Source organism: Bos javanicus, chromosome 5, assembly GCF_032452875.1.
Source record: "Bos javanicus breed banteng chromosome 5, ARS-OSU_banteng_1.0, whole genome shotgun sequence".
Lineage (NCBI taxonomy): Eukaryota > Metazoa > Chordata > Mammalia > Artiodactyla > Bovidae > Bos > Bos javanicus.
Genome location: NC_083872.1, coordinates 31,386,690 through 31,456,799, shown reverse-complemented (window position 1 = coordinate 31,456,799; position 70,110 = coordinate 31,386,690). Strand labels below are relative to the sequence as shown.

The 70,110-nt window shown below is 47.4% G+C and overlaps 4 protein-coding genes across 5 annotated transcripts in view; 1 reads left to right on the top strand and 3 right to left on the bottom strand.

Moving 5' to 3' along the window:
- Positions 1-22,353: 22,353 nt before the first annotated feature.
- CCDC65 (coiled-coil domain containing 65) lies at positions 22,354-30,535 on the top strand. Its single transcript, XM_061416267.1, has 8 exons — positions 22,354-22,685; positions 23,436-23,603; positions 26,633-26,802; positions 27,653-27,791; positions 28,633-28,830; positions 29,031-29,249; positions 29,870-30,022; positions 30,133-30,535. The coding sequence occupies exons 1-8, from the start codon at positions 22,554-22,556 to the stop codon at positions 30,448-30,450; spliced, it is 1,497 nt and encodes a 498-aa protein (XP_061272251.1). The 5' UTR covers positions 22,354-22,553; the 3' UTR covers positions 30,451-30,535.
- A 613-nt stretch (positions 30,536-31,148) lies between these two features.
- On the bottom strand, positions 31,149-34,661 carry FKBP11 (FKBP prolyl isomerase 11). 2 transcript variants are annotated; one of them, XM_061416270.1, is made up of 6 exons: positions 34,391-34,654; positions 34,154-34,219; positions 33,696-33,783; positions 33,350-33,383; positions 32,936-33,006; positions 31,149-31,387 (listed from the first exon to the last, which is right to left on the bottom strand). In XM_061416270.1, exons 1-6 carry the CDS (start codon positions 34,520-34,522, stop codon positions 31,170-31,172), a joined length of 609 nt encoding a protein of 202 aa, XP_061272254.1. In that variant the 5' UTR covers positions 34,523-34,654; the 3' UTR covers positions 31,149-31,169. The 2 variants fall into 2 exon arrangements, with proteins under 2 accessions (XP_061272254.1, XP_061272255.1); XM_061416271.1 differs by lacking the exon at positions 34,154-34,219 and having other exon boundaries at positions 34,391-34,661.
- Positions 34,662-42,441: 7,780 nt separating this feature from the next.
- Positions 42,442-60,319, bottom strand: ARF3 (ADP ribosylation factor 3). Its single transcript, XM_061416272.1, has 5 exons — positions 60,078-60,319; positions 47,181-47,420; positions 46,260-46,370; positions 45,902-46,026; positions 42,442-45,340 (listed from the first exon to the last, which is right to left on the bottom strand). The coding sequence occupies exons 2-5, from the start codon at positions 47,326-47,328 to the stop codon at positions 45,179-45,181; spliced, it is 546 nt and encodes a 181-aa protein (XP_061272256.1). The 5' UTR covers positions 47,329-47,420; positions 60,078-60,319; the 3' UTR covers positions 42,442-45,178.
- Positions 60,320-68,496: 8,177 nt separating this feature from the next.
- WNT10B (Wnt family member 10B) overlaps positions 68,497-70,110 on the bottom strand; it is a 6,379-nt gene continuing 4,765 nt past the window's right edge. Inside the window, exon 5 of the mRNA XM_061416269.1 lies at positions 68,497-69,679. Coding sequence (XP_061272253.1) covers positions 69,221-69,679 — 459 coding nt within the window. The 3' untranslated portion in view covers positions 68,497-69,220. The remainder of the gene's footprint in view (positions 69,680-70,110) is intronic.

Here is a 70,110-nt window from a genome sequence, read left to right as displayed (position 1 = left end):
CCAGTTTCCCAGGTCCAGCCACTTCCTCATCCGCTAGTGTAGCAACTCCCCCGCCCTCCTCTGGGCCTCCTTCTGCAACCCTTCATTACAGCCTCTCGGGGATCTTTGTGTGCCCCCTCTCCTGGGTCCCTCCAGGAGGTCCTTCTTGATCTGGCAAGGTGGACAGAAGTATAACTTTCCTCTGCCTCCCCCCAACCCAATTTCTTGCCAGCAAAAGCAAGGCAAATCTGTTTTGGTGGAAAAGTAACTATAAGGAGATTCAGTTTATCTATTTCTAAAAGGCAAGATTAAAAACAAAACCAAGAAACTACATGGGTCATGTCCAGTCTCCGCTTAAGTCTTATGGGGTCAGGTTCATTTTGAATAACATCCAGTTGCTTTCAGAACCATACATGACCTGTCTTGCCCTTGTATTCTTCCCCTCTCCCACTGTGCTCCAGCCATGCTGAACCTTTGCTTCCTCCAATCAGGGCTCTCAAATTTTCTATCACATGTCATAGTCAGAAATCTGTTACGGGAATTTTTCTGGTGGTCCAGTGGCTAAGAGTCCATGTTCCCAATGCAGGGGACATGGGTTCAATCCCTGGTCAGGGAACTAGATCCCACGTGCTTCAACTAAGAGTTTGCCTGCTGCAGCGAAAATTGAAAACACCATATACCACAACTAACGGGATCTTCCCAACTCAGAGATCGAACCGGGGTCTCCTGCATTGCAAGCAGATTCTTTACCACCTGAGCCACCAGGGAAGCCCCAACTAAAATCCAGCACAGCCAAATAAATAATAATAATAATAAACACTTTTAAAAAAGAAACACGTTACATCACAGCCCAAAACATAGACACATTCACACTTTATCTACACATACAGTTACATATAAATATATATTTATCGCACACACACACACACACATTCATACTACACTAGCGGATGAGGAAGTGGCCGGACCTGGGAAACTGGAAAGGGAATATGTGTGGCTCAGCCTTCACATCATTTCCAAGCTCACTCCCATGTTCCTGAGTGCCTTTCCTCCCTTAGACTTCCCCCAGCATGACAGCTCCCTATGAAATTAAAGTTCCTGGGGAAAAAAAAAAAAGAACATTAAAGTTCCCCAAACAGTCACCTTTACCAAGTACCATGTACTCTGCTTGTACCTGGGAACCTTTAGCTGCATTCCATCTTCCGGAGCACCCTGCTCCTTGATGGTCCCCACTGGTATCCCTTCATCCCTTAGATCTGGGGTTTTAGTGTCATCTGCCCAGAGAACTCACCTTGACTGAAGTAACCACTTGACAATTCCCTTTCATGTTCTCTGGCATTGGTCACCACGATCTTTTTCTGGCATGTGTTTTTTGTGTACCTATTTTTGTTGTCTTTCTCCTCCACTCTGGTATGGCAGACTCGAACGTGTGCTTGCTGAGCTGCTGCAGTCACATCCAGCTCTTTTCGAGCCTATGGGCTGCAGCCCGCCAGGCTCCTCTGTCCATGGGATTCCCCAGGCAAGAATACTGGAGTGGGTTGCCATGCCCTCCTCCAGGGGACCTTCCTGACCCAGGAATCGAACCTGCATCTCTTACGTTGCCTCTTGGTGGGGTCTTTTCAGTACCATTTCCTGCCATATCCCCAATGTCTAGAACAGTATCTGGAACCCAGCAGGGGCTCAGTGAATGTGGACAGATGGAAGGAATGACCCTGACCCAGACTCTCTCTCTTTGGGCCTCAGCATCCTTATACAAAATATGAGGCTGGACTTGCTCTCTGGGAGCCTCCCGGCTCACCCCCAGTCCAGTCTTCCAGGGCATGCCAGGGGATGCGCCCCAGACAACCAGAGTCTGGCATGATTGGGACTGCGAGGGTTAGGCAGTCACCCCTTAACCCACAATCCTGTTTACTGACGAGGACAAACACGGAGGAAGGACAGATATTTGCTTCCAGGTTAGTGAAGGCCAAGGGCATAAACCCCGGCACAGAGCAAATAGTGGAAAGGCAGACCCGAAGCCAGCCAGACATAGTGGAGAGCCGCCACGGCTGTCCTGTGTGCTGGGCTCCACCTGCACTGTCTCACTCAGTCCTCGGTCCTCCAAGAGTCCAAGAGGTGCTATGGGACTTCATTAGCATCTCCGCTCCGGAGTCAGCCCCGCTAGCTTGAGAACCAGACTCCACACATCCAGAGGCCGCACAGGTCTCTACCTGTGCTCAGATCATGAGGCCCGGGTTCAAATCCTGGTGCCAGCCATTCCCAGTTATGTGAACTGGGTGAATTACTCCATCTTTCACTGAGCTTTGGTTTTTCTGAAATGGGGGTGGCAATACTGCATTACCTTGTGTTCTTTCCACCACTTCCTGGGGATGGGACTCTTAAGCAAATCAGGAGTCTCCACTGGGTTTGCCAACCCATCTGACCCCCTGGGCCTCCGGGCCTCTGGCCGCAGCGCGTGGGTTGAAAGCCTTGGCCCACGTTCAGTGGGCTGTGGTCTGCGTCCATGTCCAGGGCCCAGCACCGACTGCCTTGTGACCTTAGGCAACCTCTGTGAGCCTTGGCAGAGATTTCGAATTTCTTGAGCCAGGGTTTCATGCACAGCTGGGACATGCTTCTGCTCGCCAGTTCCTAGACGCTCCAACCCCAGCACTTCCTCTTCCCTGAGGGAGAGAAAACAGAATGTGACACAGAGAGCCCTGAAGTCTGTTATTATTATTAAAAGCCTTTCCTTCCCTCTTCCAGTTTTCTCCAGACTGGATAATCCAAATCCTTGTCTCTTGCCTTCACAAGAGAAAACCCTGAGCCCTCCCCCGGCACCTCTCCTGCGCCACCTCTGGACGTCACCTGTGTCTTCAGGCGGCAGTGAGTCCAGCTCAGGGCTCTGATGGGCAGGGGACAGGGTTGAATGAAAGAGGCCTGAGAAACAGCCCTGCGTCCTGGAGGACCCTCAGGTCCATTATTAAGGCCTTTGCCACCTGCAAGGCACCTGAGCTCAGCACTCTCCTTGCATTAGTTCACTTCAACCTCGCTACAACTCTGGTTGTTTAGTCGCTCAGTTGTGTCTGACTCTTTTGTGACCCCATGGACTGTAGCCTGCCAGGCTCCTCTGTCCATGGAATTCTCCAGGCAAGAATACTGGAGTGGATTGCCATTCCCTTCTCAAGAGGATCTTCCCAACCCAGGGATCGAACCCACGTCTCTAATGTCTACCGCATTGGCAGTCAGGTTCTTTACCACTAGTGCCACCTGGGAAGCCCACTGAGCCTTAGGTAAGTGCTATTTTATTGATGATGAAGCCTAAACCTAATTGGTGGGGTGTGGGCTCCTAGACTCACTGGACTCCCCAGCTCCTCCTTTGAATCAGGTGCTGTCACAGTGGGATGAGCCCTGAACCACAGAAATAGAGTGGCTCTTCTGAAGGGAGGGAAAAGAATGCCACAGTGGGGAAGCTTCCCACTGTGGGAAAACAAGAGGGAAACAAGACAAAAGTATAGAAAGGATGTAAGACCCAGAAGGTTCACATTACAATCAACATTTACCAGTGTTGAGGGGATGGGAGAGGCGGTAATGCGAGATGGGTGGGATAAGGCTGGAAATTCTCAACAGAAGGTAAGGATGGGTGGGGTGGGGCAGGGTTGAAGAATGGTCACGGTCATGGAAAGAATTGCCCTCACCCCCACGCCTATGAAGATCCGAAAGATCAGGAAGGTGCTAGTGTGTGAGCTGTGTTTATTTTTTCCGAAGTCTAAAAATACAGCGAAAAGGAAACACACACACACACACACAAACTAACCTAACCAGAAATGGGAAAAAGTGGTCACAGCAACAGCTGAGAAATCGGAGTCAGGAATTTCAGGAACCCGGATAACTCGGTTACTGGAGCTTGGAAATTCCACCTCATGACGAGCTCCTGAAAGCTGCCAACTTCCGATCAGAGTCTGGAGCACTTTCCAGCAGTCTGGGGTGGGGCGGACAGGGAGGAGGGAGGAGGAGGTGAAAGAAAGCCTTCTACCGAGGGCTGACCTGTCACCTTGAGGGGCTGTGGGTGTGGAACGAATAAGGGGTAGGGTCCTCCATTTAGCCCCCTCTCATAGTAATAATAACTGTAACAAGAATAACCCCTTACCAAGTGTTCATCATCTTTCAAAGTAAGAATTATGAACCCTACTCTACAGATGAGGACTTAGAGGCACAGAGAGGTTAAGTAATTTGCCAAAGGTCTCAAGCTAGCAAATGACAGATGTAGGGAAATTTTTGAGATCACAGATCCCTTTGTGGAGTTGATGAAAGCACACAGGAGATGAGAGTTCAATCCCTGGGTTGGGAAGATCCCCTGGAGAAGGAAATGGCAACTCACTGCAGTATTCTTGTCTGGGAAACCCCATGGACAGAGGAGACTGGCAGGCTACAGTCCATGGGGTTGCCAAAGAGTTGGTCACAACTTAGTGACTAGACAACAAGAGTTGCAGCTTATAAGAATTTATATACAACATTTTACATTCAATACCAGGGGTTTCAAAGAGCAATTAGATGGTAGGGCCAGCGTTGAATTAGCTCCCACCCCCATCCCATCCCACCAGGGGCTTCCCTGGTGGCTCAGATAGTAAAGAATCTGTCTGTGATACAGGAAACTTGTGGTCAATCCCTGGGTCGGGAAGATCGCCTGAAGAAGGGAATGGCTACCCACTCCAGTATTCTTGCCTGGAGAATTCCATGGACAGAGGAGCCTGGCGGGCTACTGTGCAGGGAGTCACAAAGTCAGACACAACTGACTAACAACACTTTTTTCACCACCCCATCCCATCTCCAATCCACTAGTGCAGTAAACAAAGCCAGAAGAGGGGGTGGCTTACAGAAATTACCTACTCCCCCGACCCAGAACCCTGCTATTCTGGGACCTGGGGTTTGCCCTGGCTGGTCTGTGAGGTTTCCCCAGCCTGCTCTGGTGTGGCAGGGAGACGGCTGGCAGGTGGGAGGGGATGGGCTGGGAAAGCTATACTGGGTGCTGTGGAGAAGCCAGAATTGTGCTATACTAGAGGACAATGCTTTTCCCTCACCCCCTCAGGGTATCCTTTTCGGGCAGAGATTTGGAACTGCCCGGACTAGAAGAGATGAAGGCCTCCTCCTTTAATTAAATGCCCAGGGGTTGCTATGGAAACCAGAGCTTCCAAATCCTGGTCAGACAATGGGGAGAGGAGCTGCCTCCAGCCCATACAAGTGAAGCTTCAGAGGCCTCATTGGGGACAGGAATGGGGCTAGAGGGTGAGAAAAAGGGGGATGCTGACCAAGGAGTCCAGCCTCGTCTCTCCATGGAACTGTGGGAAGGAACCTCTCAGAACCAAGGGGTCTGCTTGAGACGGGAAGGGGGAGTGGGGGCCAACGCTCCAGGGGAGAGGGGAAGGGAGTGGGGGCGGGGAGCTGGAGCCAGGCACTGCCCAGAACTGAACACCTCCTTTGTTCCCAGAGGAGAAAGCGAGCCAAGCTGGTAAACAAAGGGAAGAGGCCAGAGGGCAGACAGCTAAGCGATAAGAGCGGGACTGCCGAGAGCTGAGTAATGGAGCCTGAGAGAAGGAGGGGAATCTCTTGAGTCCCATTGACTGGCAGAACGCCGGCATGCACAGTCACCAGGCCTCACAGGGCCCACACAGACACACACCTCTACAGAAACGGTGTGCACTGACGCACCTGTTTGGGGGGACACTCAGACCCTCAATGCCTTTGTCACCCAACTTGTTTCTGAAACCCCCTTTACCCCCACCAGGCTTTGGAACATCTCCTTATGGACAGTCCTCTGTAATCAGCTGGTGTTCCTGCATGAACATGTGAGCCAGCTGCGTATTGGGGTCAGGGTCTTAGTAAGTCATGGATCGTGACACCTCACCTCAAGGGAAAAGACTTACACTTTGAAAGCCTGACAATACCTACCATTCATCAGCACTTGTCAGGCAACTCTGCAATGATTGTCTTTCTAGACACAGGAACCCGAAGGAAAGTTAGGTGACCACAGCGGGGCCTCCCCCAGTAGGAACGGCAAAGCTGTGACTTGAACTCAAGTTTGTCTGGCTCTGAAGCCTGTGTGCCTTTCCACTTTCCCTGCCTTTGCTTTGAAAACCTCTTGGAAACTTTTCTGAACAAACCCACTCTGTTCTCGTCCCTTCACTCTCCCACTCGGTGTTACCTAAATACTGCTCTAGAAGCAGTTCCCAATTTGTAAGCTGGTTATCTAAAGGGTTTATATATAACTTTGTTGTTTGGAACCTAAACACATTTTGCCCAAAGAAAAGGGTCCAGAAAGGCCACTTGACCCAGAATGCAGCTAACAGCCATACATCTGGTTCAGAACTAGCCTGGGGCCCCAACCATCATTAATAATATTGTTTCCTGGAGAATCACATCCCTGCTTACACCGGAGAGAAAGAAACAGCTTTCTTTTCTCACTTTCTCCTCCATCATCCCGCTGCACCTATGCCATGTGGCTGAGAGTAGGGGCTAATAATTCATAAATGAGGCTACATTCTGAGTGCTGACCAAAGTGGGTGTTTCTTGAGAAAAGAGCCCAGGGTGGAGAGGGTTAAGAAACCAAGGCTTCCAAAGCTGGAAGAACTGTTTAGGTGGCACAGCAAAGGCTTGAGGGTGGAGGGGGCGAGGAGGATGGCTGTCTGTAAGTGCTTAAAGGACTGTCTTGATTGCATGTAGCTCCAGAGGGCCAAACTAGGACAAAGAAATAACAGGGAATCTGTTTTTGTTTTTTTTTTTAATAAGAAAGAACTATTCTTTCACCTGTGCTGTGCTTAGTCGTGTTGACTCTTTGTGACCCCATGGACTGTAGCCCCCCAGCCTCCTCTGTCCATGAGATTCTCCAGGCAAGAATACTGGAGTGGGTTGCCATTTCCTCCTCCAGGAGATCTTTCTGACCCAGGGATTGAATCCAAGTCTCCTGCGTCACTTAAATTGCAGGCAGATTCTTTACCTGCTAAACCATCATGATGCTATTTTTTTTTTCCCCTTTTTTCTATTAAATCTCTTCAAAACTGGAATGGGCATCTTGTTAAGTAGTGAGTTATCTGACACTAGGGATATTCAAAGAGAAAGTAAATGGCTGCCTACTGGGCATATGATAGAGGGAAACAAGCATTGGACCAGTAGGCCTCTGAAATCCTTCTAAATTTATATACTCATTTTACTCATTTAGCAAAATGTTATGGAGTGTCTATATGTGTCTAGCACTATGCCAAGAGCAAGGTTTCATTTTGTTTGTGTTTTGAGGAGCTGCACTGGGTCTTCATTGCTTTGTGTGGGCTTTCTCTAGTTGTGGAGAGCGGGTGCTACTCTTCGTTGCGTTGCATGGGCTTCTCATTGCCGGGACTTCTCTTGTGGTGGAGCATGGGCTATAGCGCACTTGGGCTTCAGTAGAAGCGGTGCACAGGCTTAGTTGCTTAGTTGCATGTGGAACCTTCCCAGACCAGGATCGAACCCAAGTCCCCTGCATCGGCAGGCAGATTCTTATCCACTGCGCCAACAGGGAAATCCATAAGCAAAGTTCAAAGTGGAGAATAGAGTGGGGCCCTTGTCCTCAGGTGGAGAAGGCAATGGCACCCCACTCCAGTACTCTTGCCCATGGACAGAGGAGCCTGGAAGGCTACAGTCCATGGGGTCGCTAACAGTAGGACACGACTGAGCGACTTCACTTTCACTTTTCACTTTCATGCATTGGAGAAGGAAATGGCAACCCACTCCAGTGTTCTTGCCTGGAGAATCCCAGGGACGGGGAGCCTGGTGGGCTGCGGTCTATGGGGTCGCACAGAGTCGGACACGACTGCTGCGACTTAGCAGCAGCAGCAGCAGCTTGTCCTCAGGAAGCTTGTGGTCTAATAGGAGAATCAAGCATCAAGCACAATTGGATCTATAACTTCAAATTATAATATAGGTTATAAAGGGAAGTAATAGGTTACTACTATGAAAGTATAACAGAATAACCTAATCCAGAGATGGGATCCAGGATGGCCTCTCTGAAAAACCCACAGTGAGGCTGAGAAAACATGAGGAGGGTGTATCTGTGTGCAGGGGGTGGGGTGGTTCAGGGCAGAGGCCACAGCAAGTACGAAGACCCTGGGGGCAGGAAAGAACAGCAAGATGAAAACGTTGTGAATGAGGGGAGAATGGCTAGAGATGACAGTGCTAAGAGAGGAAGGGGCTGGCTCTCAGGGACCGCAGTAGGAGAGTCCACTTTACTCTGCCCCTGACCTTCTTACTTAGCTTGTCACCCCTCTCCAGTCCTGGATCCTCAGCCTTAGTCTAGCAGATGTCCAAGGCCTCACCATTCCCTGTGCTCCTCCCAATGCCCTAGGACCTCCTGCAGAGCAAGTCTCCAAGTGCTGTATCAGTGTCTTGGGAGGTGGACTGGTAGAATTCTCAGCTCTCGTGTGGGAGGCCCAGGCTCAATTCTGAGCTCTTGCAACTGCCTTCCTTTCCAGAGGTAGCCTCACTCAGTGGTGAAGAGCCCAGACTGCCTGGGTCCCGATGGTGGCTTTGTCCCTTGCTAGTTGATTTTGCCAAGGCACTTAACTGCTCTGTGCCTCATTTTCCCCGGGTGTAAAATGACATTGAAGATCATGCCTATTTCCTAGAAGTGTTATGAATGAAAATTGATTAAGTGTTTAGGACAGTGCCTGGCATGCAGTAAGTCCTAGGTGAGTGTTTGTTAAAATAAATCACTGACAACAAGTCACTGCAATACCTGCTTGCCTGTCTCATCCGGTGCTCTTCCTGTTCCACCCCTAAACCTACAGCAAGGGCTGGGGACGGCAGGTCTATTGCTGTCTCTCCTCACCCACTTTTCTAGCCAAGGCTGCTTCTGGCCTCAACTCTGAAGTTAAAAAGTAGGCAGAGCTGAGCTGAGCCCTCTACACCCCCAGCATAAAAGGTGTTCCTAACGATAGGATGCAGTCAAACCGAGGTGCCCTTGTGATTGCTCCCTCCCCATTCATCCTCTGGCTGTTTTCAGAGGCTGAGGGTATTCTGGATATATACCATGTGTATCACTGAGCCTCACGTCCTGGGCCCTGGGCCGATCCCCAAGACTGGGTATACAGCTCCTCCTGCACACTCCCACAGCATGCTCTGCTCACTCCTGGTGCTGAACTCGCCCCTCTACAGCAGAACCACCAGCTTGCTTGCCAGCGTCCTTGAGGGCGGCAGCTGTCTCCTGTTCCCTGTCGCATCCCAGGGGCTGCATATGGCACTCACCCTCTAGCCCCATTTCTCATGCGTTCTCCGCCTGGCACTTCTGAGCCCGCTGCACGGGCCTCCTGTTGGCGTCTCAGGTTTGCTGTCCCCTCTTCTCAGAGGGTTTCCCTGTGCTTTCCTTCCTGCCCAATGCGTTCTCCCTCAAGCCTTTGCCTGACCAGCTCCTGCTCCATCTTCAGGTCTCAGCTTTCTGTAAGGGCCCTGGTCTAGGTCCTGGTGGGTCTCCTGAATTTCCCCACTGTATTTTAAGCATTTCTTTACTGTCCTGTGTCAGTGAAAAATAATCAATAAACGATCTGTAATAGCAATAGAAAAAAGTTTTCTTTGAGCCAAACTGAGGATTACAGCCAGGAAGACAGCCTCTCAGGTAACTCTGAGGAGCTGTTCAGAAAAGCACAGCTTTCAGCACAGAACAAAGAACATCGAAAGAGTCAGGGATATCTTCCTTCAAGGTTTCAAAAGAAAAACCAGACCGGCACTGTACAGAGTGAGTCAGTATGGCCTTGGCACCTGGGAAGGGAGTCTTATCATTGAAGGAGTACTCAGCACTGGCTTCTCAGGGAGGGAGGTATTTAATCTTTATTTTTAACATGGACATTCTTTTACTTCTGGTCAGTGTGCCCTTTTCCTTAATAATTAAAGCAGATGTACAATGTATGTTTGATAGGCCACAAACACGCTGTTCTAATTAGCATCAAATTCAAGTTAACTCACCCATAAACCATAATGACTTCCCCATACCTCAACATGTAAAAGTGTCTTTAATCATCTGTGTCTCCCACTAGCCTCTGAAGCTCAGACAGGGTGGGGATATGTGTACCTCATTTGTCTTGTACCCTCAAAGCCCAGCACAGGGCTCACAGTAAACCAGGAGTTTAAGTCCTGAGGCCCGTGGGTGAACTCCCAGGAGTTTATGGGATTCCCCAAACCACACAACAGCATTTCTAGATTTGCAGTGCCTTCTTTCTGGGAGACAGTCTGTATTTTTTTTATCATAATCTCAAAGGATATGTGACTTCCCCTCCTCTGCCCGCCACCCCCGCCCCCCGCCCCCGGAAAGGTTAAGGACATTCCGTAAACACTCGATTTGATTGGATGCATCCATCCGTGAATATAATCGTTGACACTCGATAAACAGTTATTGAGTGGATGACTAAGCCTCCTCCTCAGGGTTAGGGTGTTTCAACGGATCAAAATAAACCTCAGAGGAAATCTTTGCCAGTAGAAGTTAAAGTGTCCTTGCTTCGGCCCCTGACTCGGGGCCCTAAGCACTCCCTCTCCCCAGCCGAGCGCACAGTCTAAAGACTAAAGCATCAGCCGCTCACAGCCCCTGCCAGAACCCTTCTTCTGTCCTGAAATCCACCTACTGCGCCTTTGCAGCCTGTCAGCTGAAAATAATCGTGGTGAGAACAGGGGTGGCGGGAGCAGAGAGGATGGAGGCCGGCAGAAGCTTTGACGGAGGGAGACTCTGCCCCCTGCTGGCCGCCGGGCTCCCCTTCAGCGACCCGGCAGCGGTTCAAAGAACGAGGTCAGAGCAGGCAGAGGAGAGTGTGGCAGAGGGGCCAGGGGAGGAGGGGGCTCCCCAACTGGGTAGCCTCTCCCAAGATTACGCTTTGTTTTCAAACAAGTCAAAGCCCCCACCGCGTCCGTTCCCCTGGGCTCCTATGGTCTACACCCAAATTAGGAGTTTGAGGAGGGCAGGGGTGTGGTGGGGGTGGAAATCCTTCTGGAGCTCCAAGGGAGGTCCAGCCACTCAGACTCGGCTTTCTCATCGATCTCTTTTCCCGGAGCCTGACTACTGCCGACTCCTTTGGATCCTGAGCCAATTCTCTGCATCGCCTACCCTTGGCGTGTGTGGTACCAGCCTCCGCACATCACCATGGAAACAGGAGCCTCTGCAAGCATCCCAGAACTGATTTGTGAAGCTATGAGAAGAATCTGAATTTCAGGGTGGGGTGCATAGGAAGGGCAAAAAGGAGACATTCACAGAAATTATGGGGAGAGGGCCAGAGACGTCAGGGTTGGGGAGAGATTGCTTTATAAGGGTTACCGGAGTAACCTGCACCCTGTGAAGAGGAGCAGCTTTCTGGACAGACCATAAAGGCCGTCCTCTCATGGGCTTACTGGTCAGCTCAGACAGACCAGCCCCTCCCCATGTGCTGTCCTTTTAACTCTATAACCTTGAGTGAGTTGTTTAATCCCTCCAAGCATCACTTTTCTCATCTGTAAAATAAGAATAATAACAGCACTTACTTCACAGGGTTATTGTAAGAATCCAGTGAGGTAATGCATACACAGCACTTAATATAGTGCTTAGCACACAGCGAGTGCTCAAAAATGTATTGTTGCCCATGCTTATATTTCTATTTTATTTATGTCTCCTTAGCTAAATTGCCAGCCCATCAATAATACCTGAAGTAAGCGAAAGGTGAAAATGTTAGTTGCTCAGTCATGTCTGACTCTATGTGACCTGATGGACTATAGCCCACCAGGCTCCTCTGTCCATAGAATTCTCCAGGCAAGAATACTGGAGTGGGTAGCCATTCCTTTCTACAGGGGATCTTCCCCACCCGGAGAATTGAACCTGGTCTCCTGCATTGCAGGCAGATTCTTTACATCTGAACCACCAGAGAAGCCCTCAATAATACTGGAATACCTCACAATTTTCAAAGTGATTTCACACACATTTCTCTAATTTCTTTTCTTTTAAATTGCTCAGTCGTGTCCAACTCTTTGCAGCCCCATGGACTATACAGTCCATGGAATTCTCCAGGCCAGAATACTGGAGTGGGTAGTCTTTCCCTTCTCCAGGGCACCTTCCCAACCCAGGGATCAAACCCAAGTCTCCTGCATTGCAGGCAGATTCTTTACCGGCTGAGCCACAAGGGAAGCCCAAGAATACTGGAGTGGGTTTCTCTTATTTGTCCCACCCCAATCATGAAAAATAGAAAGGAGATTACTCTGCCTACTTGATAGGCAAAGATGCAGATTCAGAATTTAAGCTTGGGACTTTCCTAGTTGTCCAGACTTCCCTAGTGGTCCAGACTTCCCTGGCAATCCAGTGATTAAGACTCCATGATGCCAATGCAGGGAGTGTGAGTTTGATTCCTGATTGAGGAACTAAGATCCTACATGCCTCATGATGCAACCAAAGCGGGTAGGGGAGAACTGAAGCTTGTTCAAAGGCTGAGCTCTAACCTGGTGCTAAAACTCAGGTTTCTAAAGAACCTGGGTTTATTGCCCTGTTCACTCATGTCCTCTCTGCATCCCAGCCCAGTGCCACAGATGGTAAGTGCCTCATCATTTGCTGACATTGATCCTGGAGCAGGAGTCTCTGGGAAAAGCTAGTCCTGAAGTTTGAGTCTTGGGTTTGACCATGAAGGAAGCATAAAACTCTTAATTGAATCTATAATGAAAAACATTGCCACAAAAGGGGAATGACTGCTAATGGTTTGGAGTTTCTCTCTGGAGTTGTGAAAGTGTTCTAAAATTGATTGTGGCAATGATTGCACAACTCTGTGAATGTACTAAACACACCACTGAACTGTACATTTTAAGGGGATGAATGTATGGTATGAGTTATATCTCAATAAAGCTCTTGTTTTAAAAACTCCCACGAATCAAATACTAGGCTCAGATGTGGCACTAGTAAATTCTGCCAAACATTTAAGGAAGTAATAAAGCCAACTGGACACAAATCTTTCCAAATAATAGAAAGAAAAACTGTTCTTCCCAATGCATTTTTTTACTTTAAGTTTTATTTTATTTTTAATTGGAGGATAATTCATTACTTTGCTGACAAAGGTCCATCTAGTCAAATCTATGGTTTTTCCAGTAGTCATGTATGGATGTGAGAGTTGGACTATAAAGAAGGCTGAGTGCTGAAGAATTGATGCTTTTGAATTGTGGTGTTTGAGAAGACTCTTGAGAGTCCCTCAGATAGCAAGGAGATCAAACCAGTCAATCCTAAAGGAAATTAACCCTGAATATTCATTGGAAGGATCATTGATGAAGCTGATGCTCCAATACTTTGGTTACCTGATTTGAAGAGCCAACTCATTGGAAAAGACCCTGAAGCTGGGCAACCCAGAAGCTGAAAAAGATTGAGGGCAGGAGGAGAAGGGGGCAGCAGAGGATGAGGTGGTTAGATAGCACCACCAACTCAATGGACATGAATTTGAGCAAACTCTAGGAGGTAGTGAAGGATAGGGAAGACTGGCATACTGCAGTACATGCTCTTGATCAGTCACTTCAGTCATGTCCAACTCTTTGCAACCCTATGGACTGTAGCGTGCCAGGCTATGAAGTCTATCTCAGTGGGTTAATGAGTCCCTGAACCCATTCTATGGGTATTTTCCCAGTTCTGCAATGCACAATTGGAATATACTCAGCAGCTGGCAGAATACCAACACTGGTTCCCTGACTTGTGGATTGAGGGCTTTTATGATGGGAAAGACCAAGTGGAAGCCACTAGAACTGATTCTGCCTAGGAAAATAGTGAACCAAAGCAATACCACATTCCTGAAGGGATTACACATAGATTACTACCATCCTAAAGTTCTTGAAAGACGCAGGAGTGGTCATTTCCACCACATCACCATTCAACTCACCTATCTGGCTTGTGCAGAAGATGGATGGATCTTGGAGAATGACAGTGGATTATTGCAAGCTTAACCAGGTGGTGACTAATTGCCAGATGTGCTTTCATTGCATGACCAAAATTAACACATCCTTTGGTACCTGATGTGCGTGCTCGGTCGCTTCAGCCATGTCCAACTCTTTGTGATCCTATGGACTGTAACCCACCAGGCTCCTCTATCCATGGGATTATCTAGACAAGAACACTGGAGTAAGTTGCCATTTCCTCCTCCAGGGGATCTTCCTGACCCAGGGATCGAATTTGCATCTCCTGTATTGGTAGACAGATTCTTTACCACTGAGCCACCTGGGAAGCCCTTAGTACCTGACATGGAACTCTTGATCTGGAAAGTGCCTTTTTCTCCATCTTTGCCAATTTGGACCACCAGAAGCAGCTGGCTTTCAGCTGGCAAGGCCAGTGATACATCTTCACAATTCTACCTCAGGGGTATATCACCTCTGCAGCCCTGTGTCATCATTTAGTTCACAGGGATCTCGATCACCTTTTGCTGAAAAAGCCAACGCTTACAACCTTTCAACTCCCAATCCGCAATGTAAGAATGGACGCTGGGCCTGGAACACTTCCTTCTTGTTTGTTGTTGTTCAGTTGCTCAGTCGTATCCAACTCTTTGAGACCCCACGGGCTGCAGCACATCTGTCTTCCCTGTCCTTCACTATTTCCCAGAGTTTCTCAAACTCATGTCCATTGAGTTGATGATGTTATCTAACCATCTCATCCTCATCCTTTTCCAATGAGTTGGCTCTTTGCATGAGGTGGCTAAAGTATTGGAGCTTTGGCTTCAGCATCAGTCCTTCCAATGAATATTCAGGGTTGATTTCCTTTAGGACTGACTGGTTTGATCTCCTTGCTGGCCAAGGGACTCTCAATAATCTTCTCTAGTTTTCTCTAGAGAAACTTTCTCTAGTTTTCTCTAGAGAAACTTTCTCTAGTTTTCAAACTTCACAGTTTGAAAGCATCAATTCTTCAGCTCTCAGCCTTCTTTGTAGTCCAACTCTCACATCCATACATGACTACTGGAAAAACCATAGCTTTGACTAGATGGACTTTTGTCAGCAAAGTGATGTCTTTGCTTTTTAATAATACAGTGTCTGGGTTTGTCATAGCTTTTCTTCTAAGGAGCAAGCATCTTTTAATTTCATGGCTGCAATCACCATCCTCAGTGATTTTGGAGCCCAAGAAAATAAAGTCTGTCACTGTTTTCACTTTTCCCCCTTCTATTTGCCATGAAGTGATGTGATCAGATGCCATGACTTTAGTTTTTTGAATGTTGAGTTTTAAGCCAGCTTTTCCACTCTGCTTTTTCACCTTCATCAAGAGGCTCTTTAGTTCCTGTTCACTTTCTGCCAGGTGTGGCATCATCTGCATATCTGAGGTTATTGATATTTCTCCCAGAAATCTTGATTCCAGCTTGTGATTCATCCAGCCTGATAGGAGGTAAAGAGCCCACACAGCCTGAATGAGCTTATCACCTTGTGTGGGAATCTCTCTGTATCCTGCTCAATGTACTCCTGTGTTCTGCTTAAGCAAATGCACCACTAGTCCTCAGGCTTGCCCCCAGCTATTTCAGATTTTATGGGCAGGGGGAGGAGTCTTTCACTTGACACCAGAGTGGGTGCGTGTGGGCTAATTGCCCAGCTTTGGCTTCCAGGAGGGGACCCACTGGCCACTGGGGACCAACACTCACTATTTTTAAATTTTATTTATTTTATTTATTTTTGTTTATTTTTGGCTGTGCTGAGTCTTCATTGCTGTGCATGGACTTCCTCTAGCTGTGGTGAGCAGGGGCTACTCTTTGTTATGGTGTTCAGGCTTCTCATTACGGTGTCTTCTCTTGTGGTGGAGCACAGGTCCTAGAGCATGCAGGCTTCCGTAGCTGTGGCATGTGGGCTCTAGAGGATGGCTCAGTAGTTGTGGCATAGGGGCTTAGCTGCTCATGACATGTGGAATCTTCCTGGACCAGATATCGAACCCATGTCCTCTGCATTGGTAGGCAGATTCTTAACCACTGGACCACCAGGGAAGTCCCCACTATTGAAGTGATCTTGCTCTATCTCTTCTGTTTGTGAGTGACGCACTGTTCCACCCAGTGCTTGACTACATTGTTGTCCTTGGCAACTCTGATACCAACATGCAATGGGCAGAAGTGCTTAGACTTCTGTTCCTGGTGGTCAGCACTGTGATGATCTTAGCTCTTCCTCCATGTAGTTGGAATGCTCCCCTGACACTGTTCATCAGTGCATGATGTTCTGCTTGACATCTTTCAAAACCAGAAGATATCACACTTATCCATTACATTGATGACATTATGCAGATTGGACTTAGTGAGCAAGGAGGAGCAACTATTGCAGCCATTGGTTTTGTTTTGTTTGCCGCATCACGCAACTTATGAGATCTTAGTTCCCCAACCAGGGGATTGGACCTGTGCCCTCAGCAATTAAAGTGCAAAATCCTAAGCATTGGAACACCAGTGAATTCCCCAGACGTTGTATTTTTTTTTTCAATTTTTTTTTTTTTTTGGCTGCACTAGGTCTGTGTTGCAGTACAGAGGCTGTTACGAGAGGGCTTCTCTAGTTTTGGGGTGTGGGCTTAGTTGCCCAGAAGTGATCGGAATTTCAATTCCCCAACCAGGGACTGAACATGTGCCCTGAATTGGAAGGCAGATTCTCAACCACTGAACCACCAGGGAAGTCCCCAGACATTGGTTTTTATTGGTGAAACATTTGTGTGTCAGAGAATGGGAAATAAACCCAGCTAAAGTCCAGGGCCTGTCAGTGAAATTTCAAAGGTACAGTGGTGTGGGGCACATGGAGATATCCCTTCTGAAGTGAAGGACAACTTGTGGCTTCTGGCCCCTCCCACAATCAACAGAGGAGTACACCTTAACGGGCCGCCTCAGGTTTTGGAAGCAGCATATTCCTCATTTGGGAGTGTTATATTGGCCTGATCACCAAGTGACTTGAAAAGCTGTAAGCTTTGAGTGGGACCAGGACAAGAGAAGGCTTTGCAACAGGTCAAGCTGCTGCACAAGCTCTGCTGCTGTGCCGTGTGGGCCACACAATCCAGTGGATGCAATGGTGCTGAAGCGGGAGTGGCAGACTGGGATGCTGTTTGAAGTATTTGGCAGCCTCAAGAGGTGACTTGCCACACAGGCCCTTAGAATACTGGAGCCAAGTCCTGTCATCCTCCACAGATGACTACTCCTCTTTTTTATTTAAAAAAAATTGTTTGTTTATGGCTGTGCTGGGTCTTCTTGCTGAGTGGGCTTTTCTCCAGTTGTGGTGAGAGGGGGCTACTCTTTGTTGCATTGTACAGGCTTCTCATTATGGTGGCTTCTCTTGTGGTGGATCACAGGCTCTAGGGTGCATGGTCTTCAGTAACTGCAGAGTGTGGGCTCAGTGGCTGAAGTTCCTGGGCTCTAGAGCACAGGCTCAATAGTTGTGATGCACGAGCTTAGTTGCTCCTCAGCATGTAGGATCTTCCCAGACCAGAGATCAAACCCCTGTCGCCTGCATTGGCAGATGGATTCTTTACCACTGAGCCACCACAGAAGCCCCTCCTCCTCTTTTGAGAAACAGCTCTTGGCTGCTACTGGGTCTTAGTAGAGACTGAATGCTTAACCATGGGCCTCCAAATCACTATGTGACCTGAGCTGCCCATCATGAACTGACCCACCAAGCCATAAAGTTGGGTGTGCAAAGCTGCACTCCATCATCAAATTCAGTTCAGTTCAGTTGCTCAGTCATGTCCGACTCTTCGCGACCCCATGAACCACAGCACACCAGGCCTCCCTGTTCATCACCAACTCCCGGAGTTTACTCAAACTCATGTCCATTAAGTCGGTGATGCCATCCAACCATCTCATCCTCTGTCATCCGCTTCTCCTGCCCTCAATCTTTCCCAGTATCAGAGTCTTTTCAAATGAGTCAACTCTTCACATGAGATGTCCAAAGTATTGGAGTTTCAGCTTCAACATCAGTCCTTCCAATGAACACCCAGGACTGATCTCCTTTAGGATGGACTGGTTGGATCTCCTTGCAATCCAAGAGACTCTCAAGAGTCTTCTCCAACACCACAGTTCAAAAGCATCAATTCTTCTGTACTTAGTTTTCTTTACAGTCCAACTCTCACATCCATACATGACTACTGGAAAAACCATAGCCTTGACTAGACGGACCTTTGTTGACAAATTAATGTCTCTGCTTTTTAATATGCTGTCTAGATTGGTCATAACTTTCCTTCCAAATTAAGGTGGGACTTCCCTGGTGGCTCAGAGGTTAAAGCGTCTGCCTCCAATGTGGGAGACCCGGGTTCGATCCCTGGGTCAGGAAGATCCCCTGGAGAAGGAAATGGTAACCCACTCCAGCATTCTTGCCTGGAGAATCCCATGGACAGAGAAGCCTGGTGGGCTACAGTCCATGGGGTCGCAAAGAGTCGGACACGACTGAGCGACTTCACTTTCACTTTCACTAAAAGAGATCAGGCCTGAATAGACCCTGAAGGTACAAGTAAGTTACATGGAGAAATGGTCCAGATTCTCACAGCTCCACAAATTTGTCTCTTCTAGCCTCCACCCATAGCCTTAGAGGGAGTTCCCTATGATCAGCTGATGGAAGAAGAGAAGACTCAGGTCTGGTTTACAGATAATTCTGTGCAATATGCAGGCACCACCCACAAGTGAACAGCTGCAATACTGTAGCCCCTTTGAGGGACATCCTGAAGGGCACTGCAAAGGGGAGTGGTCCCTGTGGGCAGAACGTCGCACAGTGCACCTGGTCGTTCACTTTGTTTGAAAGGAGAAATGATCAGACATGTGACTGTATATCAACTCCTAGGCTGTGGCCAATGGCTTGGCTGAATCGTCAGGGACTTGGATGGAACGTGATTGGAAAATTTGTAACACGGAAACTTGAGGAAGATCTATGGGATAGAACTCTCTGAATGGACAAAAAATATGAAGCTATTTGTGTTCCAAGGAAAAGATCACAAAGAGTGATCTCAGTAGAGGAGGATTTTAATAATCAAGTGGATAGGATGACCTGTTATGTGAATACCAGTCAGTCTGTTTTCCCAGCCACCTATGTCATTGCACAACAGGCCCATGAACAAAGTAGCCATTGTAGCCATGACAGAGGTTATGCATGGACTCAGCTACATGGCGTTTCACTTACCAAGGCCAACCTGGCTAAGGCAATCACAGAGTGCCCAATCTGGCAACAGCAGAGACCAACACTGGGCCCCCTGCATGGTACCATTCCTGCGTGAACAGTTGATTACATTTGACCACTTCCATCATGGAAGGGGCAGTGTTTTATTCTTAATAGAATAAATATTTACTCTGGATATACATTTGCCTTCTCTGCATGCAAGTCTTCTGCCCAAACTACCATTCTGTGGATTTACAGAAGGATTTCTTTGGAAGGAATGATGCTAAAGCTGAAACTCCAGTACTTTGGCCACCTCATGCGAAGAGTTGACTCATTGGAAAAGACTCTGATGCTGGGAGGGATTGGGGGCAGGAGGAGAAGGGGACGACAGAGGATGAGATGGCTGGATGGCATCGCTGACTCGATGGATGTGAGTCTGAGTGAACTCCGGGAGTTGGTGATGGACAGGGAGGCCTGGCGTGCTGTGATTCATGGGGTTGCAAAGAGTCGGACACGACTGAGCGACTGATCTGATCTGAATCCACCATCATGGTATTACACACAACATTGCTTTTGATCATGGAAGCTACTTATCAGCAAATGAAGTGTGTCAATGGCCCCATGCTCGTGGGATTCACTGGTTTTACCATGTTGCCTGCTATCCTGAAGCTACTGGTTTGATCAAATGGTGGAAAGGCCTTTTGAAGACTCTGTTACAGTACCAGCAACAGTGGCAATCCAGGCAGGACTACTAACAGCCCAGACCCTTCAGGAATGAGTTTGGGTCACCCCACCAGGTAAAGAGCCATGATTAGCTGAGGTGCTTGCTGAAGGCAGAAAGAATACAATATGAGTAGTGGGAGAAGGCAGTTATAAATTCCCAGTACAACAACATGACCAGTTATAGAAATGTGATTTCTGTAATTGCAGAACTACAATTTTTATATTTCCTCATTTTGTTATGAATGTGTGTGTATAAAAATAAAATCGTTTTTCCCCTTTCTTATTCCCTATCATGTAACATAAGATGTATTGACTTTATATTATAATATTTAAGTATCATGACCTTGTCATTGGCTTTATTTGGAGATTAGGTATGGTTTAAGAAGATGTGTATTAACAAGAGGTGGACCTGTGATTGTAAAATTTATGTGCCAACTTGACTGAGCCAGAGTGTCCAGACACTTGGTCAAATATTATTCTGAGTAAGTCTGTGAAGGTTTTTCTTCATGAGATTAACATTTGAATCAGTAGACTGAGTAAAGCAGGTTGCTCTCCCTTATGTAGGTGAGTCTTATCCAATCAGTTGAAGGTCTGAGTAGAAAAAAAGGGCTGAGTAAGAGGGAACTCTTCTGCCTGACTGCTTGGTTGGGACATTGGTCCTTCTGGCCTCTAGACTCAGATTGAAATATCAAATGGATGAAGATAGATATTCTATATCTTAAATATTTATATTTTAAATATTATCTATTATATACTTAAAATATTGGCTCTGTTTCTCTGAAAAACTCCAATCCAGGTATTATATCTTCTATTTAAAACAACTCTATTGAGGCACATTTTGCATATCATAATTCACCCTTTTCAAGCATATAACCCAATGATGCTTTTATCCCAGATTCATCAAATTCTCCAGCATAAATCAGTTTTAGAACACTTTGATCAACCCAATATGATCTCTCATATACATTTAATGTTAATCTCCCTCACCCCCTACCCCTAATAATTTGTAGTCTACTTTCCATCTTCATAGCTTTTCCTTTTCTGGATAGTTTACATAAATGGAAATTTATGTGACCTCTTTTATCTGGCTTCTTTGAGTATGCTTTTCCGGTTTATCCACATTGTAGCATGCATGCATAGTCTGTTCCTTTTTTATTGTTGAATAGTATTTCACTGTATGGAGAGAGCATATTTTGTCCATCATTCACTTGTTTTTGGAATTTAGGTTGTTTTCAATCGGGCTATTATGAACTGGACATGGAACAACAGACTGGTTCCAAATAGGAGAAGGAGTATGTCAAGGCTGTATATTGTCACCCTGCTTATTTAACTTCTATGCAGAGTACATCATTATAAACGCTGAGCTGGAGGAAGCACAGGCTGGAATCAAGATTGCCAGGAGAAATATCAATAACCTCAGATATGCAGATGACACCACCCTTATGGCAGAAAGTGAAGAGGAACTAAAAAAACCTCTTGATGAAAGTGAAAGAGGAGAGTGAAAATGTTGGCTTAAAGCTCAACATTCAGAAAACGAAGATCATGGCATCTGGTCTCATCACTTCATGGGAAATAGATGTGGAAACAGTGTCAAACTTTATTTTTAGGGGCTCCAAAATCACTGTAGATGGTGATTGCAGTCATGAAATTAAAGATGCTTACTCCTTGGAAGGAAAGTTATGACCAACCTAGACAGTATATTAAAAAGCAGAGATATTACTTTGCCCACAAAGGTTAGTCTAGTCAAGGCTATGGTTTTTCCTGTGGTCATGTATGGATGTGAGAGTTGGACTGTAAAGAAAACTAAGTACAGAAGAATTGATGCTTTTGAACTGTGGTGTTGGAGAAGACTCTTGAGAGTCCCTTGGACTGCAAGGAGATGCAACCAGTCCATCCTAAAGGAGATCAGTCCTGGGTGTTCATTAGAAGGACTGATGCTGAGGCTGAAACTCCAATACTTTGGCCACCTCATGCGAAGAGTTGACTCATTGGAAAAGACCCTGATGCTGGGAGGGATTGGGGGCAGGAGGAAAAGGGGACGACAGAGGATGAGATGGCTGGATGGCATCACCGACTCGATGCACATGAGTTTGGGTGAACTCCGGGAGTTGGTAATGGACAGGGAGGCCTGGCGTGCTGCGATTCATGGGTTGCAAAGAGTCGGACACCACTGAGTGACTGAACTGAACTCTTTATGACTAAAGCCACTAAGAACATTCCTGTGACAGTCGTTATATGGATACACTCTCACTTCTCTTAGATTGATATCTAAACGTGAAATTACTGGATCACAAGGTAAATTTATGTTTAACATTTTAAGAAACTGCCAAACTGCCAAAATGGCTCTACCATTTTACCTTTGCCACCAACAGTTTGTGAAGATTCCTGTTTCTCCATATCTCTCAAAAGTTAGTTATTACATATATTTTAACATATGGCCATTACTGAAAAATAATACCCCCAAAAGATTTTTAGAATATTCACTGAGGAGGAAACGACCCTCTCTCAGAAACTGACTGAGGTCCTCCAGCGAGCAGAGGGCGCTCCAAGACGGGGCGCCTTCTCTTAGCTGCTACAGCGCCATCTTAGTGAGATCTCCGTTGCTAGGAGACGGAGAAGCGTCCTTTGGCTTGGGAACCCTGCCACACCGCTCTCCCAAGTTTTCTCTAGCCTGAGGTCTGAGATCTAAGGTCACATTCCCTTGCAGGGGCAGTCCCAGAAGGCTCTTTTCTGGGGACGTTTTCCTCCTGCCCTTTTAATGCTGGCCGTGGCAGGTGGAGGATCCTCGCCTAGATTCAGCTATGTCTAAGAAAGGGAAAAAAGCCAAGGTGCCGTTGTCGGATGAGGAGCAGCTGCTTCTGTTTCAGCAGAAGTTGCTGGCAGAGGAGGAGATGGCCAAGAAGAAAGAGAGGCTCCTGAACCAGTTCTTGAAGGTGATGGGTTTTTGCATTACTCTCTGCCCAACCCCACCCACCCCCTGCCCTGGTCCTGTCACCTTGACCCTGTCTTTGTGGCAGCCTCATTTTCATGGTAGCCTCCCCTCCCCCTGGAAATCTTAAGACCCAGATAGACTTAGATTTCAGCAATATTGTATGGGGGAAGGAGCAGTTCTCTGTGAAGCATGGAGGTAGGGAGATGGCATAGAGCTGGACAATCACTACTGAGCCCCAGAACTGGGATAGTAGGTGCTATCATCTGTCTGAGCCATCTGAAAGTCTGATATTCTCCCTCGAGATGAGCCATTACAAACAATGTCCTGCTCTGATGCCTCCATCCAGAAGGAAACTCACCATAGCCCTCCCTAAAATGCCACTGGGCAGATCCTGTCTTACTTAAGACCCTCCCAAAACAAGAGTAAAAACTCCTGAATGTTAGCCATCGGGTCCCTCAGAAAAGACAAAGGGTAAGATGTTAGTTGACAAACTAAGTTTGATCTTGTTTGTTGTACTGTATCAGGGCTTTTAGCCCTGACCTCTGGAGTTGTTGTTGTTGTTCAGTGGCTAAGTCATATCTGATTCTTTGCAACCCCATGGACTGTAGCACTCCAGGCTCCTGTGTCCTCTATTATCTCCCAGAGTTTGCTCAAATTCATTTGTCCATTGAATCAGTGATGCTATCTAACCATCTCACCATTTGACCTCTGGTGTGTATGTGGGGCGGGATATATTTATTCCTTCCCACAGGACAAGCTGGCCAAGGAGGAGCACAACAGTGCTCTGAACCTTAATAAGATTAACACACAGTGGAGAACGGTCCTTCGGGAAGTCAAGACAAGAGAGCTTCATAAGGACATTGAGATCCTCAGCCAAACATTTGAACGAGTGGTGGACTGCAAGGACAGTGTCATCAAGGCAAGCTCTCTTCCCAAAGAAACCCTTGATTATGACTGCCTTTGATCTCTTAATAGAATGGGCCTAGTGAATTAATTCATGTTAAAGCGCTCCCAAGACACATGCTGTGATGCTGCTAGGCTATCGTTCATTTCACTGAAGTGAAAAATAGAATACTGAGCTGTCATCCCTCCCCTTCTGTTAGAGGAGCCATTCTCCTTGATCATCTACTGCCTCAAACCAGTACTATACAGTATTAGAGTTGAAAGGCAGAGTAGATATCACCCAATGACTTGAACTTAGTCCTAAACTTTCATTTCAATGTGAGAAGGCTTAGTTCCAGAGAGAAGCAGTTTGCCCAAGGTCACACAGCTAGTCAGTGAGAGAGCTGTGACTATAGCACGGATTTCTTGATTCCCACTCCAGTGCTTTATGCAACCAATTCCATGTGGCCTCTTGGATTCAACTTCAGTGGCCCTGGATGAGGTTGTGAAGATCTCCATCGGTAAGAGCGGTTCTGGATCTCTAACCAATTCAATCAGCTAACTTTATGCCCTTGGGAGGTTCTTGAGTTGAGTACATACCATCTTTTTCTGCAAGGGATTTTTTTCTCTTGAATTTCAAGTCCCTATATTTAGGATCCCTCAATATCTGTTCCTGTTTGTTGCACTGTTCTTACAACTGAACTCATGAGTTCCTCCTCTCTCCAGTCCCCTTTCCCATACTCCACAATCTGGTCTTCCTCATACTCTCTGTTTGGGTGGCTGGTGCCATTCACCATCACCCAACCCGGGAATCTGGGAATCATTCTAGCTTTGGCCTCCATCCCTGACTTCTGGTACTAAGTCTTATGTAAGTCTTCTGCTTGAATAAGTCACACCCTGCTCTTTCCCACTATCCTGCAGTAGTTGAGACCTGGGTATTATCTCTATTGCAATAACTTCTTATCTTCCAGTGTTTGATTGTCTACACAATGACCAGGATTATCTTTCTGAAACAAAAATCTGTTCCTGTTACTCCACTGTGTAAATCTCCTTAGTGGCTCCATAAATAATGGCTCCCTTCCTCCACAGAAGGAACAGCAAAGCCTTTCATGATCTGGCCTCTACCTGCACCTTTCATAGAGCCAGCCTTCTTTCCTGTGGCTTTGCACATGCTGTTCCCTCTGTCTGGAATTCTCTTTTCCTTATCTCCTCATTGTTCCTGGCAAATTCTTACTCCTCCTCCAAGAGTGACACAAATGACATCTCTACTATGAAGCCAATCATCAACCTCATAGCATTTTCCATGTTGTGCTGTAACATTTTTTCAAATTTTATAAAATGGGGATTTAATCTGCACCTGTTTTTTGTTTTCTCAGAATTTATTTGTAATTTTCTGTTTATATAACCTTTTCTACTGCAAGACTTCAGACTCCTTTGGAGACAGTGAAAGTCTTTTCATCTCTGAATCCTCAGTATCCAGCACAGTGCTGGTACAGAGCAGATTTAGTACACCTTAGCTGAGTGAGTGAATAGTCTCCGATTATCAGCACCTATTTCATAAGATCTTATCCATACTAAAGTCGCTCAGTCATGTCTGACTCTTTGCGACCCCACGCAATTCTTTGCAACTCCCTGACGGGGCTGTAGCCCGCCAGGCCCCGCTGTCCATGGTATTCTCTAGGCAAGAATAGTGGAATGGGTTGCCATTCTCTACTCCAGGGGATCTTCCCAACCCAGGGATTGAACCTGGGTCTCCTGCATCAGAGGCAGATTCTTTATTGTCTGAGCTACCAGGGAAGCCCCATACTAAACATATAAGTAAAAGCTAGCAATGTGGTAGTTTACAGTGAGTGGATCATCTGGACATTTCGTAAAGGCTTTTTTGCTTTATTCATTTTAATTTGTTTTGCTTTTTTGAATAAGTAGTTCACCCACATTATTCAAAATTCAAAAGATAAAAAAGTTATGTACAGAAAAGTTCCCTCCCACTGGTGCCTTTCAACCACCCAGTGCCCCTCCTGGTAATTTTTGTTGCATGAATAAAGCTTTTTTTTACACAGATGGTAGTATTACATAGTGTTCTGCCTCTTGCCTTTTTCATTTAATAATATATCCTGGGGACTATTCCACATTAGCCCATGCTTCTCATTGTGTTTTACAACTGCATAGTATTCTGTATTGTGGTTTAACATGTTACTTTGTCCTCAGTATTTCCTGTGTTTTGGTAATTCCAACTAGAAGCTTGCAGGTGCTGTGTTCTTTCATAGAAGCTATTGATTAATTCATTGTGGGTTGCAAAATGCTGATTTTCTTTTTTTTAATGCTGATTTTCTAATAGTATCATTCTTTTTTCATTTATTAGTTCAAATACTTCTATAAAGAGATACTTACTATCATTTACCATTCAGTTACCCAGAGGTATAATTTATATAAAAAATGCCTGACTCTTTCTCTTCCCTTTTATAAACCAGTTTTTTTTTTTAAAAATTGGCATCCTCTAATGGGAATTGATTTTTTTTTAAGTATCCTGATAAACTCATAATCAGACACATTTGATATTTTTTAACCCATTGCCATTCTTATCCTTATTGATGTTCACACTGTTGCTTTTTTTTTTTTTTTTGCCAGTGGATGTCTTCTCATTATCTATTATAGCTACATCACAAATCACCTTAAATTAGCGACTTACAACAACAATTTATTTCACTCTCTCTCCGGGTTCTATAGGTTGACTTAGCTTAGCAGGGAGGTTCTCGCCTGGCACCTCTCACACGGTTTTCAGTGAGATGACACTTGGGGGCTTGACTGAGCTGCATGTGTAAGGTGACTGGCATTGATTCTGACTGTCCACTGGGATCTCAGCGGGGCTGTTGACTGGAATGAATGCTTTCACAGGGCCCCTCCACCGGCACTAGCTTCTTACATTCCAAAGCGGGACAACCCGAGATCCCAGAGCCAAAGAATTGGCATTTAGGTACTAGGGAAAATAGGAACTAGCTAGCTGAATACATTTTTTTCTCACCCAGCTGCCATTCAGCCAAAGTGGTAACTCTGTTTCCTACCCAGTCTTTAGCAAAGGACCTGTCGGAAGCCGAGGAGCAGCACGCCCACGCCCTGCGCAGCCACCTGCACAGCATCGACCAGCTCTTGGCCCTGCAGAGATGCCGGCTCAACCTCCTAGAGGAAAATTACAACATGGAGCTAGAGGCCCTAACCAAGGAGTTTGAGACTGAAAGGTGTGGGGGCCTAAGAGGAGCTATGAGGGTGGGGGAGGGTGTTGAGCCCAGGGCCGTATCCAGAGCCTATGTCAAGATGCTACCTGTAAGCAGCCACCCACTTTTAGCAATCAAAATCCTACCCATCTACCTACCTGGAGGATAGCGATAGTATGGGGAAATTAACAAGATGGCACCATTCAGGCCCTCTCGCCCTACCGTCTCATGCCCTCTGCCCCATGTTCTGTAAACAATGATTATGTGATTGCTGAGGTCACTTGTAGCACTGCGCATGCGCATCAGGAGGTACTCGGTTGGTTCCGGACTCCTTTGTGCGGTGTGCCTATATGAGCATCACCTGGAAAAGCCCAGAAGGGTTGTGTGCAGTTATGTTGTGTTATGTTATGTCTATGGGTGCAGCGTCAGCCAGAAGAGAGGCTGTGTTATAGCTGCCATGCCAGCCAGGAGAGAATAAACCTGGCTACAGTTCCTATAGTGTCTGCGTCTTCTTCCAACCTCTTAGCTCTGGGCTTACCTATCCTGGGTTCAGCGAACAGTGTGGACAGTGTGAACAGCAAGAAAATTGGCATCCGGAACAGGATCAGCAATACAGATGGGAAAGAGACTTTTCACTGCAACATTTTGTACTTTATTTTTTTATCATATGAGTATATTTCCTATTCAAAAATCAAACTAATATTATTCATTTTTTCTGGCCCGGCAAAGGACAGAACCTGCGCTCCTTCTATCCTTCTTCAGTACCTACGAGTTTGTACCATTCGTATAGTTTTATTACATTCTGCTTTGCATTGTCATTATTGGTCCTTATGCTTTATGCCTCAGAGCAGGAACAGTATCTTATCTCCTACAGGAAAACAATTATTGACCAACATGAAAAAGAGATTCACTACCTACAAGATGTCTTCATGGCCATGGAGCAGAACTACATAGATTCTGAATATGAAAGCAAGCTGGAGTTCCAGAGCATGTGGGACGATCTGAAAAACAAGGTACCGAGGGAGAGCAGATGGGCAGGAGGTGGGAAAAAGGGAGAAAAAAGTTCTGAAGGTAGTAGAGCTAGAAGAGATCCCTTTAACCAATACAGTCAATAAAATGCCTGTTGCCACTGTAGGTAGACCCCTGCGGCTTTTTGTAATCTTGTGAAAATTGGTGAGGACGAAAGACCATCTGAAATACCAAGAAAATGCATTTTAGAGCTAACACACACCAAGGAGATCCTCTCACTTCAGCCCTGTGATCTGTAGAAGAAGAAATTAAGGTCCAAAGTGGACTTTAATGACCTGCCAAAGTCAGGCTGCTGATCTGTGATCAAGCCAGGGGGGAAGTCCAGTTCTCCTGCCACTTGGCCTCAAGAGCTTCCACCACCTTGGAGGCTGCCAACTTAGCCAGCCTGCAGACCTGGGTTTGGAGGGTAGAGTGCTTTGTTTTCATTTTGGCCTATAATGTTTCATACAAACTTTTATAAGCTTTCTACATTTAAAAATTGGAAGATTTCACAAGAAAATCCAAAACTGCAACTTCCCCTAAACAATTTAAAGATCTGGTAACAGTGGGCCACATTTTCAAATGGGGACGTTCCCATGGAGCTGAGCAGCTGTGCCCTCACCGCCCCCCCCCCCCAATGGGGCATTTCCTTCGGGATTCACCACCGGCCCCACATAGCCCATAGCACTTATTTATATCATCTGCCTGGTCTTTGTAGGCATTTTCACTGGCAACCTCTGCACCATGCTGTGCTACAAACAGTTCAAGAGGGGGAGGTGTTGGTGCCAGAGAAAGGGCGCTAATAGGTTAAGTCCAAACACTGGCTATTTGGGGATCACTTCCCAGAATTTAGAAGAGAAGCACTTTCTAAGACTGCAACTGGAGAACATAGTAGAAGATCTGTGGAGAAGGTTCCAGGATGCACTCAAGAATTACACTGATGCTACAGAGGATCGAAAGATTGCCTTCGAGACTCTCAAGGTGAAGGACGAGAAAAGCTCCAGAGAGATTGAAGCACAGATGAAAAAAATACAGAAACTACAGGTTAGTGCAGCTCACCTGGGCGACTCACTGCTTTAACTGCTCCATTATCCCCTGTTCTTCTTCCCGTTTCCCCTGGGCTTCATCACTGTTTGGGGAGAGATGGTATGCTCTGATTTCAGTCCCCAGAGAGTCCTTCTATCTGTTCTACTGAAGACCCTCACGTAGTCAAGTGTTTCCTCTAATCTACCCTGTTCCTCTAGGATTCCATCATTATTTTTAAAGGCAAGATCCTGGTGCACAGCCGCGAGAGTGAAGAACAGAATCAGGACATTCGTGAAGACAAGGAGTTGGTCCTGGTACAACTGCGAAAACTTAAGGCCCAGAGGACTCAGGCCCGGGGAATAGCACAGGAGAACTTAGTCAAACTCACCCTGGAAAGCAGTGCTACCCTCAAGGCCCTGAGGGAGATTGTTGACAAGGTAACAAAGGGAGAGGGTAGCCAGAACAGAACCAGGGAACCTGGCTCCCTGCAGAGTGAAAGGGGCTGGCAAAACAGAGGGCTTCCCCCAGCTTCCTACCTGAGTGCACACTTGGAATACCTATTTTATTTCATGTTCCCTTGCCTTTCACGTATTATTTCATTTATTTAATATTTATTTCTTTTATTTCTGGGCTGCATTGGGTCTTAGTTGTGGCATGCGAGTTTCTCTCTAGTTCTGGCGCACAGGCTCAGTGGTTGCAGGACACGGGCTCTCTAGTTGAGGCACTCGGGCTTAGTTGTTCCACGGTATGTGGGATCTTAGTTCCCCAACCAGGGGTGGAACCCATGTCCCCTGCACTGGAAGGCAGATCCTTAGCCACTGGACTACCAGGAAGTCCCTCACCTCTCACCTCTTCAATTTAATGAGTTAATAGTGAATGGGTTTTAGAAGAATATAAAATATCTGGAATAGTGCTTGTAAGCCCTTTGTGTTGGATGTATTACTTTTGTATCCCATTTGGCTAAGTAGCTTCCCTGGATTGAAGCAGGGTAACCAACTCCACTATTTCCCCTTCCCAATCCCTTTCCTAATAGAAGGTTTCTGCTTGCTTCCAACAGGGTGAAAAGATTCTTAAACTTGCTGAAATATGTAGGAAATTTGAAACAGAAGAAGAAAAAGTGCTGCCTTTTTATTCATCAGTGTTGACTCCCAAGGAGCAGGAAGAGATAGAGACAATGGACCTAGAGGAGTTTAATGAAGAGCTTGGAAAGGTAAGGTTCCATGGGCCCAAGGCCACCACCTGAGGCTGGGGTGACAGAGCACTGGGCTACACTTGCTGACAGATCCTACCACACACCTTCTCCCTGTAACTCACTCCCAGGTGATAATGGACTACAAAGGGATGGAGAATTTCTGGAAAAGGTACAACAAAGTGAAACTGGAGCAACTGAGCCTTCGGCACAGACGTGCTCAGTTGTTAGAAATCAATGAGAAGCTGCGGGAGATGCTCAGGCAGTACTTGGATGGCATCTCCGTGAGTGATGAAGTGCTGAGCCAGCTCAACCCACTCTTCATCGTCAATCACCGCAGCAACTTACCCCAGCTCCTGCCCATGCCCACAGCCCAGCCAGGTGACAAAAAACCTCCAGCCACTTACAACATCATTGAAGCCGCTCATGTGGTCTCCCACACCCTGTGATACAAGGGGAAAACCTCTTTTCAATTCCCAGAGAATGTTTTGAGAAACCCAAGGACTTTGCTATTAAAAATCACCATGGAGTTTATGAGGTCTCCATATCTTTTCCATGTTGGATTAAACAGTCTACTTAGAGGATATTAGGCATACAGCAGCCCTAGGGAGTAGAGAGGGCTTCCCAGGTGGCACTAGTGGTAAAAAAAAAAAAAAAAAAAAACACCTGCCAATGCAAGAGACGTAAGAGATGCGGGTTCGATCCCTGGGTTGGGAAGACCACCTGGAGGAGGGTACAGCAACCCACTCCAGTATTCTTGCCTGGAGAATCCCCATGGACAGAGGAGCCTAGGGGCTTACAGTCCATGGGGTCACAAAGAGTCTGCCACGACTGAAGCGACCCGGCACACACACAGCACAGGGAGTAGAGAGAGTAGCCAGGCAACTTCCCCAACGCTTACTTCTCAGTGAGGTATTGCTCCTCGGTGTCGGGACACCACGGGAGCCAAAACCCATGCTTTCAGTACCCAGAGATCCTATGGTCCTTGGTGTAAGTTAGGATAGGAAGAGGAGGCCAGGAGAACTGATCCAAAGCCTCCGACCACCCCCTGCCAAGCAGAACCCAACTAAGAATGCCTTTTTCCTCAGCCCTTTATCTCATTCCCACTTACATAGGCAGCCGCAGAAAGTATCAGGTGAAGAATGCAAAGTTTTTAAAAAATTGTTTATTATTTCTTTTTGCTCTTGTTTCGTTTCTCTTCCTTGAGCTTCTTTTTGGAGATTTTAGGACTGCTGGCCTTTCTGTATAGATGATACCCAATGAGGCCCAGGAGGGCTGGCACCATGGCCATGCCTACCAGAGGCAAAATGCCCTTCACCAGCTTCTGCCAGTAGTTGGCTCGGATCAGTGCAATCAGTTCCACATCAAAATGCAGCTCTGCATCCGCTGGAGGCAGAGAGGAGGTGAAGGTTAGAATCCCTGTGCACTGTATCCAGGGCTCAGAATCTGAATGCAAATAGGGAGGGCAGACCACACCGCAGCAACATCTGTGAAGTTGGCAAGATTTAAATGTGGGGCTGAGTTCTCTTAATGCAAGAGGCAGAGGAGGGTTATGAGGCTATTGAGTGATAGTCATGTTTACCCCAAATATACAAGTGTGGCTTGTCTTCACTGACAGGTCTTTGACACAACAGGAGAACCTTTGTGAAAAGTACAGGCGGTTTTCCATTTATGAGTTAGAGAACTTCTGTACTATCTATCTCTAAACAGCCACATGGATAGAATCTTTGCAAGGCTGAAATTAATTGGACTTAAACTAGACTTTTTAAAATGTCACCAACCAGTAAGCACACTCACTGTGATTCTTTAAAAAAAGAAAAAAACAGGTGTTTCAACATGGCTAGAGAGGCAGGATGTGGTTTAAGACGTTCGGAATGGAGAAATGAACAGGAGTGAGATGGGGGAGAATGTAAACAAGCAGTGCTGGAGATGAGGAGGCAACAGAGCTTTGGGTAAAAGAATTTCTCTTTAGTCCCCTGACCCTCTGTCTGGGTCTACCTCTAAGCTAAAACTTAGGATAAGAATTTTTATCCCAGTACAACTCATTTTAGCTAATGGAACATTTCTTATAACCAAAAGCAAGAGATCTGCGTCTCGGAAAATCTGTTTAGGCTCAGGCCTTAAAAAATAGGTATTAGCAGTGACCTGTGAGGGCTTGGCTTTTTTTAAGTTTGGGGTTTTTTTTTTTTATGTGGACCATTTTTAAAGTCTTTATTGAATTTGTTACAATATTACTTCTGTTTTGTTTTGGTTTTTTGGCCCAGAGACATGGAACTTACACCCCCAGCATTGGAAGAGGAAGTGTTAACTAGAACCCCAGGGAGGCCCCCAGGCTTGGCTTTTAAATGTTTTTATTTTGTTTTGAATTATTTGACTGTGACCATTTTCACCAGCTCTTCTCTAGTGGAGGCTGAAAGGAACTGTGGAGATGTGGTGAGGAGCCATGCCGGCTGCACAAATGACAGTCTGGAGTTGTAGGGAAAGCACAGGAAAGCAGCCCAGAGCTCTCAGAGAGGTGGCACAGGCAGCAGACTCGTGTGGCTCAAGCAAGGGTTGCCTCCCTAGAAAGTGGCCGGCTGCCAGAGGACAAGCCAGGTGGCTTTAACAGGTTATATGTCTCTAGTGCCTGCTGGTGATCTGAGGGGGAAAAAGGAGGCCCTGCAGAAGGAGGCATCAGCCAGTCCTACACCATTTAGCAAACTGGGTTTCGACCTTCTCAGGCTTCAAAGTGCATAGCTCCTTGTAGCTCCTAGGGACTGTTTCTTTTTTGTTTGTTTGTGGCTTTGCTCTCTGGCATGTGGGATCTTAGTTCCCCGACCAGGGCTCACACCTGCACTCTCTGAGTTGGAAGCACAGAGTCCTAACCTCTGGATCGCCAGGGAAATCCCAGGGACTGGGTATCTCGAGAGCCAGAGAGCCGCCTCATCAGATTACCTGGGATAGATGGTGGAAATCCCCGTTTTCCATAGGCCAGGTGAGAAGGGATGATTACCCTTCGCTTCTCTCTAAGGAAAGGAATGTGAGTCATAGCCAGGGGTAGAACCAGGTGGGCCAACCACCTCAGTCCATCTGAAGTCCCACCAACAAAACCCTCTGAATATTCACACTCAAAACAAGAACTTTCCCACCTGAGCACCAAACAGGTTGACTGGCCAAGGTGTCTCAATTCCACCAACAGAACCCCCAGCCAGAAAAAGCCTGAGGCTTCATCCAGAGCCTCCATGCCCAGAGACCAGGGCCTACCCAGTACAAAGCCAGAGCCCATTCTCCTGCCTCCTCTAGGAGCAGAGACGGCCTCCACCCATGCAGAAGGGGTACACCCAAGCCCACCCCTGCCCAGATACTCACCCCACACACATGTCTAGAAGGCTCTGCTCCAGACCTTGAGGAAGACACAAATGAATAGGAAGCTATCTACATTCCCCAAATCCTGGGAGAGGAAGATCAAATATTCCCCATGACCCTCAGTTGAGCTCCCCACTTCTGGAATCTCTGGCTTCCAATGTGGTATGCGGCAAGAGGAGTACTAGGAGTGGGATTTGAACCTCCGGAGGTGAGTGGTAGAACCCTGGGTGGGGGTGGGGGTTGGGTTGGGTTGGGGTGGGGAGGGCATTTCCAAGGTAGCTGAGAGGTTAAAGAAACTAAGAATGGGCTTAGGTTGGGAAGAAATGGAATGGGAGTGCAGCTCACGTACCTGGTATCACCTGCTTTTGGCCAAGTTCTATAACCAGAGGGTCTCTGGTCAGAGACGTGTCAAAGATGCGTCCATCTACCAGGCTGCCCTGGGGGTGGGAGGGAGAGCACCTAGAGCGCCCACCTATACCGCTCCCTCCCAGCAGGGTGCGCACACACCTGGCCTCGGCCCGCAACCCCTAGCAGCTGCAGTCTAACGTTCCCTTTCGGGCAGAAAGGAACAGGAAACCCCAAAAGGGCTGGCACTTCTCGGAGATCCCTCCACCCTTCACTTCACTGCGGAAGAGCAGGGAAGAGGAAAGGGTAGGGAAGAGGTACGCCCCTCCCCCTCGCCACGTGCCGGAGGACCCCAGAGCTGGAGTTACTCCCTGACCGCTTGCCACGTGTCCAAGCCAAAGCTGACGTGTTTCAGTGGGGCGCCGCCCCCGGGGCCCCGCCGCTGCCCCCCAGGCCCCTCACCGAGTAGTGTATGTGAAGCGTGTCTCCAAAGGTAGCAGGCTCAGCACACGGCTCGGGGGGCTCCACCTATGATCGCACTACACGAGTCAGGGAGGTTCCTGCCCCTCGACGCGTCACCCCCAATTCGGTGTTTGCACTCCCTCCTCCCCGCTCCCAGGATCCTTTAGACCCCGACCTTCCCCGCAACCTGGCCCGACCTCCATCCACAGCGCCTACCCGGGATTCTCCCCTCCTCACCAGAGTCTCCACTTGGAGGGTCCGGACGGGACTTTCGGTTTCGGACCCAGCCTCCGCCTGACACACCGCCCCCCTGAGCAGCAGCAGCAGCAGCAGCAGTCGGAGCGGGAGAAGTGAGGGGCGCAGAGTCATAACTGGGTGCGGGCAAGGCTCGGGGCACGCAAGACAAGCCGCTGGATGACAGGGGCTGGGACCGCAGTTCCTTCGGCGCCCAGGCCAGACTGGATGGGACGGGGCGGGTCGCGACGCGCCAGCTCCTCCTCCCGCAGCCCTTCCTCCACCTAGTCCCCACCTCCTGCAGGGAGGAGGCCACGGGAGCTCTCCCGGCCCTCTGAGATCCCGAGGGTGAGACTCCGACCTGTCGGTTAGCCGTTCGTTGGGTCCCACAGCGAGGGGCTGAGTCACATCGTAGCATCCATTTTCGATTACCTATTGTGTTCCAGACACTTGTCTGTAATCCTCAAAACCACCTTGAAAGGTAGACATAATTGTTTCTATTTCACAGATGAGGAACTGGGTGTTCGGGTTAAGTAACTTTAACTTACTCAAGTTAAACTAGCTAGTTTAGCTTAACTAACTAGGTTAAACTAATTTAACTAGCTAGGTGGTGACAGAGGCAGGATTCAACCCTAGGACTACCTGAGTCTAGTCCAGTCCCCTCGCTCCCTGCTCTTTCCTCTGAAGTCTCCTCACACCTATCTTGGCAGGATCTGACTGGCTCACCCCAGCCCAGCAGTTGTCAAAGATGGCAGCCCTCTCCCACATCCAGCCTTTCAGCTTGCATTCCTGGAGGTCATATACCCAAAAGGAGGCAGTGTGCTGTCCCATAACCCCACCCTTAGGGACGTTAGATGAAAAGAGCACTGGGCTGTTTACGGTAAGGAGGGGGTGCATCCCTGGTCTTTTCCTGTGAGAGTACCATTTATTTCCTTTTTCAACAAACCTGTCAAAAGGGCAGCTACATACACCCCTTTTGTTTGTGCAAGGACTTCAGTTTTTAGGAGTTTTTCTATTATTTCAGGTGACCCTACCAATCCCCTTCTGCATGATTCAAGCCCTCACTGCCCACTTAGGCTTTAGGTATCTGGATTCTGCCCATCAGTGAGCTCACAGTCATCGTTTGGGGTCACCTCTTAGGCCTTGTCCTCCTTAACATCTCTCCGGTCCATGATGCCCATGAGCTCTGACTGCCCTCCCAATTTTAGACACAACTTGTGTACTGCAGGCCTCCACCTGGATGTCTGATCAGTACCTCAAATCAACACACACACTACCATACTCATTGCTCTTTCTCCTCCATCCCACCTGTAACAATCTGGATTTTGCACCCAGCGTCCTGTTTCTATTTGTTCTGCTGTCAGCCTTCTCTATGATTCTTCTCTCACTTGCCCCACATCCAACCAGTCTCCTCTGGATTCTCCCTCTACAGCCTCTCCAGCTCTCTTTCCATTCCCATGGCTACCACCCTAATTAATCCTTCATTCTTTCTTTCTTTGGGATTGCTGTGCTGGGGTGTTCTCTCTGGTTGCAGTGAGCAGTGGCTACTCTCTAGTTGTGGAGAACAGCCTTCTCATTGCGGTGGTTTCTCTTATTTTGCGGCATAGGCTCTAGGCTGCTGGGGCTTCAGGAGCTGCAGCTTGAAAGCCCTTAAAGCACAAGCTCACTAGTTGTGGTGCATGGGCTTAGTTGCCCCGAAGCATGTGGAATCTTCCTGGACCAAGGATCTAACCCGTGTCCCCCGAATTGGCAGGCAGATTCTTAACCACTGGACCACCAGGGAAGTCCCTCTTTTGGGTTATCTTTTTTTTCTTTAAAGCCTCCTTCTAGGGGTGATGGAACACTCTATATCTTGATACGGATGTGGGTTACATGGGTATATGCTTATCAAACTGTATGTGTGCACTGTATGCAAATTCTACCTCAAATTTTTTAAAAAGGAAACAAAACCAAACACAAAAAAACTATATTAAAAAAAAACCCCAAAACTATTATTTCCAAGTCTCCCTTCAAGTCTGATGGTCAATAAGACATAATATTGTCCTGGACTTTCAGGGAGGCTGCTTAAAAGGAGCTAATTTAGCTAAGAAATGTGTCATAGTGCCTCACCTCCTCCCCCAGTCTGCTTCCCTTCCTTCTTCCTGTTGCCTGGAATGTAGACAAGATGAACTACACTCTAGCAGCCATGTCAGACCATGAGGTGAGCATGAGGACATAAGCTACATGCGAGAACAGTGATAACTACAGCGCCACCATTCCAAGCCTACACCAGGTACCTTTTAACTGAGGTAGAAATCAACCTCTATCTTGTTAAAACAACAAAGAGTAATAAGCCCTCAGCCTCTTTCTACTCTAGCCCATTCTGTACACTGCGGCTATCTGTTCAGCTTCAGTCATGTTATCTACCTGGCCACTAAAAAGCCTGCGTGGCTCCACATTGCCCAGTGAATTAAATTCAGACAACCTGACATACCAATTGAAAGCTTTCATTATCTGGTCTTAATCTGCCTTTCCAAATTTTGCTTTGATTCCATTAAAATAAAAGCCTTAAAAACAGGAACTTCACTTTTCCCATTTTTATATTCTCATTGCCTAGTATGGTGCCTGACACATTAGATGCTCAATAAATGTTTACATATAAATTGAATCAAATCCTCTTGGCATCATGATGCTCTTGGCGTCAGATGAACCTGCGTTGTTTCCATCTCTGTGCACAGCTCATGCTCTTCCCTCACCTGTCAAGCTCCCTCTAAGCCAAGCTCAAAGATCACCTCCTCTGTGAAGTCCTGATCCCCTTGCTCGAAGTGACTTATTTCTGAACTTCAGGCAGACGCTTGGGGACTTTATTGTATTCTCCCTTGTGTTGTAGTTAGTTGTGTATTCCTGCTCCTTCCTCCCCAAGAGTGACCTCACCAATGGCAAGGACAAGGCTGTGATCATATCTGGAGTCCCTTAGGTGCCAGCTGCACAATACCCTCCATACAACAGATTCTAGACAAATATGCTTTGAGTAAATATACTATTGCAATACTGAGATACCATTAGAGGGAAAACCTAACTATACTAATAGAGAAAACCTCCAAGACAAGCATATATACCTTTAAGTTAAAAAAAACAACTAGACTGATACATGTGGTATGAGCCCTTTGTACTTTAACCCCTTCCCAAATATGGACAGATACATATATTTAGAAAAGGAACTAGAGGATGCACACCAAACAACTGAGGGGGGTTACCTCTGGGAACAGAGTGAGCAGAGGGGAATGAGTATTACATGTTGCTCTGAACATTTATGTAGTATTTGAATCTTTTGCAATAGGAATTATTTGGGTTACAAAGATAAATTGTAAAATTTTGAATGAATGAACGTGATATCCAGCCATCCAAGACGATGTGTGGGAAGTGTTGAAGGAGTTGGGCTAACAGAGCTAAAGGAGCCAAACTGAGAAGCAAAGCGTCCTTGTGTTGTTGTCGTTTCGGCCGTACTGCATTACTTACGGGATTTTAGTTCCCCTACCAGGGATCGAACCTGGGGCCCTGGCAGTAACAGTGCTGAGTCCTAACCAATGGACCACCAGGGAATTCCTGAAAAACATTTCCTGTAATTAGAAAGGTCATGGGTAACTTTGTGCTTAGTCACTCAGTCGTGTCTGACTCTTTGTGACCCCATGGACTGTGGCCCATCAGCTCCGCTGTCCATGGGGATTCTCCAGGAAAGAAAACTGGAGGGGGTTGCCATTTCCTTCTTCAGGGGAACTTCCCAACCCTGGGAACGAACCTAGGTTTTCCACATTGCAGGCAGATTCTTTACTGTCTGAGCCACCAGGGAAGCTCGGGTAATTTTGCAGATCCTATAAGTGGGATTTTTTTTTTTTTTTGAAAGTGGTATTTTTAAACAAGTGAGAAAGGGTATAAAGGCAGAGGGTCAGATATTTGGGGGAAATGAACAAATCAGTTTGGCTAAAGTAAGGGATTTAGCCAGGAGAGTAGACAGAGGTAACTGGAGAGACAAGTAAGAGTTGGTATGGAGAGACTTGAATGGTAGTGAGAACCCACTGAAAGTTTCTGGGCAAAAGGGCCGCACTGAATGCCATGCTGGTGCAGTACTGGAGGTGGAAGGCTACTGTCTTGTCCAGCTCGGAGGCTTTGTTTGGTCATCTGAATGGGAACGGGTGAGAGGGCAACAGCAGAAAAGGGCAAAACTAAGGCAACAGTATCACCCACAGAGGGCAGCACAAGCCCTCTTGGACCCAGGAGAGACCAGGGAGGGAGTTTTCTCCTTAGGTCAAGTTAGGAGCCTGTGTGTGCATGCTCACTCAGTTGTGTCTTGAGTCATGTCTCTGTGACCCCATGGACTGCAGCCCACCAGGCTCCTCTGTCCATAGAATTTTCCAGGCAAGAATACTGGAGTGGCTTTTCATTTTCTATTCCAAGGATCTTCCTGACCCAGGAATCAAACCTGTATGTCCTACGTCTCCTGCACTGGCAGGTGGATTCTTTACCAGTGAGCCATGTGGACAGGCAGAGAAAGGTGACATGGCCTTGGGAAAGGTAGTGGAGACTGGCCCAACCTGACTCAAGGCACAAGTTCATCAGAGGGCCACCCCTGAAGCGGCTTCCACCTTCAAAGGTGTCTGTGAAGGCAAGTAGGAGAAACTACCACATACGCCTGGCTTCCAAGCTTCACGGGGCACCCACCATGCCCAGCTTGGTCAAAGACAATGATGTTGATTGCTTCGTCAAAGCTGAGTGCCTATTATGTGTCAGATAGCAAGCAAGGCACTGCTTTTTAAATGGTTTTAATATGTTTAACAGATTGCCAACAAATAAACACTTAAGTATCTGGGTTCAAAATTGAATGCCATATTTTCAAGACCATGCATACCCAGGCTGACTAGATGTTTTCTTTTTGCATCTGGTTATATGTGCATAACCAGGAATGATATGTTACCCCCGCCACTATCCCCTTTGGCTGTTCTAGCCACAGATGTATCGTGCCATCGATACAAGATCTGGCATAGGCAAAAACAGATTCTCCATCTCCTCTCTTCTACCTAAAGGCAGGACTCCTATATTCAGAACTCAGAAAAAAGCTAGCATCCAAATCCCTGTAGTTCAAAACCCCAAGCTAAGCCCTCCAACCCTTAGAAGGCCTTGTACTCAATTCTGTTCTGGGACAGTTCTCGACAACATGTGGGAGGGAGTGCTGGGTGGACCAGTTCATTCTCAAACCTCCTGCCTGGCCTAGCCTAACTGTTCAGATCTCCTCAGAGACAGCTCTCAATGCACCTGCTTTGAAGGAAGGGTCAGGCAGGAAGCGGGTATGGGCCGCGCTGTCAGCTCTGGGCAGAGATAGCAGAGTTCTGGCTTGTGTGTTGCCCTCTCTACCACATTCAGCTCGGAAGTCAGATCTGCTGCTAAACTAGAGCCCAGATACTCTCTTCCGTGGCTCATGGCCACAGTGACACAAACAAGGAGCCACTTACCTTCAAGCCTTGATGGTGAATAGTTCTGGCCCAAGTCCCTCACTTCCAGGCCTCCACCATGGCCTTTCGGCAGCACTGCGCCCTTTATCAGTCAAGGCTCTGATTTCCTCACACCTAACCCTTTCTTCGGAGGAGGTGATGGCACCCCGCTCCAGTACCCTTGCCTGGAAAATCCCATGGATGGAGGAGCCTGGTGGGCTGCAGTCCATGGGGTTGCTAAGAGTCAGACATGACTGAGCGACTTCACTTTCACTCTTCACTTTCATGCATTGGAGAAGGAAATGGCAACCCACTCCAGTGTTCTTGCCTGGAGAATCCCAGGGACGGGGGAGTCTGGTGGGCTGCTGTCTATGGGGTCACACAGAGTCGGACACGACTGAAATGACTTAGTAGTAGCAACCCTTTCTTCCCTTGCTCAGGAACTCAGGGTCATCCTTACCCTTCCCAGTAATCAAGGCCAGGAAACCTAATTTGAATGAAAAGCTTGCAGAGGAAAAAAGGCACTTGGATTCCATGACTCCCCAGTGGCCAGCTTGACTCTGTAAACCTCCAGTTCCCAGTTTAAAAAAAAAAGTGGGGGGGAGGGGAATTGGACTTTGACCCTTCTATCTCCATGCCCTTCTGAGCTGGAAAAGAGAGTGTTCTTAATATTATGACTGCCTGCACAAAGACACCACTCCCTGCTCCAAGCAGCGGCAAGGGGGTATCCCTTCTACACTCTCACTACCCCCATGTGGTACCTTGTGGTTATCCCAAAGGATTCCAGAGCAGCCTAGGAATAGACTTCCTGGTCTCTCCCTCAGTACCATGGTTTAACTCCACTCAGCACAGGTCTGTAGACACGAAGGTACAGAATAAATACCTGTCCGCTGTCTGCTCTGACCAATCTAAGTACCTGAAACTGGAGACAGTGCAGTGACTTCCCAGAGCTTTCAGACCTTAGGCCTCTAGTCCAAGAAAGTCACACCCACTCACACTTATCCTGCATGTCACTGACTCCATCCCACCTGGCCCGATCAAGGCTTTCCACTAGCTTTCTCTAGGCTCACTTCAGAAGCTCCCTTGCCCAGATTAACCTGGGCCAAGCCATGAATATGGAGCTATTCGTGTTCTGGGAAGATAAGGTTGCTTTTGTCTTAAGAGCTGGATGCTAAACATTCACCTTCCAGGTTAAGTCTCCCTTTCATCTCCCCATGTCCTCCTCCATCCCCCCAAAAGCTAGAAGTTTCAAGCAACTGCCGCAAGAGAGCTCCCCCTCTTTCCTGGCATCCTGGACTGACTACTGAGGGACAGAGGCACTAGACCATCCTCTCCCCAAGTTGTCAGAGGTCCAAAGACCCCCAGTGGCCTGCCATCCAGCTAAAGTCCTCTCCATTACCATTATCTTATGTAGGGCTGTAGCTCTAGAAGTTATCTATTTGTTAGTATACAAATAATGCACTTGGGCAAGTGCTCCTAACTTATCAGCAACCTTGGTCACTAAGCAGGACTTCTGAGGAGCCCAGGAGGAGGAAAGCATCACCTGGTTTTGAGGGTTATGTGGGTAGTGTTCAAAGCTTATGGGGTTGATAAAGCAATGTGTGATTGAAGTAGTTTAAGGGTTCATAAGGGCAGATGCACTGGTCCTTAACCATGATGGATTATTTTAATAGCAAGAGAGGGGCTGAAAAGGAAGATTGCCAGGGGAGGCAGCAGGGAGGTAGCTGAACACAAAGGATAATTTCACACTGGTATTTAGGGCTCTCAAACTTATTACATGCCTATATCCTGTGCCTTTTCCATAACATCGAGTTGGGAAGACCTCTGTCATTAAAGCTTAGTTAAGTGGTGAGAGCGGGGAAGGCCTGCCTGGCTCACTCAGACCTCACCAAGAAAGGGGAGCAGTATCCCTTTCTTTGCCTGAGTAACAGCAGGAGAGGAAAAGAGTAGTGGTGGGAATTGGATGGAAGGACAAGGCTTGTCTTTTTCCTCAAAACATTATCTCTGGATGAGGTCTGGCCTCCTGACAATGGGGAACCGGACACCTAAATCAGAGGTGATGCAGGGCCATGAGCTATAAGGAGGGTCAAGTTCATTACACTACTCAGACCTTTACCCTTCACCTTACTCAATGCCAAAGTCCAGAACTAGATGGGTAAGCAGATTCCAACCTATGGATGAGGGGACCCTGGTCCAACTAGAAGCACCTGAGGCACAGGGCTGGGGACATCTGAGAGTGGGGGCTGTGTGAGGCATTAGGGCCCTCTATTGGAGTCCCTAAGTCTACTAGAAGATGATGAACATGGCTAAGTTCAGGGTTAAACCCTTTACAACTTGAGGGGCAAAGTCACAAAGCCCTCAAACTCTGGGCCCTGATTCATTTCAGCTCCCTTTTGGGGTATGATGGGAAACAGTAAGCAGTGTGGAGATGAACCTCCATCACTTCACTCTCCCCAGTCCAGAGTACCCTTTACCCCTCTGCTGAAACAAAGAGCAGTCTGGAGAGGGGGACCAGAAGCAGAACTACCCTCACCAATAAACTCTGTGCCACGGCTGCTGCACATCAAGGATGAAGGTCTGCTCCAAAGCTGCATAAAACAAGTTTAATTTCCAACCAGGGTCACAGTCATCGCGTATCCCACATTTTGAGCAAGGAGAGAGAAGGTGAGTTATTAAACATATACAGTCTACATTCCAGAGGAGAAAAAAAGAAGAGAAAAACCAGTTCAGAACTGCAGTTACCACTATAACACCACAAACAAACTTTTAGGGGGGAACAGGGGAAATTCCCAGGGAAAAGAAAGGCTGGAACAAAGGAAAGCAAAAAATTAAACCTACCAGAGGAAAGTAGGGGAGGGAGTGGGTAGAAGTGGAATGAAACACCCAATTCCGAAAGCGCTTTTGGGTGAATGGGAATGCAGAAAGACCGCCCCTGCCGAGGGCCCAGCAGCCTGGCATACTAACAAGATCATTTACTGCCCCCTGCTGGACAGATCCTTGAGCAGCACCCAGGCAACCTCCAAGACTGTTTCCCAACACCCTCAGCCCCACCAGTCCCTGAAGGCCCTCAAACCAAGGTCCGGGGTAGGTCTAAAATGAGAAAAACCCATTTGGGACTGACATCTAACTTGGCAGGGTTAGAGAGGGAGTGAGGCAGGAGAGGAGGCAAAGTCCTCACCAACCACAACGATACAGAGTGAGCAATCCTAAGGAAATTTTCCCAAGGAAAAGGGAGACAAACAGGCAACAGCAGTGAAGCAGGTGAGAAGGCAAAGGAAAGAGTTCCGGGAGGCAGAGGCAACAGGAGCAGGAACAAAAAAACATCTGACAAAACAGAGACAAAGGCAAAGCAAAATACGAGGGAAGCATCTGTGGGGTCAGGGGAGTGAATACATGTTAAAATGAACCAGAAGCTCCAGCAACCCCTCCCCCAACCCTGCCACCAACCACACATACACACGCACACACACAAAGGCCTAGAGCGCAAGAGACCTGCATACACCCACTGCATCTTGGATAATTAACACATCACTAAGGAGCTGGCACTGAGACACCCCTGGAACCTCTCTTTCACAGTTCAATCTGAGGTGGGGTAGGGGGTACTGATCCGCCTGTTGTAGACAAAGGTGGCAGGAAGCCTGGCCCCATGGGGTGGAGCTTGGGACAGCCCCTCTGGGAAGGGGTCCCTCAGCCATGCTATGGAGGCCCTGGGCCCTGACATTAGCAAAAAGGTTATGGGCGGCCGTCTTGGAGCTCAGGGCGCAGCCAGCACACACAGGAGCCCGCAGAAAAGCCACGGCTTCACAGAAACCGCGGAAGTCAGGAACCCAGGCCAGGATCTCAGGGACAAGTGCCTCCTGTAGACAGAGACACAGTAGCAGCAGCTTCTGAACAACTACATGATAATGGAGGGAGGACTCGGAAGACGCTGCAACCCATCAGCACCAACAATCACTTCGGAGCCCAGTTTCCTCCATTCCAATGCCCAGATCCATTTATGGGAAGTGGGTGGAGAGGGCAGGGAAAGGCTGTTGGGATGGAGTGGGGAGTGACGGCAGGATGGTCTCAGGGTCTGGAAACAGAAATTTCCATCGTTCAGCATGCCCTGGACTAGATAAAAATGGAGAAGAGGTGGCTTGCTGCTGAGGTCTGCTGTGTCACCCCACTCCCCTGCTCCTCAGCAAACCAGCCAGCCGGCTCTGGTAAGGCCAGCAGAACTACCAGGGTGAGGAAACTTCTGACAAAGGACAGGGGAACCACCCAGGCCCAAGATCAGAAGACAGAGGGGGACGAGGCAGGAATAGGGAAACTGATCTGTGTTTCACCTTCTCCTAATAACAAAAGAGGATGAAGATGGAAAACCTGAGCCCCTCTCCCCAGTGCCCTGGGTCCCAAATACAACCCATGGTCTTGCTATCCCTACCTCCCCGCTCCAGCTCGGAGAAACAGATCTAAGGACGAGGGGGAGGATCAGCTGAACACTCTGAGCTGATAAAGAGTGAGTGGGTTCCTCTCTCCTTTCACAAAAAGGCAGGGCAGAATGGCATCTCCTTGGGAACAGTCATCTAGAGACAAATGCCACCCCCCTGACCTGAGTGGGGTGGAGAGAGGGATAGAGGAAGATGGTGGCAGAGAAGCTGTCATCTGCCCTGTCATCCAGGAAAACCTACCTGCAGTGGAGAGACACTAGCCCAGGACTGGGGCAGCCTCCCCTCCATCTCCTTCCCTTTATCTCGCTAGCATGGGAGGAGCAGCTGATAGACGAGAGTGGGCAGTGTCCTGCTCCAAGCCCTGAGCTGCACCCACCTCCTCCACCTGCTCCTTGGCCCCCATATATATCTCTCTATACAGGTATATACACGCGCACACATGCACGCACACACAGAGAGGCCCGTGCAATTTCCATGTAGAATAGGGGGAGAGCAGCAAAGGAAAGGAAGATGGGGAAGGGAAGAGGGGCCTGTAGGGAGAGGGAAAGGACTCAGATGCCAAGAGCACAGCAACTAGAGCCAAACGAAGCAAACCGGAGGGAACACCCCATCCCACCTCCCAAGCCCGAGCTTGAGGGGGGGGCCCACCCCATGAAACCATAACAACCTTGTTTTTTGTTTTAAATCCGGTAAATTGGAATGATTCATCATCAGGACAGCAACTGGGGACTGGTCATGGATGGGGGAGGGGAGGGCAGGGGAAGCAAGGCTGTTGCTGGGCATGCGGACATGATACCCAGGGCTCTGGCCGCACTGGCAACAGGAAGGAAAAGGGTAGGGCTGGGTCAGGGAGACAGTAGGGGTGGATGGGGTGGTCGGATAGGGCTGTCTGGCTCTCACTTCTTGTTTTTGAGCTGATTGGCCAGCCAGTCCAGGCCTTCGTACAGCCCGTCCCCGCTGGTGGCACAGGTGGCCTGAATGTACCAGTTGCGGTGGCGCAGGGAATGCAGGCCCAACTTGTCTGTGATCTCAGCAGCATTCATGGCATTAGGCAAATCCTGAAGCACAAGGGAGACACAAAAAGGAGCCTCAGGATCTTGCAGAAGCTTCTAGAGCACCCACCTAGCAAAGGCAGATATACCAGCACCCTCTCCTCCTTCTTCAGTGGAGGAACCCAGAGCAAGATCCTAAAGAACCACTTTGGATTTAATCATCCTAGAACTCCAGAGCCAAGGCACTAAAGGTCATTCCACTGAGGAGCTGGAAACCAAGTATGGGGTTGCTAGGGAAGTGGAGAAGTGATTCAGATGGGCAGACAATCAGGTCCATCTGACAGTAAGAGAGAGGGCTGTTCCACTAAAGCAGATAACAGGTGAGATAACAAAGGGGCTGGAGGTAAAGGATCTACCACACCAGTCCCTCTGGACAGAAACACTGCTAAGTAAAGCTGGGATGGGGGAAGGGGACAAGAAGAGCATAAAGAAGCCACCTAATCATATTTCCTACTTTCCAAATTGACAGCCTAGTCATAGGGTTTACCACACAATGGGCTCCAAGATCCCATGACTTCCACGGCCAGGCTGCCCTCTCTCAAACGCAGAGGCAGGGAGATGTCACACCTGTTTGTTTGCAAAGACAAGGAGCACAGCATCCCGGAGCTCATCCTCCGCCAGCATCCTCATCAGCTCCTCCCGGGCCTCATTTACTCGCTCTCGATCATTGCTGTCGACCACAAATATCAACCCTGGGGAGGCAGAGCATGGGCTGCACAGAGACGACAGATCAACTCCCCTCCCCCACCACAAAGAGAAAACACCCTCCTTATACCCTTCGAGTATCTGCTCCCTCTTCTCCTGTCTCCCACCCCTAGGAGCTGCAGCAGGGCAAGAGCTGGTGCCTGATAACCAAGAACAACAGCCACCCTCTGCTCACACCCAACCAACCCGTGCCAGTCCATGGGCAATTCACACGCCCTACCTTGGGTGTTCTGGAAGTAGTGTCTCCAGAGAGGCCGAATCTTGTCCTGGCCACCTACATCCCAAACTGTGAAGCTGATGTTCTTGTACTCCACTGTCTCCACATTGAACCCTTTGGGGAAAAAACAGACAGTGGTCATTTGGCCAGAAATACCAGGCCTGCAAACAATGCCCCATTGGGTTATTTCTGTTTCCCCCAGGCCTAGCAAAGAAAAGAAAGTAAGGCCTCCTCAGACCTGGTGTTCCCTGACTTAGCAGCATTAAGGCCAAAAAGAAAACCTCAGAGAAGCAGCAGAAGAGGACGAAGAGGGCCAGTTGGGAGGTTCCCAACTGCCTGGGTGAGACAACCTTCCCCACTCATTCTCAGTCTTTGACTCTCTCTCCTGCAAAAGAAATGACTCAGCCCCACTCCTGTCCCTGGGCCACCGAGTCGGCCTCAGTTGAGAAGTGGGGCCTGTGAGGCAGAATGGGGAACAAGAAGTGGGTGACAGTCCTGGAGCCCCGAAAGCAGAACCAGCTGATGATGGTGATCTAGAGCTGCTTCCACAAGGCAAATGCTCTCCCTCCCAGAGGCAGGTCTTAACTGGGATCAGGGCCACCAAGGATCTAAACTGAAGCAATTCCAGGCCTCTGGCAGGAACATCAAAGCTCTTCACCTGCTTTTCAAACAACAGAGAACAAACCAGCTCAGTGCTTGAGGGCCACTGTTGGGTGCCAGGGTGAGGAAGTTCCTGCATCAGAGAGGGCTAGGGTAGGTGTGCAAATGGCAGGCCCAGCACCTGCGGGGAAGCTAAATAACCACTCTTCCCTGAACCCCACAGACCGTAAGGACTTGCCGGTGGCCAGGTGGGGGATCCAGGAATAGGCCCCCTACCTGGCTCAGGGGTGGGCATGAGAGCCTCCATCTGAGTATTACCCTTACCAATGGTGGGGATGGTGGTGACGATCTCGCCCAGTTTCAGCTTGTACAGGATGGTGGTCTTTCCTGCGGCATCCAGGCCCACCATCAGGATGCGCATCTCCTTCTTCCCAATCAGGCTCTTGAGAAGGTTTCCAAAGATGTTACCCATGATCACAGCACTCGCTTTCTGAGGACAGTAGGGTGCAGTGGGGGCAGTGGCAGTCTGGTTCGGGCCTGGACCCTGGTATGGAGGGCTTGATCCTAGGCAAAGAAATGCAGACTCACTACCATCTGCTTGTCAGGACTTCAAGATAATGGGACTGGCCACAGTCATGGCTGGAGTTCTTTTATGACAAACCGAGAGCCTGAGCGTACTATGAAGATCAAGGCCCACTTAGATCCTGAGCCTTTGGGAGCAGAGACAAAGCAGTGAACACTCAGGTCCCCTGCTTCTGCCAGTAATCCACCCAGGTGACGCTGGATGGGTTATTTCACCTGTTCTTATCCGCACCTGTAAACGGAGGAGGTTGAACTAGATGATTTCTAAAGTCCCTTCAGTCCTGCCATTCTATACTGTATCCCAATGCATAGGGAGATCGTTAATGCCTCTCCTTCCCCCAACCTTGCCCTGAGACTTCTGGAAAAGGTAGGAGAGGAGGGAATGGAATAAGGAGTGGCTCTTTGTGATTCTTGACAAGGTTCAAGCTTGTCAGGTTCCCAAGGTTTATGCTCTCAGCCCTAATTAAGAGATTCTGCTTCTTCCCTTCCTGTGTTTCTACACTTTCCTTCTACACACCAAAATTAAGCAGGAAGAAGAAAGCAGCACTCCTAAGAAAAGCTGATCCTTTCCACTCTGTGAACTGCCAGCTGCTAAAGCTGTACTCTGCGCATACAACAGTGAGCTGAGAGCTGGGAGGTGGGGTGTGGAGAGGCTCCCCCTCATTCCTCACCCAGCTAGGTCCTGGGCTCCCGTGGTGCCTCCCGGGACAGCTGCTCCACAGGGTCACCTGCAATGAGGCCGTCAGCTCATTCTCTGCTTCTGTTCTCACCCTCTTCAACCTATTCTCCAGAGCAGCCAGACTGATTGTAAAAGCAAAACCAGGTCAGGCTGCGCCTCTGTTCAAAACCCTCTCTGGGCTTCATAGCTCCCTTTCTGTAAAACCCAAAGCCATCGTGGCCTACAAAGTCCGGCACAGTCTGCATTCCCGCTTCTCTCATCAGGCCTCCTACTCTCCCCTGTGCGTACTCCAGTTCCCCAACACTCTCCAGTCTCAAAGCTTTTGTCCCTGCTCTTCACTCTGCCTGGAAGGCTGATCTCCGAGACAGCCTTCGTGGAGCTCTCCCTCGCTTCCTTCAGGTGTCTGTTCGACTGTCCCTTTATCAAAGAGGCCTTCCACAGCCACCTGTGACACACACACACGCTTCTCTAACCCATCATTCCGCTTCTTCCTCGTAGCATTTACCACCGTCTGACACATTCTGTACTTGTTTCCTTCTGTACTGTTTTCTCCTCCTACTGTCATGTCAGTTCCTTGTCTATTTTGTTCCCTGCTGTGTTCCTGGTGCCTTGACTAGTGCCTGGCACACTTCATAGCTGGATAACTGAATTAACTCACAAGGTCTCTACTGACCTCACTAGCAGCTCACTCAGGTTAGACGCTTCTGCCTGATACATCATTGGCGGAAATGAGGGAGCAGCTAGCACACTACCGAAGTACAAAATGCCTATCTGCCCACTTTGCCCACTGCCCCAGACTGACAGAATCATAGAGTCATTGACTTCTTCCCTTCTCTCCCATCTGGATGGCTCAGGACAGCCACAGAAATGACTCCTTGAAACAACAATGAAGCAGGGGTTCAGAATCACCCATGCCAGCCAGCTCTCTGTGCCTGCAGGAGCCGATGCGTCAGCAGCAGCTTATTCAGCGATCACCATATGCCAGCTGCTGGCGTTCTCCACAGTCTGGGAACCAGAGGTACACATATGCATACCACAAACCCAGCAGGCAAAGGAACAGGTCAAGACAGAGTGCACCCAAACCCAAGAATGTGAAAGATGGACAGGGAGGAATCCTATTTTCAAGCTAAAGCACGGGGGTTTGGTGGGAGTTTAGTTGTTTTTTTCAAAAACTATTTTAGGTTTGTTTATTTGTTTCCTACTCTCCTCAGTTTGCAGTGAATTCCAGACTGGTAAAAAGGAGCCAGATCAACGGCCCCTGGAGACCAAAGTACTAGTTTGTCCAAAAAACAAACAATCAGTGCTTATGGAGTGTTTCATCTTCAAAGGCCTCTGCAGACATTCACTAATAAGCCAGGCGTGGTGCTCTGGGTAGGTTCCACAGAGGAGCCCAGCCCCTGACCCAGAGGGCTCACACCCCAGGGGGAGGGCCTGGCTCAACTTTAGGGTGCAACTTCAGCCAAGTCGCCCACTAGCCATCCACCCGGCCCCTCCTGCCTCAACCACCCAGGCAGACAGATTCCTGAGGATTCCTGAGGCAGGAGGGGAAACCTACTCAGCTAGTAAGATCAGATCCTACTAACTCTGGTAATCCGTGGTAGTCAGACTTCTGGTTCTGATGCCTTCACTTCCAGAAACTTATACCTTCCCCAAGTCCTCCTAGTTTTTACCTTGTTTCCCGCTCACGTGTCTTTTCCTTTAGTTCCAGATGACACTTTGCTTTAAAGCTTAGGTAATAGGCTTTGGCCCAGATTCTGAACTGAATTTATACCACACATTTATCTTGCCATCCTTCATGACTAGAAGTATTGCTGATTAAAGGATTACCAACTGTGAGTAGAGCAGTGGCTGAAAGCGAGCCCTTGCCCCAGAACATGCACACACTGTCCTTTGGTTTGCTTCTTTGCTAAGCTATCACACTGAAGTCTTGGTTCAAAAGCGGATCCCAGTGTTACACTGATTTCTATTTCCTGGCAAGCTACAAAAAGACCCCTGAATTATCTGAACCATTCAAGTGCCACTATGTTGTGGAGTTCGTCCTTCTAAATCTGTGCTTTTACTGTCTCCCCAGTTTAACCATGTGCTCACCATGTGCAAGGACTATGCCTCTTATTTATTTTGGATCTTTCCTTGCTCCCAGTGCCAAGCCCCGCTGTAGGAGTTCAAGCAAGCACACTGGCTGATTTAAGCCTCATCTAAGGCTTGTATCATTTCTTCTGTCCTAGCAGTACTTGGTATCTTGGTGTCTCCATGTGGTGCACAGATGGCTGCTCAGCTTTCCTGTCAATTCCTGGCCATTTTCCACACATACTGACCTTAAGACTGATTTGGGAAAGCCATGAAAGGACGAGAAGACTAAAAGTGGTAAAATTTTCTCTTGGCATTTAAAACTCAATGGGGCTGGCAGATAACTAATGAAATATTCAAGTAGTTACCATGCGTCCCCCATGGCACCCCAGGGCCTTGAAATTAATGAACATTACAACTCTTCTTTAATATAATCAGGAGCTTGACTCAGATGAACAGTCCAAAGCAAGTGCTGGCTTTCTTGTCTTGGCTTTCCTTGCTCCTGTCTGTTTCCAGATGGCATGCTGCCCCGACCACCAGGATGGTGGCAACTTTCAGCTCTGTGCCATGAACATACACCTACGGCTATATAGTCAGCTCTCACTTTCACAGCACTGCATTGCTAGAAGCAGCTCTGGGAAGCAGAATGGCAAACAAACCAACCTCGGATTGTCTATGTACTATACAGCCTATAGTCATTCTCTTTTGCCACAGATGGCATTCCTGTGTCAATAAGGCAAAATACCAGGGTTCCATGGGCTGGGAGAAACAGGAAGCAGTTAACACTGAAGGTGAGTGGCTCAAGATGAAAAATGGAATACAGCAATATCTCTATTAACAAAAAGGATGTCTCAACATTCTATTGTACAGTTACAAACTTTGTTATCAGTGGTAAAAGCAGCAACAGGAACTCTAAAAATGTGTTTTAGTATAATCCGTGTTGGACAGTCGGAGAAGGCAATGGCACCCCACTCCAGTACTCTTGCCTAGAAAATCCCATGGATGGAGGAGCCTGGTGGGCTGCAGTCCATGGGGTCGCTATGAGTTGGACACGACTGATCGACTTCACTTTCACTTTTCACTTTCAGACAATGGAGAAGGCAATGGCAACCCACTCCGGTGTTCTTGCCTGGAGAATCCCAGGGACCACAGAGCCTGGTAGGCTGCCCTCTGTGGGGTCCCACAGAGTCGGACACGGCTGAAGCGACTTAGCAGCAGCAGCAGCAGTGCTGGACAGTGCAGTTGGATCGGGCACACCGACTGACCTCACCTGAGGATGCCCTCACTGATGATCACTCACGGCCCCCAACCCCTCCCTCCCACCCCCACCACCCCAGGAGAGGCAGGCTGTTGCTGTCACTGACTGTTTAGTCACTTTGACTTGAGGCCTGTCTGCCTCACACTCCAGGTGATTCTGAGAGTCACAGCTCAGTCTGCCATGCACACTCCCTGTTCTTTTCACAGGCATGTGTCCTGAGACACCCCTAGGGGACTCCTGATTCAGCACCTCCTTTTCAGGCTACATGGGCTAAAGGAAAAGAAGACCAGAGTCTCCCAAACCCTCTGCTGCCAGGCAGAGTGCACAAAAAACAGCTATATTCCCAGATGATTTTCAAATTGAGACATCACTAATAAAGATGCTATTTTTAGCACAGCCCATGGAATAGACCAAAAAATTTAGGGAAACCAAAGCAAGGTCTGCCTGTATTTGGTTTCCTTAATGCAGCTGGCTTGTGACCTATGTAAACTTTCCAAATTTTTGTCTCAAGAGCACTGTAATCAGCACACAAGAACTCGTAGATTAGTATCCCAATGGCTTCTATTAAACTCAAAGATTTCCCAAAGCCAAGAAACAGCTTCTGATGTCAGTTTCCATTCATTCATTAAACGTTTATTAAGTATAATGAACTAGGGATACAGAGGAAGACAGTTTCTGCCTTCATGAAACTCAGTCAATGGGAGAGAAAGACTAGGAAACAGAGGATTACAGTGTGAGGCTAAGAGTGGGATAAGCACACAGTATTATGGGGACAGAAAGCTAGAGCAGTTAATCAAGGCTGGAGGATGAAGGCCAATTCCAAGACATGACTCTCTGGTCACACCTGAGCTGACTCTTAAAGGAAGAATATGAATCAGTCAGACACTAAAGAATAGGGAAGGTGGAAGAGGGAGGAGTGTAGGCACAGGCATAAAGATGAGTTAGAACAGTGATTAGCCAAAGCCAGGTGCAACCAGGAGGCCATGTATGTGGATGCAGCATCGTGAGTAAAAAGAAGGGATGAGGCTGGAGAGGGAAGCAGGAGCCAGATCATGAAGGGCCCTAAAGGTAACACTGAGTAACATGATCAGATATGTGCTTTAGAAAGATCGTTCTGACAGCAGTTTAGGGAATAAGTTAGGGAATAAGGGGGAAAGACAGAGGGAAAGAGACCACTTGGGAGGTCCAGTAATACAGATAAGAAATCCAAAGTTCTTAGAAGGGTGGGATGGGGAGGGAGATGAGAGGGAGGTTCAAGACAGAGAGGACATATGTATACCTATGGATGATTCATGTTGATGTTTGACAGAAAAAAACAAAACAAAACTGTGTACAGCAATTATCCTTCAATGAAAAAATAAATTTAAAATTTTCAATAAATAAAATTTAAAAAGAGAAAAAAAAAGAAATCAAAAGTTCTGAAACAGAGGTGGCAATAGAGAGGACAGGACAGATCTGAAACACCAAAACAGTAGACCTCACAGGATTGATAGCTGATTATAGTAGGGAGAGGAGAGTCCAAGACGACTCCCAGGTTTCTGGCCTGTGTGAGTCAGTGGCACTTCTTTAGACTGGAAACACTACAGAAACAGATCTGGCAGCAAAGATGCTTGTTTTTAGATTAATTGTGAAGTGCTAAGGTCTGAAGATCAGGAGAAAAGTCTGGTCAGGGTATTTGGAACCATGTGCATAGACAGTAACTGAAGCCCCAAGAGGAACCAGGAAGATTCAGGGTGGCAGCAGTTACTGGCTGCCTGCCCCAACAGCCATCTTCCCTTCTTTCTTCTAACAGAACCCCTAATTTGTTCAGACATTGGCAGGCAGTGGTTATGAGCTACCCCTCCCCAGACCTAGGGTATGAAAGCTGATCAGTAAAGACTCTGGGCATTTCATTTCTCTCACCATGATTTGAGTCACAAATGCTCAAGCACTAATTCTGGGCAATAAGATGTAAGAAAAGTCTACTGGGAATATCTGGGAAAGATTTCCTCAATCCTAAAAAAGAACATATATCAGTGTTCTCTTCTCTAGCTTTTGGATGTTAATGTAGAAGGGCGAGATGCTGGAGTAATCTTGAGTATATGAAGGGACAGACACAACAACACTAGGATATCAGAGCAGAAAAACCTGGATCCTACCAGTGTTTAGTTGGTAGATCAAAAAAAATTGTAAGAAGGAATGTTCTTCCCCTGAACTACTTCTGCATGTGGCAGACTGTGAGTGTGTGCTCAGCTGCTGCAGCTGTGCCTGACTCTTTGCAACCCCATTGACCATAGCCCACCAGGCTCCTCTGTCCATGAGACTCTCCAGGCAAGAATCCTGGAACCGGTTGCCACGCCCGCCTTCAGGGTATCCTCCTGACCCAGGAATTGAACCTGAGTCTCCTGGACTGCAGGGGTATTCTTTACCCACTGTGTCACCTGGGAAGCCTTGTGGTAAAATATACATAAAATTTACCATTTTAATCATTTTTAAGTTTAAATGTACAGTTCAGTGGCATTAAGTACAGTTCCACTGTTGTGCAACCATCACCACCGTGCATCTCCAGAACTTTTGCATCTTCCCAAACTGAAACTCTACTTGTTAACCAGTAATGCCCCTCCCCTACCCCCTGGAAACAACCACTATACTGTTTCTGAATCTGACTATTCTAGGTACCACGTTAATGTGGAATCAAACAATACCTGTCCTTTTGTGTCTGGCTTATTTCACCCAGATTTCCTGCTAGGTGTTTAATAAATCCTCGAATTATTTGAGCCACAGTGTGTTTTCTTTCTTCTTTTTTTATTTTGGCTGCGCTGAGTCTTCGTCGCATGTGAGCTATCTCTAGCTCCGATGCTCAGGCTCTAGAGGGTGGGCTCACTTGCAGCATACGGGCTTAGTTGCCTTGAGGCATGTGGGATCCTCCCGGGACTAGGGATAGAACCCAAGTTCTTTGCTTTGGAAGGCGGATTCTTAGCCAGTGGATCACCAGGGAAGTCCTTCACAGGTGTGTTTTCTATCTTTTGCAACTGATACATCCTAATCTATGTATCTAGAGAGAGTGTGTATGCTCAGACAGGAGAAAAGCCCAAAGATAAAAACCTGGGGCACATCAACATTTAAAGCAAAAAAAGGCCAGGAAAGAGAGTAGGAAGCAACCAAAAGGGTAAAAAGGAAATCAAGAGACTAAGGCATCAGAGACACCAATGAGGAAAGAAAAAAAAGAGGGTCAAAGGCTACGAAAAAGTCAAATTAAGATAAGGCCTGAAAGATACCTACTGAACTTAGCTACTAGGCAATCAATGAATGGCCTTGTTATAAATTAGAACATATGACTAAAATTAGTCTCCACTTAACTAACAGCATTTAGGTTTGAGTCAGAATCATTAAACATCAGTTTCCCTTCTAGTCCAAGAGGAAGACTCCAGTTCAGGATAACCTGAAGGAAGCCACAAAGTCAAGCGAAGGATTCTAAACTGCCCTGATAGACCCACACACCAGAGAAGGGTATGGCTTTTCCCAAAGACAAACCTCAGCAAGTGAGTCAGAACAGAACCTCAAGTCTGTTTCAGAATACATGACCTAGCTAGATAAGACAGTGACCAAATAAAAACTAGACTCATTTCTTTCCCTGGAACATTCCGTGGCACTGCCCTCTAATCAAAGCTTTCAGTGTGCCCTATTCTTAGAATCTGACCACCTTACAACTGTACCATATCCTGATATTTGATGTCTGCTCCAATGCCCACATCTCTAGCCTTGGATATCCAGTACACTGTACCTTCCTAATTACAAAATCACTGAAATCCCATGAGTAATCAGCCTAAAGTCCTAGTAAACCTTTGCCCCAATCTGGTCCCACTATGCATGTCAAAATGGAGCTGCCAGTGAACAGATGAAAACAGGAGGCCATGATTTGGACAAGGCCACCTGTAACAGAGCAGCCTAAGAATACAAAAGACAGGGAATGTCCTACCTTGGGGGATAAGAGCCTTTTGTGATCCCTCAGCACCTCAAACACACTTCTACTCTAGGACTTAGCACAGAATGTTTTATTTACCTTGGTGTGTTTTGCTTTCCAGAGCTGGAACTTCCCAAATAATGTGCCTTTAATGTAATACAGGTCAGCTGAAGATGCTGATCCCATCAATACTGGATAGCTAGGGCTTAGAGTGGCTAGAGCCCATGGGCCGGTCATCTCAGGTTGCAAGCAACTATGCCTGTTTCACTGTTACCATTTTCTCAGGACACCAAGGTGGGAAAACAACACTAGACTCTCAGTCCCTTGACAGCTGGGACTGTGCCTTATTCATGTTTCATGCTCCCAGCATCCAGCTCCATGACTGATCTGTAGCTAGTGACTGATATACTTGTTGCTGAACTCAGTTCTACTGATGGTGGCAAACGCTCGTGAGGTTGAGGAAGACAGTATTCTATATGTGATCTCCAATCTTTTTCCTGTAACTGACAAACTGGCAAAGTGGCTTCCATGTTCTCAGGTTCCTTGGATGGGATTCAGAGCCTGCCTAGGGGAAAGGGAAAACTATCTGAGAGGTTCTGATTATGGTCCACCACTCTTCACCACTACCACAGCAGCACTGCTTTTATCCATTTTACGTATTAGACTTCAAATAAGACTTTATATAAGGTATGGTTAGATTCCTTTTTTTCAAAAAGGGGAGGATGAAGAATTAAACCACTCCAACAGAAAGCTAATGTTCTTCTGCATCCTAAATCATGTTGAAATTTAAACATTCATGCTTGACACGCTTGTGTTTAAGCTCATAAAGGGCAGGTTATGGGAATTCCATGGCAGTCCAGTGGTTTAGACACCACAATTTCAATGCCAAGGGCCTGGGTTCAATCCCTGGTTGTCAAGGAACTAATATCTGCCATGCCCAGTCATTTCAACTTTCTTCAGGAATATGGTGATAACCGTGGATCCCTAATATCTTGAGCCATTTCTTTTTCTGGTCCATCTGATGCAGCAGGTCCTCTGCAGAAATCCATGACAAATCTCTAACACCTTGGTAGAATCCCTACGTCAGTCAGTTCTTTCCCAGACTATAAGACAAAGCCTTCAAACATTTGTAGAACTCTTTCTAAATGCTCCCCATGTCCTTTCATTATCCAAAACCTTTATTAGCACTCCACCTATACTTGAAACAGATGTTGGAAAAGGCATAGTAGACAGATTTACAGACATTGCAACTCTGGACTGTAATACAGTACATTCTGAAACAGAGGCAGACATTTAAAGGAGATATGACTAAGTGAAAAGAGTGGCCCAGGAAATGGAGGATGCTAAAATACCAAGATCTAAAATAATGGGACCCAGGAATCTAAACACCTGACATAGGCCAATTAGGGTGCTCTTTCACGGAAGAGTCAACCATTACCTCAGAGTCACTCTGACTTTTGTATTATGAACACTATTTCTGAGCCCCCACATCCTCACTCTACATCCCAGTTGATGGTTCAGGGCCCCTGCCTTGCTCCAGCTTCACCTCCCACTCAGCCAACAGGAGCTGCCTCTGTGAGGCTGATGCTGAAAAAAGATTTCATTGCTCATAAGCCTACGACCAGCACAGAAAGTCATGGTAACAATCACCCCTCTACATAGGCGCTTCAGGCAGCAAGTTGTTCTTTTGTAAACCTCCTCTTTTTTAAGGCAGCCCTGAGGGCTCATGTTATTATTACTGTTATGGTGATTATTAATAGCAGCTAACATTTACTTGAAGCTTACTATGTGTGCTTTGTATAACCCTAAGCACTTTGTGTATGTTATCTCATTTAATTCCCATGCCAACACTATGAACAGACACTATCATTATCATACTCCTTACAGATGAGGAAAATGAAGCTAAGAGAGACAAATAATTTCACCAAAATCATACAACTAGTAATTAGCAGAGGCATGATTTGAACCCAACTGTGTCCAATTCCAAGGTCCACATTCTTAATTATCATACCATGTAACAAAAATGGTGAAGAAAACTGTTGCACACCTGAAACGAACACAATATGTCAATCAACTATACTGCAATATAAAAAATGTGAAGGACTTCCCTGGTGATCCAGTGGTTAAGACTCTGCACTTCCACTGCACGGGGCACAGGTTCGATCCCAAGTCAGGGAAGTTCCACAGTAGCCACACAAAAAAAATGGTGAGGAGAGTGAAATACAGTGACATGTTTTGAGTCTTAGGCCTCTTGAAATCCATTTCTAAAGGTATATGGGAGAGTAGACTCCACAATTTCCCTCAGTCATTGAATCAGTTTTAACAAACCTGGTTTTAGAGAACTTCCTTCTAACCAATAAATCCCGCCCACTGTCCTCTGAGTCCATTTCCTCTATTATGACTCCAGTGGAAGAAAGTAGCAGAGACGAACACACTTTATGACTTTGTGCACGTAAGACTTCACTTCCACTCTTTCTAGCCTGCTGTCTGTCCTCCTTTACACTTGCATTCAGTTTAGTAATAGCAGCTACCATTCATTGCCACCAATTCTATGCCAGGTACCAGATACATACACGGGCTTCCTTCTCCGTAATTATCAGGAACTCAATCTGCAGACAACTCTGCAGGACCTAGGTCTAAAGGAGATCTAGGATTTCTGCTAAATAATGACTCTGTGTTCTAATACTTTTCTTTTGGGGGTCTTAACTTTCATTATCCACAACTGTTTTGTGCCTCTTAGGAAACGTGGAGACCAAGACCTTAATTACAAAGGGTAAAGACCTTTACACCTTTACACCCTCACTCAGCTATCTTCAGGAACTCTCTATGACAGCCAAGCCATCTCTTTCTCTTTCCTTAAACTATGGTCAGAAATCCGGAATTCAGGACTTTCCGGGTTTGATCCCTAGTCAGGGAACTAGATCCCACAACTAAGAGTTACCAGGTCCATCCTGCATTTTGCACTAAAGTGCCACAACTGAGACCCAGTGCAGCCAAATAAATAAATAAATATTTAAAAAAAGAAAAGAAAACCTAAGTTCTATTCATTCACATTCAGTATTCATGAGAGCTTACTGTGTGCCCAGGCAGTGTGGGGGACACAAGACGAGATCTAATTCCTGCACTCAAAGTTTCATCTCTTTGGAAAAGCAAGACATACGCATAAAAATTTTGACTACAAAAGAAAAAAAAATTTTTTTTTTTACTACCCAAGGCAATAACTCTATGCGGGGAGGCAGGAGGAATGTTAATATGTGATACAAGAGGACCCTTCCAAGCTGAAGCCAAGGTCAAAGATTCATTCTGTGAAAAGGTGGATCAGTTTCTTTCTTAGAACAGGCTTTTATAGACATGGTATTCAAACCCAAGTCTAATGCACAATGACCAATTCACTGACCCATTCCTGTCATAGCAAATGGAGACACTTAACCCAACAACAAGCTCAAGACAAAATGGTAGCAAATACTGTCACCACCTGAATAGGATGGGGAAGGAAGTATGCAGACCCTAGCTGCACTGGCCTAAGCAATCAGACTCCTGCAGCAGATCTCCTACCAAATAAAACTTTCATGCCCTAGACCAGGAGTGACCCAATCCAACAGCGACGGAGACACGTTTTAAGTTACACTTCTTCCTCCCCCGATGACCTCACTATTTCTTCTCACTCCTGACCACATACCACACTCCTCTCGGCCTAGCCAGAGGGAGACCAGCGGTAATACAACCCAGAAAGAAGGGAACTTTCCCCAAAGAGAAGTTACAACTTGGCTAATCAAGTGGCCCGGTTTTAACAGGGAATTCCATCCTACCCCTCACCCCCACCTTCTTCCCTCAAACACTAGTGTAAGCAACGGCTCCATTTTCGGTTCCGGGAATCCTGGTACTTCCTAAAGAAAGAAAGCGGATTGGAAGACCGAAACTCAGAGCTGGCGACCAGAAGCTCCCTCCTCCAGTGAGACCGCCCCCGCTACGCCTGGGGGAGAAAGGCACCACCTCTCTTCTCCAAGCAAGACCAGATCCCCCTCCCCCTTCTGCTGCCTCCTCTCTTCTGGCTCCCCACCTGCTGCCCTCTTCTCAACATGCGGTTCCCAGGACCCGAAAGCTCAACCTCCACCAGAATAGTGTCCCTGGGGTGTCCCACCAGCCTGTGTTCCAGGTTAATCCCTAACCCCCCTACCGACCCCTGCCCCACGATAGGGGGAGGGGTGTCACCATAGCAAGGCTTCTCTCTGGTCTATTACCAAGGTGAAGGCGGAAAGCGGGTAGGAAAAAGCGCTATTCCCTAGCCCTTTAATAGGAAAAGAATACAAAACAGTCATTGCCGCCCTCACGTCACCTCACCCAGGACTGCTTTCCTCCCCCTCAACCCCGACCCTTCAAAAGCCCACCTCCTGCAGGCGAGGGGCTCCTCACCGAAGCCCAGGTCGCCCCCTTGTGCGAGGCGGAGGACAAAACCGTGTGCGCCCCCAACCCCCACACCAGCTCAGCGTCCTTCAAATGCGGGGGCAGGCGTGTGGCTGGCCCGGCGCCCCTTCTCCGAGCTCTCGGGAGGGAAGGACCACACCGCTCCATGCCAGGCAGTGCCCGGCGGGTGAGCGAGCGGAGAGCGGGGCGAGAGGGCTCTATCCTCGCAGCCCCCACCCCGAGCCTCTCCTCTACCCGGACCCGCCTTCCCTCCTCCAAGCCCCTCACCTGTTCCTGCTCCCAGCTCCGCCGCTGCGGCCGCCGCCTCCGCCCCCACAGGCTCCGCTCGGCTCTCGCTCCACTCTCTCCGGCTCCCTCAGCCGATTTCAGCGCGGCTGCTCCCCTGGCCTCGCTCCCGGCTCCCTCCTTCCTGCCCTCCACCTAGCACCGGAAGCAGCGACGGCGACAGGAGCCGTGCGGCGCACCCCCACCCCCAGACCGGGATACTTCCCACCTCCCCGATCGCGCGAGAGCTGCGCACCGGCGAGCGGCAGATCTCGCGAGATTCATCACCATGGCAGCGGCTGCAGCAGAAGCAACCGGTATTGGAGACGAAGTCCGGGCGGGGTCCGATGTGGGGGCTGGAATCTGTGGGCGGTGGTGGCGGAAGCTAGGGAATGGGGGTGAGACAGTGGGAACAGGTGAGAAGCCCCAGGGCTATGCCTGTTATTTAAGGATTGAGGCGGCGTAGTGGGCGCAGTGGAGACTGGGGCTCCTTGGGCAAAGTCAGGAAGCCAGAAAATGAGTTAATATCTCTTGCTTTGGACCTTACTCCTTCAGCTCTCATTTTCATTTCTTAACCAGGGATAGGTGCAGGCCTCCGAGAGCCCTCACTGCACCAGTGTTGCTACTCACTGCTAAGACTAGGTTGCTGGGGGGGTCTGAATCAAGAGATCTTTTTTCATAAGGAAGAGGGAGAGTGATGAATTTAAGAGACTGAAGGAAGCAACTGGTCACTGGGCCAGTTAGGAAGTTGGAACTTGAAAGACAAACAGTTGAGGCCTAGTATTCAGAGGTGTGGTTTGAGGAAGTATACCTAGATGAATATGAATTTTGGTATTACAAGGAAAGTGAGGGATTTTGCACCTGTGTTTCTCTATTCCTGCCCACTCCCACTTTCATCACTCATTTTTGCACCTGGTCTAGACATGGAGAGTTACCTTGGAACAATCACAGCTGTCATACAAGAAGGGCACTAGTAATGCTAAGCACAGAAGGTTCTTGAAATGCCCTTTCTCCTCATTTACAGCAGTACAGATTTTCCTTGTCTTAAAATGGGGTTCAGTTCAGTTCAGTCGCTCAGTCGTGTCCGACTCTTTGCGACCCCATGAATCGCAGCACGCCAGGCCTCCCTGTCCATCATCAACTCCCGGAGTTCACTCACACTCAAGTCCATCAAGTCAGTGATGCCATCCAGCCATCTCATCCTCGGCCATCCCCTTCTCCTCCTGCCCCCAATCCCTCCCAGCATCAGAGTCTTTTCCAATAAGTCAACTCTTTGCATGAGGTGGCCAGAGTACTGGAGTTTCAGCTTTAGCATCATTCCTTCCAAAGAAATCCCAGGGCTGATCTCCTTCAGAATGGACTGGTTGGATCTCCTTGCAGTCCAAGGGACTCTCAGGAGTCTTCTGCAACACCACAGTTCAAAAGCATCAATTCTTCGGCGCTCAGCCTTCTTCACAGTCCAACTCTCACATCCATACATGACCACAGGAAAAACCATAGCCTTGACTAGGTGGACCTTTGTTGGCAAAGTAATGTCTCTGCTTTTGAATATGCTATCTGGGTTGGTCATAACTGTCCTTCCAAGGAGTAAGCGTCTTTTAATTTCATGGCTGCAGTCACCATCTGCAGTGATTTTGGAGCCCCAAAAATAAAGTCTGACACTGTTTCCACTGTTTCCCCATCTATTTCCCATGAAGTGATGGGACCGGATGCCATGATCTTCGTTTTCTGAATGTTGAGCTTTAAGCCAACTTTTTCACTCTCCTCTTTCACTTTCATCAAGAGGCTCTTTAGTTCCTCTTCACTTTCTGCCATAAGGGTGGTGTCATCTGCATATCTGAGGTTATTGATATTTCTCCCGGCAATCTTGATTCCAGCTTGTGCTTCTTCCAGCCCAGCGTTTCTCATGATGTACTCTGCATAGAAGTTAAATAAGCAGGGTGACAATATACAGCCTTGACGTACTCCTTTTCCTATTTGGAACCAGTCTGTTGTTCCATGTCCAGTTCTAACTGTTGCTTCCTGACCTGCATACAGATTTCTCAAGAGGCAGGTCAGGTGGTCTGGTATTCCCATCTCTTTCAGAATTTTCCACAGTTTATTGTGATCCACACAGTCAAAGGCTTTGGCATAGTCAATAAAGCAGAAATAGATGTTTTTCTGGAACTCTCTTGCTTTTTCCATGATCCAGTGGATATTGGCAATTTGATCTCTGGTTCCTCGGCCTTTTCTAAAACCAGCTTGAACATCAGGAAGTTCACGGTTCACGTATTGCTGAAGCCTGGCTTGGAGAACAGAATGAGCCCACTCCAGGAGTCTGTAAAAACATTGGAGGAGTCTTCTGCCATTTAAAATACAGAGCTTAGGATCGCCAAAGGCCTTTGACGGCAATAGCCCAGGACGGATAGGATACAATTCTTTTTGTTATAAACATACTCCTTATTAGTCCTCTCATCCTTCATCATCTTTTAAAAAAAATCTTATTGGAGTATAGTTGGTTTACAATGTTGTGTTAGTTTCAAGTGTTCAGCAAAGTGATTAAGTTATACATATGTATATTATTCATATATATATATATATATATTCATTCTTTTTCAGATTCTTTTCTCATATAGGTTATCACAGAATATTTGAGTTCCCTGGGCCATACAGTAGGTCCTTGTTGGTGATCTATTTTATATATAGTAGTGTGTGTATTTTAATCTCAAGCTCTTGATTTATCCCTACCGCCACACCTCGCCCCCCAACGTTTCTCATATGGTAACCACAAGTCTGTTCTTGATCATCCTTCACCAACTTTTTAAAAAATAATACTTTACTTTTATTGGCATATAGTTGATTTTAAGGGCATCCCTGGTGGCTCAGATGGTAAAGAATCTGCCTGCAATGCTGGAGACACAGATTCCATCCCTAGGTTGGGAAGCTCCTCTGGAGAAGGGAATGGCAACCCACTCCAGTATTCTTGCTAGGAGAATCCCATGGGCAGAGGAGCCTGACAGGCTACATTCCATAGGGTTGCAAAGAGTTGGACATGACTGAAGCGACTTAGCACACATAGTTGATTTACTAAACTAATGTGTTAGTTTCAGGTATACAGTGAAGTGATTCTGTTATACCACATATATTTGTTCATTTTTAGATTCTTTTATCATATAGGTTATCATTCATCCTTCACGATTTTAAGTTAAGCTCCTGCTGACTTCACATTCTAGGGTTGTGTTATTCTCCAGGTTAAAACAAGAGTGAAAACAGACTGGGATAAGAGGAAGGGATTGGTGAATGTATATACCAGGGATTGATGAGGACAAGGAGTAGACAGAGTTATCTACCAGTCTAGTTCTTCTTGGAAGGAGACAAGAAATAAGGCCCAAAAAATCAAATTTAAAAAATCGACAATTTTGGCTCAAGCTTTAGGGAAGAGCCATGTGTTTCCTTATACATATGGTCCAAACTTACAATGGTTCCACTTAATGCTTTTTTTTTACTTTATGATGGTGCAAAAGTGATATGCCTTGAATAGACTCTGTGATTTGAATTTGATCTTTCCCCAGGCCGTGTGGTATGATTTTCTTCTGTGATGCCCAGCAGTAGCAGTGAGTTGCAGCTCCCGGTCAGCTATACCATCACAAGGGTAAACAACTGACACACTCACAACCACTCTGTTTCCCACTTTCAGGATAGTATTCAATAGATTACATAAGATATTCAACACAATTATAAAATAGGCTTTTTGTCAGATTATTTTGCCCAACTGTAGGCTAGTGTAAATATTCTGAACATCTTTAAGGCAGGCTAGGTTAAGCTATGATGCACTTTCGACTTTAGATATTTTCAATTTACAATGGGTTTATTGGGATGTAACCCCATTGAAGAAAGTAGGGAAAACCACTAGACCATTCAGGTGTGACCTAAATCAAATCCCTTATGATTATACAGTGGAAGTGAGACATAGATTTAAGGGACTAGATCTGATGGATGGAGTGCCTGATGAACTATGGAATGAGGTTCGTGACATTGTACAGGAGACAAGGATCAAGGCCATCCCCATGGAAAAGAAATGCAAAAAAGCAAAATGGTTGTCTGGGGAGGCCTTACAAATAGCTGTGAAAAGAAGAGAAGGGAAAAGCAAAGGAGAAAAGGAAAGATATAAGCATCTGAATGCTGAGTTCCAAAGAATAGCAAGAAGAGATAAGAAAGCCTTCTTCAGTGATCAATGCAAAGAAATAGAGGAAAACAACAGAATGGGAAAGACTAGAGATCTCTTCAAGAAAATTAGAGATACCAAGGGAACATTTCATGCAAAGATGGGCTTGATAAAGGACAGAAATGGTATGGACCTAACAGAAGCAGAAGATATTAAGAAGAAGTGGCAAGAATACACAGAAGAACTGTACAAAAAAGATCTTCACGACCCATATAATCACAATGGTGTGATCACTCACCTAGAGCCAGACGTCCTGGAATGTGAAGTCAAGTCGGCCTTAGAAAGCATCACTACGAACAAAGCTAGTGGAGGTGATGGAATGCCAGTTGAGCTATTTCAAATCCTGAAAGATGATGCTGTGAAAGTGCTGCACTCAATATGTCAGCAAATTTGGAAAACTCAGCAGTGGCCACAGGACTGGAAAAGGTCAGTTTTCATTCCAATCCCAAAGAAAGGCAACGCCAAAGAATGCTCAAACTACCACACAATTGCACTCATCTCACACGCTAGGAAAGTAATGCTCAAAATTCTCCAAGCCAGGCTTCAGCAATACGTGAACCGTGAACTTCCTGATGTTCAAGCTGGTTTTAGAAAAGGCCGAGGAACCAGAGATCAAATTGCCAATATCCACTGGATCATGGAAAAAGCAAGAGAGTTCCAGAAAAACATCTATTTCTGCTTTATTGACTATGCCAAAGCCTTTGACTGTGTGGATCACAATAAACTGTGGAAAATTCTGAAAGAGATGGGAATACCAGACCACCTGACCTGCCTCTTGAGAAATCTGTATGCAGGTCAGGAAGCAACAGTTAGAACTGGACATGGAACAACAGACTGGTTCCAAATAGGAAAAGGAGTACGTCAAGGCTGTATATTGTCACCCTGCTTATTTAACTTCTATGCAGAGTACATCATGAGAAACGCTGGGCTGGAAGAAGCACAAGCTGGAATCAAGATTGCCGGGAGAAATATCAATAACCTCAGATATGCAGATGACACCACCCTTATGGCAGAAAGTGAAGAGGAACTAAAGAGCCTCTTGATGAAAGTGAAAGAGGAGAGTGAAAAAGTTGGCTTAAAGCTCAACATTCAGAAAACGAAGATCATGGCATCCGGTCCCATCACTTCATGGGAAATAGATGGGGAAACAGTGGAAACAGTGTCAGACTTTATTTTTGGGGCTCCAAAATCACTGCAGATGGTGACTGCAGCCATGAAATTAAAAGACGCTTACTCCTTGGAAGGACAGTTATGACCAACCCAGATAGCATATTCAAAAGCAGAGACATTACTTTGCCAACAAAGGTCCACCTAGTCAAGGCTATGGTTTTTCCTGTGGTCATGTATGGATGTGAGAGTTGGACTGTGAAGAAGGCTGAGCGCCGAAGAATTGATGCTTTTGAACTGTGGTGTTGCAGAAGACTCCTGAGAGTCCCTTGGACTGCAAGGAGATCCAACCAGTCCATTCTGAAGGAGATCAGCCCTGGGATTTCTTTGGAAGGAATGATGCTAAAGCTGAAACTCCAGTACTCTGGCCACCTCATGCAAAGAGTTGACTTATTGGAAAAGACTCTGATGCTGGGAGGGATTGGGGGCAGGAGGAGAAGGGGATGGCCGAGGATGAGATGGCTGGATGGCATCACTGACTTGATGGACTTGAGTGTGAGTGAACTCCGGGAGTTGATGATGGACAGGGAGGCCTGGCGTGCTGCGATTCATGGGGTCGCAAAGAGTCGGACACAACTGAGCAACTGAACTGAACTGAACTGAGAGTGGGCTCCAGGAGAAGGCAATGGCAACCCACTCCAGTACTCTTGGATGGAAAATCCCATGGGTGGAGGAGCCTGGTAGGCTGCAGTCCATGGGGTCCAAAGAGTCGGACACGACTGAGAGACTTCATTTTCACTTTTCACTTTTATTCATTGGAGAAGGAAATGGTAACCCACTCCAGTGTTCTTGCCTGGAGAATCCCAGGGACAGGGGAGCCTGGTGGGCTGCCATCTATGGGGCCGCACAGAGTTGGACACAACTGAAGCGATTTAGCTGCAGCAGCAGCAGAGTGGGCTCCATGATACCTCCACATGATTTTTCTTTCCATTTCTTTTCCTAGATTTTTTAAGGCACACACCACCAGATTATGCCCTCACACTGATCACCAAAATTATGCTTTGCAACTGCCCTTGCCTCAACCATACCAAGACGCCTTGTGAGACTCTGATAGGAGGTGACACCTGTCAGTGTTCCTGCCCAAGTCTTCAGATCCTCTCAAGGTTGAGTCCCAGGTATGATAGAAGGAAGGAAATGGTGACAGTGTTGTATGGTTAGCAGCAAGTCCCAAGGTATTTGAATCAGGACTGATGAATGGAACTAGAGAATCTTCCAGCCCTGCTATCCTTCACCCTCTGGAGTCTGGAGAGGGAAGTGTCTATTGCAGCATTACTGGGTGCTCCCTATAGAGCAAACAGGAGCACAGACAGGAGGGTTGCTGCTCAGCTAGCAATAAGCCAGCCACTGCCACTCCCCAGCTCCCCAGCCACTTGAAAGGCTAATGCTCTAAGGGGAGAAGAGCTGTATCCAGAGCTGAAGGAGGCCGTGAGGCCTGACTGCAGTTGATCAGTCTTTCCCTATCCCTCTGGCTGCCATTGGCGCTAACCAAGGCTGAAATTTTAGCCACCCGCTCTGTGGGTTGCACACTCCCCCTCCACCACTGACCCCAGGCCTGGGCCTGAGCCCAGTGCGTGTGCCGGGAGCAGGGGTGGGGAGGGGAGTGTTGGCCTCACTGACAAAATCCATTTGGAATTTCTCAAGGTTGTGGTTTGGGGCTTCAGTTTGCCACAGAGTGTGTCTGACGAAAGAAGAGAGAAAGCTAGTAAGAGAAAAGGAGCCAAAGAGAGCACAGAGGAAGGAACTGGAGGAAAACCGAAATAGTCCTGCTGTGATTTCATTGGCCATTCTCTTCCCTCTTCCTGAGTGTGAGAAATTCCTAGCCTGGATGTTCCTTATCATTATTTTCCCTCATATCCTATGTCTATTCTAGCTGCATCCATCTCTCTCCTGCTGTCCCATGCATACACGAAGCTCAGTCAGTGCCTAAAGGCCTACCTCCATCAAATTTCCAAACCAAAAATTCTCAGTGTGCAAGTGAAAATTTAGGACATCAAGTTTTACCATAAAGTACTACCCTAAACCAACACCCCTTGCTGTCTTTCCTACCTTGATCCTACCTGATTTTAAGGGTAATTGGGGGCAGATAAAGCTATTGCCTAGAGGTGTGAAAAGGACTATTTCTACATCTCCTGGCCAAGGAGATGACCTGACAGAGTCAGCATCCTGCAACCCCATAAACAATCAGTTATTTGTAAAGTTCTAAATTTGTGCTATAGCTTCCTTTTCTGAATTTAAAGATGATTGTTTATTTTCAATGATACTTGACTAGGAATAGAAAGAAAGTGGAATTGGAATAAAAGAAGTTCTGTTTTCTCTAGTTATGGTTATCTCTTAAAAGATAAAGGAGCTATTTTGCTGAGATTAAGTGCAAAAGAGCTCTGATAAGGAAAGACAAACTACATATGCAAATAATTCAGGGGGATAGCATGCTGATTTTGCTGGTTTCCAGAGCAAAAAACTCCCAATTTTGAGAGTAGGAATCCTTTATATATGTTTCCCGTTAGTCTTGCATCTATCATCAAGTTCTCCAATTTGGAACCACAGAGAAAAGCACCTGCCATTTTTGAGTCCAGGTTCAATGGTGAGACATCTTCAGGACCTGAAAATCCCAGAACAGACGTGACCTTACTGTGTAGGGTAGGTGTCAAAACAAACCACAGCCGAAGAACCAAATCTGGCCCCGCAGTCCATTTTTGTGAATAAAGTTTTATTGGACATAGGCATGCCCGTGAGTTGAGGAAAAAAAAAATCCAAGCCCTGTTATAGGGCAGTGGCCAAGGCAAAATCTGGAGGCGGAACACAGAGAACCAGAATGGGGCCTATGTCTACCTCTTGAGTCCCTCACACCTAGAAGTCCCCCTGCCCCACCCAGTTTTTTCCACACTAAAAATTGTCAACTGAGTCACCTGAAGACCATTTCAAATCCTTTGTGGAATGGGGCATGATATACATAAAGTCACTGAGTGTGGGCGGGTAAGAGAATTCACCTGGAAAAGAAGCCAGGCCTGGGATCCCAAGTGTGGCTAGAAATATCACCATCTATAGTCACCATTCCAGGAACTTAATTTATTTTTATTACAAACAAGAACCAAGAACAAGTCTCAGTACAATAAATTAGCCTTTCCCACCCCTCCTGCTGAAGAAAGAAAAAGAGGCTCAGAGAGTCTTGGGTAAAATTCTTCCTTTGGAGGGTTCCCTTCAACATCTGAATAGGGGCAGACAGCTTCCCTAAGGGCCTTGACAGACAACTTTCAGGGTTTTTGAGTGCCCTGCACCGTGTCCCTTCCCTAAGAAAAAACCTCTCTACAACCGGCTCCTATGACTCCCTAAGATGGGGTCCAGGCTGCAGTAGAGGAGTTTGGAAACAGCAAATAGGAGTGAGAGGTCTCTTTCTGGATATAGGTTGTATGGCTCCACACAATGCTGGGGCTATCCCGCAAAAGAAAAGAGTGGTCAAATTATAGGGACTCCCCAGCCAAAAGGAATATGAATATGAGAGTTAAAGGGACCCCAGGTTGGGTGGCTGGGAGAGCAACACAGTTCATTTCATCTTCTTCCATTCAGGTGTTCAAGGAGCAGAAGAGGGTGACAGCTCCCTGACAAGGCCCTCCTACTGTGGGGGAGAAAGCCACACATCAGACTCCACCTGACCCAAAGCTGTTTCCAGGTAGACACTTTGAGCTGCCAGGGGCCAAGATTGACCCTGGACAGAAATCAGAGCAAAAGGCTGCAAAGGTGGCCCTCCCCTGCCCCAGCCCCGCAGTGAGGCTGACCCTCACTTACACACATTGACCCACTCTGTGACCTTGCACTCGTCACACAGCACGTAGCAGCACCAGTGGAAGCGGCAATTACAGCGCTCGACTCGGGTCTGCCGGAGCACGTTGTGCCCTCGGCCACAGCACAGGCTGCCACAGCTACCCAGCTGGTGGCTCGTCTTGTTGCAGGCCCGGCCCTGCGTGCCTGGGGAGCCCACAGTGGGGTCTCGCTCACAGAAGTCAGGAGAGTTCTCGAAGTAGACCAGCTCTCCTGAAAGGCGACGGGGCCGAAGACGGGGTTGAAAGGCTCCGGAGTTGCGGTTGTGAGTATCAATGAAGATGGCCCGGTCCAGCCGCTCCCTCAAGGCTGCTCCCACTGCCCGGAACTCTGGGGGTGCCCTCCAGCACGTCTTGAGCTGGCAGCTGCCTGAGGTACCATGGCACTTGCATTTCCGCTTCAGGTTTTCAGTTACCACCTAGAGCATCAGCGAGGAAGAAATGAGAGGGGAGGGCAGCAAATGGACAGAGCACAGAGGTACAGGAAGGGGAGGGAGCAGAGAACATGCAGGAACAAACAGAGGGAAGAATGGCAAAGAACTATCAGAAGAGAAAGGGCACCGTGGGACGGCTAATAGCCCCACTCCCTCGTTTCATGTTGGAGAACGGAAGCCAGAGCAGAGAGTAAATTGCCCATCTTCAACAATCAGCTGGTTACAGAGATTTGGCTGATAACTAGTCGGCAACAGGATTCAGCTCCAGTTGCCCTGACTCCCAGTCCAGTGCTCTTTCCAGAGTGAACACTGGTAAACCAGGGAGTCTAGCCCAGAGAACCCCTAAATTCTAGGGAAGGCAGTGACTTGCTTGGCTCCAGGCCACCCCGCAGGTAACAATCACCCCCCACAGCTCA

Coding starts and splice junctions, on each gene's coding strand:
- CCDC65 (XM_061416267.1), top strand. CDS start 22,554: ATGTCTAAGAAAGGGAAAAAAGCCAAGGTGCCGTTGTCGGATGAGGAG. Junction 26,803..27,652: donor AAGGAGTTTGAGACTGAAAG/GTGTGGGGGCCT, acceptor TATCTCCTACAG/GAAAACAATTATTGACCAAC. Junction 28,831..29,030: donor AAAAAATACAGAAACTACAG/GTTAGTGCAGCT, acceptor CTGTTCCTCTAG/GATTCCATCATTATTTTTAA.
- ARF3 (XM_061416272.1), bottom strand. CDS start 47,328: ATGGGTAACATCTTTGGAAACCTTCTCAAGAGCCTGATTGGGAAGAAG. Junction 46,371..47,180: donor CACCACCATCCCCACCATTG/GTAAGGGTAATA, acceptor TTTTCCCCAAAG/GGTTCAATGTGGAGACAGTG. Junction 45,341..45,901: donor TTGTCTTTGCAAACAAACAG/GTGTGACATCTC, acceptor CTTGTGCTTCAG/GATTTGCCTAATGCCATGAA.
- FKBP11 (XM_061416270.1), bottom strand. CDS start 34,522: ATGACTCTGCGCCCCTCACTTCTCCCGCTCCGACTGCTGCTGCTGCTG. Junction 33,384..33,695: donor CCAAAAGCAGGTGATACCAG/GTACGTGAGCTG, acceptor GTCTTCCTCAAG/GTCTGGAGCAGAGCCTTCTA. Junction 31,388..32,935: donor ATTTCCACCATCTATCCCAG/GTAATCTGATGA, acceptor CTCTGCCTCCAG/CGGATGCAGAGCTGCATTTT.